The 72089-nt window shown below is 41.8% G+C and overlaps 2 protein-coding genes across 2 annotated transcripts; both read left to right on the top strand.

The window, feature by feature from the left end:
* The first annotated feature begins 13886 nt into the window (after window positions 1-13886).
* Window positions 13887-55332, top strand: OBI1 (ORC ubiquitin ligase 1). The gene is made up of 6 exons (XM_068984603.1): window positions 13887-13958; window positions 27274-27409; window positions 29555-29646; window positions 31743-31991; window positions 35215-35303; window positions 52705-55332. The coding sequence occupies exons 1-6, from the start codon at window positions 13887-13889 to the stop codon at window positions 54218-54220; spliced, it is 2154 nt and encodes a 717-aa protein (XP_068840704.1). The 3' UTR covers window positions 54221-55332.
* A 9763-nt stretch (window positions 55333-65095) lies between these two features.
* On the top strand, window positions 65096-67026 carry POU4F1 (POU class 4 homeobox 1). Its single transcript, XM_068984661.1, has 2 exons — window positions 65096-65218; window positions 65884-67026. The coding sequence occupies exons 1-2, from the start codon at window positions 65096-65098 to the stop codon at window positions 67024-67026; spliced, it is 1266 nt and encodes a 421-aa protein (XP_068840762.1).
* Window positions 67027-72089: the final 5063 nt, after the last annotated feature.

The following is a 72089-nucleotide window of genomic DNA, read 5'->3' as shown; positions in this document are numbered from 1 at the left end:
AGTAAGTGGAATCCTGTAAGCTGACCATTATTATCATCCTAAAAATCATCCCTACCGACTGGGGCTGGGGGTGAGGAGAGGGCTTCAAAAGGATGGGTGCCCTAACCTGAATACCCAGTCTCGCTTACTCTGAATAGCAAATCTAGAGAGAATTAGGGAGCACATTCTGGTAAATGTTGATTGCCCAGAGATGCCTCTTTCAAGCCAATCATCATCACTGAAGATCAGAATTTGGAACAAATACAGACAAACAGAGTGAGAGAACAAAATCTTGGGAACTAAGCCCTAAAGTAAAGGACGAAAAGAGCTCATTGCCAATTTTTTTCATAAACCAATGAAACCCTTTTTTCCAACCAAATGTCTCAAAAATTTAATGTAGAAGCAAGCATATGAATAAGGCAGTAGTAGGATATCTAGATTATAGTCTTTTTATGTTAAAGGTGTGTTTTACTAAGCATCACATTTGCAGCTACCATTGAAGACCAGTTGTGAAATTAAATGTGCATGTTAGCACCTTTTTTTCACAAATATTCACACACACAAATTAAAACATAGTTAATTAACTATTTAGGTCAAATAAGAGCAACATGTATAACATGGAAGGATAATCAATATTTAAATAATATAATAAAATATAATTAACAAGAATATTGACCTTGGCATAATTTAATATACCCTTGAGGATCCCAGAGGCATCTCAGGATTCTTCAGAGTCACGGAATCATCATAAAGAATTTCAATTATAATTGTGTAGTATTGACACTGATTATCTGAGCTTTCTGGTTGTTTGAACTCACTATGAGAGATGTCGGTTATATAGGTATGTGAAGGGAGGTGTGTATGAGATAGGGTGTGTATATAGCACACACACACGTAGTATGAATATAGAATATATACATTTCCTTCCTGCTTTGCTTTCTTCTTCTAGAACACTGCCTCCACGTTCCCCTAAAAAGCATGGAATATTCTAATAAAACATTTTCACCAGCTTAAAAAAAAGGCTTTAGGCAATAATTTAACATTTTTCCACTTAGCACGTGCTTTGACTCCCAAAGACTCATTCTTTTGTACTTTAAAGAGTACGATGGTATTTTACCTCTTGCACCTCTATCCAAATAATGGTAGAACTTCCAAAATAATGACATATCCCTTGAAACTTGGATAAATTTAGATTTTATTTTTAACAGTATCCTGTTATCATTCAATAAAACTGGATCTTCTGGTGAAGACCTGTCCACTATCCACTGACTGCATTAGTTTCCCATATCTATATAAACTTTCTAAAACTGAACTGGCCTACTCCAGTAATCTGCTTTTTAATCTTTTATGCGTAGATTGAAATCAAGACATAAGACTCCTTCATGGAGAGGTTTGTATATTGAAGTGTCCCAAGTTATACTCTGTTTTTCTAAAATAAATTCCTGCAACACTTTTTTAAAAACCTGATTTTCATTTCATCAGCTTTGTCCATAACTTATTTATTTACGACAACATTAGTGGTAAAGAACTCGCCTGCCAAAAGCAGGAGATGTAAGAGACGTAGGTTGGATCCCTGGGTTGGGAAGATCCTCTGGAGGAGGAAATAGCAACCCACTCCAGTATTCTTGCCTGGAGAATCACATGGACAGAGGAGCTTGGCAGGCTACAGTCCATGTGGTCACAAAGAGTCAGACACGACTGAAGTGACTTAGCATGCACACAAACCTAGTAGTTTGGAAAGTGTTCATTCTTCCAGGCAGAGAGTACTGAGGACCACAATGCTGAAAACTGAGTAAATTATAAAATTCAGTCATAGCCCATATTCCACTCCTTACCTTGTTGTGCAAGCTAGAAATTCTGGTACAATCCTTGTTGCTGAAGACAAGTTCCTGAGCCCGATGAACAGTGAAGCCAAACAAACTGAGATGTTGGAGTTTGGAACAGAGAAAAGTTTATCACAGGGCCATCTGAGAAGAATGCAGGACTTATGCTCAAACCACCCCCCACCCCGCACCCCCCCCCCCCCCCGCCCGCCCCGAGATTCCTCCAGGGGTTTCAGGAAAGCATCTTCAAAGGCCAAATAAGGAGGGGTTGGTGTGGGGTACATAATCAGCTCCTGGTCAGTTCTCTGATTGGTTGATGATGAGGCCACAGGCTCCCAGGTGGCTCAGGGGTAAAGAATCAGCCAGCCAATGCAGGGGATACCGGTTCGATCCCTAGGTTGGGAAGATCCCCTGGAGGAGAAAATGGCAATCCACTCCAGTATTCTTGCCTGGGAAGTCACATGCACAGAGAAGCCTGGCAGACTATAGCCCTGGGGTTGCAAAGAATGGGATACCACTGACCATGCAAGCATGCATGAGGTCACAAGGCGCTGTCACAGAAGTCAATAGTAATAGTAACAATTAGTAAGTGCCAGAAGGTCTGAGGGCTACGTGTTCCTGATTGTCCTGTAGTTGATTTCCTCCATTTGGCGGTTCTTTCTTAGCATCTGAAAAACTCACGAAATATGCATGAGATAATTTTATCTGGGTACTTCAGCGATGAGCTACAGCAGAGGATGTGGAGAGGGAAGGCCTGCTTGGGTTCTGATAGGTTGCACCCCGCTGCCCTTTTCCCCACAACCTGTTAACGAGAAGGCTCCGTCTCACCAAGAATTCCTCTGCACTCATGGTTCCCATTGTTCTGAGGGGCCTTGCTGTTCCTTATGACGGCTAGATATTCTAATTGTCCTTTCCTAGGGATGGAAAAACTTCCCTGATCCCTATGCTGAAAAGACTTTCTCCTCAAGGTCCCCACAGGGGTGTGACCTCCCACTGGACTCAGAATAAGTGCGCCATTATTCTGGCTATTACGGCTGTCTTATCCAACTACATTTGATCAAGTTTTAAACATATCTTTAACCCCAGGGTGATTCAAGCTCCTAGAGGGCAGATCTCATGTCTCATTCAATTTAATATCCTCCAAGTATAAGAAACGTTTTCTGGAACACTGGACATCCTTGACAAATGATCGTTAAATGAACAGCCACTGAAACATGAGACAGAAAAACTATTTGCAGCATTTAACAGCTGTGTAGTTTTGCTACCTCTCTGAACCTTGACTTTCTAGCTATAAAACAGGAAGAACGGAGGGCTGTCTATCACAATTGTAAGGAACACATTGGACACTTTCCAGAAATGTCTGTTGGGCTGGACCACCATTCTCATTGGGTTACCTTTTGCAGCTCTGTCAGAGTTACATGTTTGTGAAGGAAATGATGGTGAAAGTCAGACCGTTTCCTTTTGCTCCTCCTTAGATTCTGCAAAGTTAAAGCAATGCAATTGAGATGATTTCTTATTTATTTAGAGATTACTAAATTTGGAGGAGGGGAAAGAGGAGTAAATCCATGGAAAATCCCATGGATGGAGGAGACTTGTAGGTTGCAGTCCATGGGGTTGCTAAGAGTCGGACACAACTGAGCGACGTCACTTTCAATTTCACTTTCATGCATTGGAGAAGGAAATGGCAACCCACTCCAGTGTTCTTGCCTGAAGAATCCCAGGGACGGGGCAGCCTGGTGGGCTGCCCTCTATGGGGTTGCACAGAGTCCCGACATGATTGAAGAGACTTAGCAGCAGCAGCAGCAAGAGGAGGAGGGAATGGGAACAGGGAAAGAAAGTTTCCATCAAAGCCCCTTTGGGTTGCAAATGACCTTCTTGCTTAGCAGGGCAAGGATGAGAAGATTCATTTATCAGATGACTCAAATTTTGACTTTCAGTGTTATCTCAGAATCTAAAGACTTTATCCTAGACACACGGATGATATTAAAAAGAAACATCCATCATTCAGCCTAAATTTGTATATCAAGATAATAGTTCTCTCTCTTAACATTTTTAGTATAAACCACAGTTAGAACTATCTACTTTGCATCACAACCCAGCACAAAATAATACCATTACCACAGGCAAAGCTTTGTGTATTTATATTCTGTTCTCTTCTATTAAGTTTCTCAATGTGCTGGCTGCAACTAAGACAGATGGAGGTGAAGGTGAATGGGAAAAGGGAAGAAAATCAGTATAAATTACCGAGGGCTTGTGGTCTAGAAATGAGAAAACACAAATTCCAGGTAAAAAATTTCAGCCAGTTCATCCTGGTTTGGGGGGAAAGAGGGCAAAGGAGATTTTTATACCTTGGTTTCCCTGCTTTTCACTCACTGATTGATTTCATGGCCCACTAATGGGGATGCGACCCATGATTGAAGACAAAAACAAATCAAACTTTTACAAGTTAACACTGCCTTTAATGCCAAGAATTAAGATTATAGGATGAATCTTCTAGTTATTTTGGTCAATGTGAAAGTAATTATACTGTATTTTATTTTGCCATGAAGGATTTGGTATATTTCATTCTAAAAGATGAACAATTTATGCCAGAGGATGAACAAACAATGCTTTCAAACTGTGGTGCTGGAGAAGACTTTTGAGAGCCTATTGGACTGCAAAGAGATCAAACCAGTCAATACTAAAGGAAATAAACCCTGAATATTCATTGGAAGGAGTGGTGCTAAAGCTGAAGCTCCAATATTTTGGCTACCTGATATGAAGAGCTGACTCATTGGAAAAGACCCTGGTGTTGGGAAGGACTGAGGGCAAGAGGAGAAGGGTAGACAGAGGACATGATGGTTGGATGACATCACTGACTCACTGGACATGAGTTTGAGCAAACTCCGGAGATGGTGAAGGACAGGGATCCCTGGCATGCTGCAGTCCATGGGGTCACAAAGAGTTGGACACAACTTAGTGATTGAACAACAACAATACTAAAGGAACTAATTTGTTAAATGTCAATATTCAAAATACATGACAGTGTTTATGATAACTATTTTGGAGGGTTTTTTTCATTTTTTAATATACCGAGGAATCTTAAAAATAAATAAAAGACAAAAAGTTCACTGGTCCAGCCACTTGACCTCTAAAAGGTACTTCTTAATACCTGTGGGTGATAAGTTATCTGTCCCAAAGACCAGGCCACCCTTTGAAAGTTAAATGTGTGCCTCTGACATATCCACTTGCAGTAGGCAGAGGGCCTCAGAGGTGAATGGAAGGAGAGGTTGGCTGCAGCTAATCAGTAGTAATGGCACATCAACAGGACAAATAAGTCACTAAAGGAGGACAGCGGTGCCAAGATTCCAAGGCACAGAGACTCATCAGCAACATCTGAGTATCCAACCCGGTCCATAAAGAGAGCCTCTGATTCCAAAGATCAGAGAAAAGTTTTCAGGCGGGGATATATAAATGTATAATTATGGCTGATTCAAGTTGTTACACAGCAAAAACCAATACAACATTGTAAAGCAATTCTCCTCCAATTAAAAAAACTTTTTTTTTTTTTTTTAAAGAGAGCTTTCTGGTGTCTATCTCTCCAGGATTCCATAGCTGGGAACAAGTTCCCTCCAGACTCTTCATCCTCCTGAAACAACGATCACTACATGAAAGATACAGGTCATCGGAAAGGGCTTTGCCTCTGTAGTTTCATGACTTTGCATTCTTCTTCTTGTTTCAGTGTCCATGAATTTGATTAAGGTGAGTCTGGTAAGTACCTTCTGAACAGATATGCGAAAAAATACCACAGTTTCAAAACTGTTTTGTGTATGTGATAGTTCTAAAGGGATCATAAAATTTCATGCTTTCTTTGAATGGTCATCAAACTAGCTACTACGAAGGAGTTTACTGTCCCTCTGGAGGCCATGCCAAGCTTCTGAAAGTAGAGGACAGCACTGTCTAAGGGAGGGTAATGAAGACCGTGGAAGCAGTTGTTGAAGTAAGAGCAAAAGAAAGGCACTTTTATGCCATGATCCCCCAGCTGTTTGTGAGAAAATATCATCTATCACCTATTCTGTGAAGTGCATGCGTGTTTAATCACTTTAGTCATGTCCGACTCTTTCCAACACTATGGACCGTAGCCCTCCAGACTCTTCTGTCCATGGAATTTTCCAGTCAAGAACGCTGAAGCAGGTTGCCATTTCCTCCTCCAGGGGATTGAACTCACAGCTATTTGCGTCTCCCGCATTGTCGGCAGATTCTTCACCCACTGAGCCACCTGGGAAGCCCATTCTGTGATGTGGCTGCACCTTTTCCTCTAAATTGAATTTACATGCTGGGTAACAGAAGAGGCCGTTGCACTAGTTTATTGCACAGCTATCCTGCCCAGAGACTTGCCTTTCCAGACAGATCCCGCTGTTTAATTTGTATGACGATTTGAAAACACCCTTCTTGCGTAAGAATGTACATACACACACAAACACACACATACAATTGTTCTTTCTAATCCTGAGAACAACAGCGCAAATAAATACATAATTTTAAAATGGTGATATATAAATATATAGAGAGACATAGAGCATAAAAGGGGATAGATAGCCAATCAGTAAACCATTATTTGCTGAGACCCAAGGCGGCTTGTGTCATATATGGATAATGCAGGATTCCTTTTGCTCAGGGGCTTCCAGTTTAGTTATAAAGAGATTTTTCCAAACATGTAGAGCCCCACAGAGGTGTATCTGCTTCTGCACATGGCTCAGCTGGGTGCTCCCCCTCTCAACTCCTGTAGGAATTAACTCACTGTATAATGGACTTCCTGCATTTAGAAAGTAACTTTCACGAGGATGGGGCTGGTCTTGTCTTTCAGCTTTTTAGCTTTAGCATCTGTCATGGTGGTGCTTGATCCACTGTGCTGTGTGCTTAGTCGCTCAGTCATGTCCAACGCTTTGCAACCCCATGGACAGGAGCCCAGCAGGCTCTTCTGTTCATGGGGATTCTCCAGGCAATAATACTGGAGTGGGTTGCCATGCCCCCCTCCAAGTGATCAACTATAGGTGTGAAATAATAGTTGGCAGAATAAATGCTTGAGGTACGAAAACTGGTGGATATAGATCATAAGTGATCAAGCATCTGAAAGGCAAGAGGATTATAAGGAGGTTAAAACAGACAGAAGCAGCATCATGAAAGAGGTGAGACTGAAGACTTGGTCATGGAGTTGGTCAGCTCCATGAATGGAGTGAGGGGGAGAAGAAAGAGAAGTCAGAGATCAAAGAGGTGAGGGTGGTAATGTGGGGAAATGAAGCTATATTTTAAATAACATTTGTAATAAATGATTCAACTGCTAAAACAATGGCTGGGAATGTTGAGTGTGTAAAGAGGGTTTACCTAAAAGAGGTAAAGCCACTCAGCAAGACACCAGCCAGCTGCTAAGGACACTATGGCCAAGTGCAGGATGTATTTGTTAGAGAGGTACTCAGAGGTGAAATGCAGTTAATTGTAGGGCTTCAGTAAATAGGATAAACAGCGTCCTAGCTTTGAGTTCCTGTGGGAGACTCTCACCTTGGAAAGACTGCTCACACCTAAACTAAGGGCAAGAAGAATAGGATTGTTATCTGTCAGGCATCTTTTTTTTAACTGTTTTTTTTTTTTCAAGTATTTTTTAAAATTTCTTTTAAAAAAGTATTTATTTTTCGGCCATACCATATGGCGTATGGGATCTTAGTTCCTGACCAGGGATGGAATTCATGCCCCCTGCAGTGCAAGTGAAACAGAGCAGGACCCTATAGTCCTTGCCCCACCCCCTCCTCCACCCCACCATATCCTTTGCCTGCCTTTTATCTGTGGAAAACTTTAGTCAAAGAATAAAATTAATCAGAGGAATGAGAAATGCAGAAACAAAATAAAACAGTCAAAGGAGAGCAAATAATGATAATGTGGTCATTAAGCATAGTCAAGGACCTTTAAGTTCCTTCTCAAGGGCTATAGATAATATTCTGAGCTGTATACTACAAACTATCTTATAGCTACTGAAACGCCAGTTGAAAGAAGTTAACTACATGATGACCAAACTATACGCATGACATAAACTGCCACAATTCTGAGAACTGCCTCAAAGAAATGGAAATAAACCATCCCTGGAAATGAAGACTAACTGTACCTAAAACAATCAAGATGATGCTGGTCAGACCACTGATGATCAATCTGAAGCTGTCAGAGGTGACTATACTGTTTCTGCAGGTAGCCCCCTCCTTCCATCTATAAAAGCTCTTCCCCTCTAACTGTCAGTGGGGGGAGTCAGCCTTTGGACAGGCGTTTATCATCCCCCAACACCAGTTGCCAGCATCTGAAATAAAATAAACTTTCCTTTCCACCAACTTGGACTGTCTATTGGCTTTTGAGTGACAAGTAGTCGGACTCCACATTCTTTTGGTAACATAAGCAAGGAATCTTAACCATTGGGCTGCCAGGGGAGTCCCTATGGAACACCTTAAAGACAAACCAGCCAGGATCTTAGAGCTGGGGTCCCTATTCTGCTACTCTGGCAAGTCCTACAATCTGTCTTATGATTCCTGCTATGATATTCCTGGAGGTAATATTTCTTACATTTATTCTTCAGTATTCAACAAACATTTGTGAAGTACCTCTTAGCCTTCTAGTTCTAGTTTTAGTTCAGTCGCTCAGTTGTGTCCGACTGTTTGCGACCCCATGAATCGCAGCACGCCAGGCCTCCCTGTCCATCACCAACTCCTGGAGTTCACTCAGACTCATGTCCATCAAATCAGTGATGCCATCCAGCCATCTCATCCTCGGTTGTCCCCTTCTCCTCCTGCCCTCAATCCCTCCCAGCATGAGTTTTTTCCAATGAGTCAACTCTTCGCATGAGGTGGCCAAAGTATTGGAGTTTCAGTTTTAGCATCATTCCTTCCAAAGAAATCCCAGGGCTGATCTCCTTCAGAATGGATTGGTTGGATCTCCTTGCAGTCCAAGGGACTCTCAAGAGTCTTCTCTAACACCACAGTTCAAAAGCATCAATTCTTCGGCGCTCAGCCTTCTTCACAGTCCAACTCTCACATCCATACATGACCACAGGAAAAACCATAGCCTTGACTAGACGGACCTTAGTCAGCAAAGTAATGTCTCTGCTTTTGAATATGCTATCTATGTTGGTCATAACTTTTTTTCCAAGGAGTAAGCGTCTTTTAATTTCATGGCTGCAGTCACCATCTGCAGTGATTTTGGAGCCCCCAAAAATAAATTACCTGATTTAAAACAACCACCCAATTTGCAACATTTAAAAATATTAACAATTATAACTTGTTACATCATAATGGCAGGGGCTAACCAACAATGAGAACACCCAGAAAAGAAATCACAGTTGTAATAGACATTTTTATGGTGGAATAGAAAACTTGGACCCAGTCCTCCCATTTATAAAGTGACTCATTAATAGTACAGGGGCTGGCACATCACTGATAATCAATAATTTGTTGAATGAATAAATACAGGCAGAGACACTGTCTGATTTACAGCTGTCTACCCACTCGTACATCAGTGCCTGGCACATAAAAAATATTTAAATGTTGGTTGAATAACAACTAATTACATTTGTTTATTTATTCTGTGATCATTTATATTGTGATTACATACAAATTTGATGAGCAAATTCAGTATTAAAACCTCAAATGCTACTCAAGAGGCCAGGATTTGGTTCTAAGCCAATGCAGTATAACTGCAACTTTTCTACTAGAATGTAAGCTCCATGAGATGAACTTTGAGTTAGTCTTCTGAAATGTTTTAAATAAAAATACATTAAATGAATGAATGCTAACTTCCAACATCTATTCTAAAAAGAAAACTGGCAAGAAGACAACAACAAAATCACTGTGGAAGAAAAACCTAAGTTCCTCTGTCTGCTGTAGTAACAAGCATCTTTCATGACACCATCTTGAGACATTTTAGCTCAGAATTTCCAGTCCGTGAGAAGATGGCACCATGCTTGACATCCACACAATTGGGCCAGTACCTCTGATTAATTTTTAATCCAACTTTTATGAGTTTTCTCAGTGTTAACCACAATTCAAGTGGGGGTGTATAAATTTAAAACCAAGGGGAAAAAAGATCGTCTTCAGGAATGAAAAATAAACGTAATATGAAATCAATATTTATGAAGTTGTGATTAATTGACTGATGACCAAATGATTACAAAACGTCTGTCTGAAACATCTACTCAAATTTATTAGCTTTGACCAAAAAAATTAAAAAACAATCTGAACTGGGTCAATGAAAGAATAATGCATTCCTAATCAATTTTTAATAGCACTTAAGATTTTATATTTTTTTAACTTGCTTTTAAATAATTTATCATAAAAATGAATCTGATTTAAACAAGGGGTAAAAGGTGTTCCATGGCTATTTAATGGTTTTCTTAGCAAAGAAATTCTATTATGACTGACTTTTTATTACTGAACTACTTTATTAATAATAATACATCTTGCACTTATACTAAGGCATTTAGCCAACAATCTGAAAGAGTCTAAGTGCAATCTAGGACTTAGTTTTTCTTTCACTGTTATCTGGTGATTTGTTTTATCTAGGTCTTGATTTCTCCATTTGTAAAAGGAAAGGCCTGAATATAAACCCCTAAAGATCCTTCCAAGTTCTAAAAATTTATAATTCTAAGGATTTGAAGGGCTTTAGCCCATTCCAGGTACTGTATCTGATCAAACTTCTCAGGTCACAGGATGCTTCATGGGGCTATAAAGAAGTTGAGAAAGAAACTGAGCAGAAAGTTAATGAGCCATGTACTCTTGCCTATTAAGATAATAGCAATACTATTTAATGATTTGGGCCATACAATGTCTGTTTAGAATATGATTTGTCAAAAAAGAGAAATGCCTTTCATGGGGCAGAGGGAAGAATGCGTTCCTGGCCTTAAAGCATTTGCATTATTTAAAGCAAAGCCTGGGAATTGACCTAGAATCAATCTGGACCTAGAGAAAGTCCTAATCAGCCTATATTGCTAACAGTATTACTCAGAAATGTATGTGTGTGTGTGCGTGTGTGTGTATGTGTGTGTGTGTATGTGTGTGTTACTTATTACGGAGCATTAGAGAGCAGAGCAGGTATGTTATGGTATGATCCTATCTGTGCTTATGCACACAGTAATATATGAATGAAAATGTAAAGATAGTGATTACCACACAGGATCTGGAGGTGAAGCATAAGGCTAGGGGAACTTTTGCTTATTATTTTATATATTTACAAATGGGATCATTTTCAAGATGATTCTTATTATGGTTATAATTAGCACAATGTAAAACAGTTTTCCATTTTGAAGTGAAAAACAAGTAAACACAATCCTTAAGGTAGTCGGGTCTCTCAAAAAGTTAGTTTGTGGCTAATGAAAATATTATGGTTCGTGGACTAGTCACTCAGTACTAGATATGAGATAAATTGAATACAATCCCAGATTTCAAGAAACTGTTGTGGGGGCAAGCATATAAACAACTATAATAAAATGTAATAAAGTTAGCTTAGCACAGAAATAGCTACATGGTCAGAGCACTAGAAGAGCATTCAGAAGCTATGATGATGATAGCTAACATGGGGAAGGCTGTTGGAAATGGTTTCAGTTCAGTTCAGTTCAGTTCAGTCGCTCAGTAGTGTCTCTTTGCAACCCCATGATTGCAGCACGCCAGGCCTCCCTGTCCATCACCAACTCCCAGAGTTCACTCAGACTCATGTCCATCGAGTCAGTGATGCCATCCAGCCATCTCATCCTCTGTCGTCCCCTTCTCCTCCTGCCCCCAATCCCTCCCAGCATCAGAGTCTTTTCCAATGAGTCAACTCTTCACATGAGGTGGCCAAAGTACTGGAGTTTCAGGAAATGGTTTAGGTTTAAATATTCTGGGGCTTCCCTGGTGGCTCACATGGTAAAGAATCTGCCTGCAATGTGATAGACCCAAGTTCAGTCCCTGGATTAAGAAGATTCCATGGAGAAGGGAATGGCTACCCACTCCAGTATTCTTGCCTGAAGAATTTCATTGACAGAGAAGCCTGGTGGGCTACAGTCCATGTGGTTGCAAAGAGTTGGACATGACTGAGTGACAAACACTTTCACTTTAATCATTCTACTTAAAATGCAGGGTTTTATTTTCTAAATATATTTTTGTGACAGTATTAACACCAATCATCAGGATGATTAATAAGAAATGAACTTTCCCTAGTAGCTTTGGAAAAGTCTTTTTTTTTTTTTCAGATTATCTTCAACATATCTTCTTATTGCATAGTCTCCAGGGATCTGTGGGAGAGACAGAATATTCTCAGCTCTTTATCCCATTCAAGATTGTAGGGATGATAGGTACTAAAACACCATGATCGGTTTAAACAAGGTGACAAGAACAAGGAAGAACACAGTAAGATGGGGAAAAGGCAAACCTTGAATGACAGTAGGTAATGACCTGGATCTTTCTCATTCTTAAGCCTTAACCTACAGCCAGGAATACGAAAGATGTATTAGCAAAACATGTGAAGCCTAGACCCCATTGAATATGACTTCAAACAGCCAGAAAATAGCCAAACCAAATGACTTTTAGCCCAGGCTTTCTGGAAAAGTAGCTGTTAAACAGACAAACAATGTGACTATTTTGCTCAGATCTCCAATTCCAAGCTCAGGGATGGTCTCCAATTTTTAGGAAATTAAGTTACTGAGCTGTATGGAAGAATTCTCATTGTCACTTGTTAGTTGATTTTGAGCTGGAACTGGCTGCTTCAAGTGAATTGCTGGCTGCTCCAATCTCATGATTATCTGTTTTTTTAATAGAGGTGATAGTAAACACACATTTACCTCATTTACCACACACACACACACACACACACACACACACACACACACACACACACACGCTTTACCAATGAGGAAGGTAAGAAGCAGAGGGGTTAAACAATAGTTAAACAAATAAAAGCCTGTACAGCCAGGAATTTGTTCAGGCTGGGATTTCTACCTTGCCGTCCAGGTGCAGAATCCCTTTAACCATGAGATTGCTTCTTGTAATTATACTGCTCTCCCCTGCAAAGAGTACTAAAAGTAGTTACAGTTCTGTTTCTAAATCTCCTTATTCACAGGTTGCGTTTGTTTACATAATTGAGCACACTGGCTCTTCCTTACTTAAATTGAAGTTAAACTCCAAATCTGTTATTTATACTGAAGATTCACTGTCCCCCACCCCCCCCCGCCCCACGCCCCGCCCCGCCCCATTGGTAGGAAGTGCTAATTTATAGCCTCACATTGTTCAGAGTTTTAACAGCCTAGGGGTACATTTCATTCCCAGCCGGGCGCCTGAAATGAAGAATTAAACGCTTGTGCGACTGTTGTAGAGGAGTGTGGATGGTTCACACTATTAGAAGCTTCTCACATGTGGGTGTAAATCACAGTCCACGGCTCTGATCGTTAAGTCTCTTTCAGATAGAAACTACAGGAGAACCAACAGTGAAAGCATGTCTTCACGGAGAGCAGCGATTAATGTACCCAAAACGTTTCTGAAACAAATGAGATAACCACCGCGTGTCGTTTTTAAGGTGACATTACATCATTTAAGAATGCAAAGAGAGCTGAGCGCACAAAGTTGTTTGGAAAAATTCAAACGTAGAGACAGTGTCTTTCCTCTTCCGTTTTTGACTGCGCCGCGTTTGCAGACTGTCAGGTTTAATCTTTAGGTGGAAAACTCTCCCCCAACTCCCCATCTTCCGGGAAAGATCCTGGGATTTCAAATCGCCTTTCAGCATCCTTCCTCTCCTCTCGCTACCAATCAAACTTTCATTTAAACTTTCAAGATCTTCGACGCCCATAGTAACCCGCCTTCCTTCCCGTTCTCAGGAATCTTTGCAGCTCCCCCAAAGAGGAAAGTTTGTTTTCGAGCTAAAAAGGAAGGAAAGGAGGAAGGGACCAGACGCCGGCGGCCGCGCGTTAGGAAAGCGCGTTTTCGTTTCCGCGGCGGGCGCCTCGTGGCCCTGCCCGGCCGCCGTAGCCGGCCTCGCGCGGCCTCAGTCGCTGGGAGAAGCCGCGGTCGGCGGGACTTCCGTGTTGGCGGGATTCTGAACGCTGCCATGGCTCAGACCGTGCAGAACGTTACATTGTCGCTCACTCTGCCCATCACGTGTCACATCTGCTTGGGGAAGGTAATGGGTGATGCCTGACACGGCTCCTAATCGGGGTTGGGTGTGCAGGGGCCCTCCGGAGCCCAGGGCTAGCTGGGTGTGCGGCGGGGACGCGGCGCCAGGCGCCGGGCTAGGTGAGGACGCCGACCCTGCGTTCTCCTCTGGCCAGGGAGGCCGCGTCCCCGGGGGACAGAGGGGACGAGTCGGGACTCACGGGGTCATCTATGCGCCTTTCGGAGGAGGATGACAGCGGCCTGGGGTGGAGAAGTAAGGTGGCCTCAGCCGGGTGACTCCCGGCGTCGAAGGAGGCCTGGTCAGAAATGAATCCCCGCATTTCACGCCCCCCGGTGCCACCCCATCGAGGCTGAAATCACGTTTTCTGAGAGCCTCGCGACGGTTCCTTCGTCCCCTGCACGAATTAGTGTTTTGTTCTTGGGCCTTCGGTGCTGGCTGGGGAGGCTTTTCCATTTTCAAGATAATTTTCTTTACTTCACTCGGCCTTGAGAGTGGCCTTTGCTCTGGGTTCAAAATTTGAGAAAGTAAATAGTACGTACCCCTGCATGACGTTTAGAATGGGAGATGTGATCTTTAATTCCAAGAACGGATCAGCCACGAGGTAGAATACCCTCTCTCTTGGGATGCAAGAGCTGTCTACCGTGTTTGTGAAACCAGGTGGAGAAAGTTGTAAGAGTTTTGAATTAGAAACGGAGTTTTGAAGGTTCTCATGCGTTTGTCTCCTCTTTATTTCCATTTGTGCCTCCCGTTCCGTTTTTAAAAGAGTATATTGTTTTACGATGTAGGTCCAAATGAAACTTACCCCACCCCCCACGGTGAATTGTTTATACATTTGTGGGGAATGGGTGAAGGTGTTGCCTTTACGCCCCACACTGAAACTGCAGCCACAGGCATAGCGTTAGGAAATGCAGACTTCATGGAGCAAATATTTGAGTGCCAGTCAGTATGATCGTCTAATCCTCTGTTATGTCTATGTGAATTTTCTGAGTTCAGGAAGTAGTAGGAAGTCAGGCTTGGGAGAAACTGATAGCTCTTGATATGCATCAGAATGAAATGCCAAGGAAATAGCAATGATGCTGTGAGAGAATATAGAGATAGCTTGATCAATTCTGACTGGAAAGCTTAAGAATGGCCTTTGGAGGGTGGTTATTTGAGCTTGGCACTTGCTACTACTGTCTACCTTTGTAGCTGGGAGGAGGAGAAGATGTTTCTGTTTGCTGAAGTCTACATTTGGCTCCTAACTTGAAGTTCCACAGGTTAACTTCTGAGTGAATTTACTCCCAACAGTAGCCTGTTAAAAGGCTGATAAAATATCCTTGGGAAATAATTTTCATTTGGTTGTAGTTGTGCACATTATATCTAGTTTCCATTAGTTAATAGGCTGTGTTGAAGATGTCTTCTGTCTGGTTGATTTTTCCATACCTATGCTTTCTGTGTTTTAACAAAAAAGATAACTAATAGAATATAGTGATTTGCAGATTACAAAATGCTTCCGTATGCATTTTATTATTTCATTTACCACTCTCACCAGTGCTGTGAGATAGGTAGGGCTGGTTTCCCCATTTTTCAAATAAGGAAACTAAGGCGTAGAATCTCCAGCATTTGAACCTCTGTTGTTAGCATTTGTGTCTTCAGTAAGTTACATCCAAAAACTCAGATGAACTCATGCGTAACAGCAGACACTTTTGGTGAATTTTCCCCTCCTATACTGGTTAGCTGTATTCTAGAATTAAATCTAATAACAAAAGGTTAATGGTTTGTAAATAGACATTTTCTTATATCTACTGTGGAGACAAAAAGGTGCGATTGGTTGACAGCCCTGAGTACTGTATTTAGACTAAGTTCTAATCCAGGTCTTCTTCCACTTAACTAATTCTATACCAGTTACTTAACTTATACAAATTACTTAACGTCCCTAAGAGCAGTTTCCTTATCTGTACAGTGGGAATGATAATAGTATTAGGGCTTCCCTGGTGGCTCAGACAGTAAAGAATTCACCTGCAATGCGGAAGACCTGGGTTCAATCCCTGAGTTGGAAAGATCCCCTGGAGGAGAGCATAACAACCAGTATTCTTGCCTGGAGAATCTCCATGGACAGAGGAGCTTGGCAGGCTGCAGTCCATGGGGTTGCAAAGAATTGGACATGACTGAGTGACTAAGCACATACAAACATAGTGTGAATCTTGACACTTAATCATTTAAGAAATGTTAACCTTTGTTACGGGCACTGAGGCAGACAAACCCTCAAAAATGAGGAAACCAACCTTTTCAGTCACTGCTCCTCCCAATTGCTTCCTGAGGCCAGGACACTCACTTGATGAAGATTTACATTTCCAGAAGAGTAGGACCTGTTTGTTCTGGGAATTTTCACAGTACATCCAGTGATTTGTTGTTGTTGTTGTTGGTTCCATACTCCTGTTGCCTTTTGTGTAGTTAAAGCAAATATGATCTGCTTGTGCTACTCGGCCTCTCCTCCACACCAGTATTTATGGGGTGCTGGAGACAGCCTTCCATCTCCCTGACACACACATTTCTGGCCACCTCTGGAGTCTGCCTTCAAGCCCTTCCAGGATAGGCCTCATCTTTTGCTGTTCTCGCCATTTGTCCCTTACAGAGGTAACAAGTCTTTATTTTTTATTTTTCAACAGAATCAGGGGCCATTATCTCGAAGAGTTACTGTTAAAAAAAAAAAGATGCATATTACTTAAGGAAAATAGGGGTGGGAGAGACTTTGAATTTGAAGAGATAAGATAGTTGCTGCTTGGAATGTGGGTGAAAGTGAAGAATGGTGGGGAGCAGTAGTCCGAGTTAGCCCAAATATGTATGTGGTTAATGCTTTGCCTTTTCAATACAAATGTACTTAAAATTGAAAAGTTTAAACATTTTGCATTTGCCACCCCCAACTCTACCTTAGTCTTAAAGGTGGATTTTCTCTGTTCAGTGTTTAGCAACCTTGCCAATATTGTAAGTAAGAGTTCTGTGTGACCTGGAGAAGTGAAGTACACCCTGTGGGACAATTCATATATAACACTTTCTGGCCTATTCCACTTCAATTTTTTCCTGTGCCTTGGGCTAGTAGGTCAGCAAGCTGAAATGATACAGCCCAGGATATGTTAAGTGACATTTTGGTACTGCTGCCATAATTCTACAGACCAGTTTATCTCTAGATAATTCCAGGCTTTTATCTCTTCAATTAGGATTCAAGCTGTGAAAAGAAATTGTTGCACGTAATAGTTTTATTGACTGACTCTGCGTTTTGCCATGAGTGACAGCCAAATGTGGACTGCAGTTGGTTTTAATCAAAGGACAAAGGAGATTCTCAAGAGAAGTGGCAAGCGACTAGACTTCTAATACCCTTTAACATTGATATAGCATATCCAATTATTTCTCATTTGAGTATGAATCCAAATTTGGGTACCACCCTTTAAGATAAATATACATAAACTGAAGTATTTGAAATCATTTGGAAAGGATTTGAAATTGAGATTGGAATATAGATGGAACAGAATAGTGTTGGAGTGAACAGACATGATAGCAACTCATTAAATAACTAAAAGTATTTTCGTTTGGAAGAGAATCAAACTTTGTGTAGCTCTACAATATTAAGATTTATACTTAATATAAATGGAAACTTTCTGGCTGAAATAATCAGAAATGAAATTAGCTTTCTTATGATGTGTCCAGTAGTTGGATAGACTCTTTTCCACTGGGAATACTATGGGAAAGAACCCTTCTTTCAGGGAGGACTTCTTGCTTTGCTTTTTATACATATCATTGATTTAAAAGGTTGAAAAGATAGGGCTAGAAGTAACACCTTAGCAACCTAGCATCCTGACTCTCGGTTGACTAAATTCATTAATCAGTGCTCAATAGGGGCTATTGATTGGCCAGCGAGCCATCCTTCTCAGTACATTGAGTCCGTGTTTGAGTCCTGATTGCCCCTCAGTTCCCAAGAGTGGATTTAAGAACCAGCCTTGTACATAATCATCACAAGAAGTTTGCTTTGAAAAAAAGCCATGTGGAGTACAAGTTTTGCTTTTTTCCCCTTATCTAGATTAAAATAAGCTTCAAGAATGCAGACACTTCCAGAAAAGTATAACAATAATGTGTTTTCACATAGAGTATAATAAAAATTAATTCAAAATGTTGATATATTCTAGTAATTTTCAAGTTTGGCATATAATTTACTTCACAAATAAGATTCCAGTTTATCCTTAAAGCCTTCTAGGTGGGGATAAAGGTGGGAGAGGGGAGGTGTATTATCTTTCTTTCAAACCCAGACAGAAGTGGAGACCCAGACCAATAGGCATTAAGTAGTTTAGTTCTCAGGAACACACAGTTTTAAAGTTCTAGTCCTAAATTCTGGCCCAGAGCCAAAGATTTCTTGCAACATAGCAAGAGCAATCCAGGAATTTTGTTTTTAAAAATTGCCAAATTTGTAAGGTTGAGAAGGTAGGCTCTTCCTACAGTCATTTATCCCTCAGCTTTGTTCTTCAGTCTTTCTGTAATAGGTCTCCTCTAGTGAAACCCATGAAGTTTTGATATTGGTGCAAGAGAAGGGAAAAGAAAGGTTAATTCTAGTCTCTAGTAAAGGTGACTGAGGAGCAGAGAAATTGATTTTAAATGTATTTGCCAGACTAGTTGGTAAAGTTTATCTACAGTTTTTTCCCTTCCATCACCTCCATTAATACTGTATCTCTTTTCTGCAACCCCTGCTGATCCCAGTGTCTTGATTCTTTCAGGTGTATTTCCTCGATTTCTTACTCCCTGATTATTGTTTACTAAACTTGCACTGAGGAAGAAAGAACTATTTCTTAATTGAAAGAGCACTCAATTTGCATGTTTAATGGTGGTCGAATGCTGGCTCTGCCAGTTAGAACATGTATCATTATTTCCTTGAGTCTCAGTTTCCACTGGCTGCAAATTAATTTGATACTATCAACCCCATTGCATTGTTAGAGAAATTCGTGTATGTTTCCCAGACCAGCAGTTCTCAGTAGGATGGAAGTGCATTTTATTGTGTGGATCACAATACACTGAGGAAAATTCTGAAACAGATGAGACTACCAGACCACATGACCTGCCTTTTGAGAAACCTATATGCAGGTCAGGAAGCAACAGTTAGAACTGGACATGGAATAACAGATGGGTTCCAAATAGGAAGAGGAGTACATCAAGGCTGTATATTGTCACCCTGCTTATTTAACTTACATGGCAGAGTACATCATGAGAAACGCTGGGCTGGAAGAAGCACAAGCTGGAATCAAGATTGCCTGGAGAAGTATCAGTAACCGTAGATATGCAGATGATACCACCCTTATGGCAGAAAGTGAAGAGGAACTAAAAAGCCTCTTGATGAAAGTGAAAGAGGAGACTGAAAAAGTAGGCTTAAAGCTCAACATTCAGAAAACGAAGATCATGGCATCTGGTCCCATCACTTCATGGGAAATAGATGGGAACACGGTGGGAACAGTGTCAGACTTTATTTTGGGGCTCCAAAATTACTGCAGATGGTGACTGCAGCCATGAAATTAAAAGATGCTTACTCCTTGGAAGAAAAGTTATGACCAACCTAGATAGCATATTCAAAAGCAGAGACATTACTTTGCCAGCAAAGGTCCGTCTAGTCAAGGCTATGGTTTTTCCTGTGGTCATGTATGGATGTGAGAGTTGGACTGTGAAGAAAGCTGAGCGCCGAAGAATTGATGCTTTTGAACTGTGGTGTTGGAGAAGACTTTTGAGAGTCCCTTGGACTGCAAGGAGATCCAGCCAGTCCATTCTGAAGGAGATCAGTCCTGGGTGTTCATTGGAAGGACTGATGCTAAGGCTGAAACTCCAGTACTTTGTCCACCTCATGTGAAGAGTTGACTCATTGGAAAAGACCCTGATGTTGGGAGGGATTGGGGGCAGGAGGAGAATGGGACAACAGAGGATGAGATGGCTGGATGGCATCACCAACTCGATGGACGTGAGTTTGAGTGAACTCTGGGAGTTGGTGATGGACAGGGAGGCCTGACGTGCTGCGTTTCATGGGGTCGCAGAGTCGGACACAACTGAGCAACTGAACTGAACTGAACTGAAAGACATTTGTGATTGTCTTCAGAGCGGTGCTACTCACATCTAGTGGACAGAGCCTCAGGATGCTGCTAGCTAAACATTCTATAATACATAGGACAACCGTCTACAACACAAGACTTTTTGTTCCAAAATGTCAGTAGTGCCAAAATTGACAAACCCTGCACTAAACCCCTGTGTAACTCCTGTTAGGGAAGTCTATGGGGTCACACAGAGTCGGACACGACTGAAGTGACTTAGCAGCAGCAGCAGCCAGCAGGATAGATTTTGGACTTCCCCGGTGGCTCAGATAGTGAAGTACCTGCCTGCAGTGCAGAAGGCCTGGATTCAGTCCGTCAGTCGGGAATATCACCTGGAGGAGGGAACAGCAACCCATTCCAGTGTTCTTAGCTGGAGAATCCCATGGACAGGGAGCCTCGTGGACCACAGTCCACGGAATCACAAAGAGCCAGACACAACTGAGTGACTAAGCACAGGATGGATATTAATGGACAGCACTTTTAGGCATGAGTCCTTCCAGATATTTGCTTTTTAAGAAAGGGATTTTTGGTGGTAAAGTCTCAAAACTGAAACGTTTTCAGATAAAAGACGCTACGTAGTAGAATTATATATTATTGGGCTAATATTTCTTTACCTAGGACTGCCCCTTTAGGCCCCTTCCAGTGAGAGAAGAGCCTTCTTTTCACACATTCCTTCATCTTCTCTTTCTCTTCTTCTCCTCACCAGCTTCACTGGTGATTACCCTGGGATACCACTTCAGCATGCTTACTCTAGATGAGTTTGGAATTGTACATGCCACTTATCTTTGCCATTGTTGTCTTGCATGTTTTTTTCATATGAGTGCTTACTATGTTAATGCCACAGATCTCATTTAAGAGTAAATAGGATAAAAAGTCTAATAATATAGGCAAATTATGACTCATATCTTGAGAAGATCTTATTAAAGGAAATTATTTGTGTGTGTGTTTTGCTATTATGTATAGCAGGATCTGAGTAGAGGAGATGGGTGGACAGGAGTTGAGGGAGGGCTACATTCTTTGTATTTTGTTTCTGTAATTTATGGTCAAATAAATAACAAGTAATTTGTTCTAGTAGTTCTTCTCATTTATCAGTTCCTGTTCTGCTAAGTAAATTTAAACCATTGTCTATAAATCTTCATCTGATAAGTACATGGTCCAAAGAAATGAAGCAGTCAGCTGTTTCAAAATCCAACGCAATGGTGGTGATAATACCGGGCATTGACAGTGCAAACGATTCTCCTTTGGGTGACATTGCCAGCGGCTTTCAGCTGACAGAGCCAAGCAGTCTGCCTGCGGTTGTTCCTCTGTATCGTTTTGGCAAATTAAATGGAAAGGTTAAACTTTCACTTTTTCAAAATTTGGCAGTGGCTGTTGACCTTTTGCTTCTTGAGATGTTTTTAGGAGCATTATCTCAGCCTTTCATTTTAATACATCAAAATTCACTTATATTAATATTAGAGTGTACATTGTATAAGTTGTTGGTGGTAGATACAAAGATGAGCAGGACAGTGCCCCTGCCCCCAGGGAGCCTAAAATCTAATAGGGAAAGCAGGATATAAACAATTTTCCAAGTCCAGTGAACATTAAATCAGTGCATAAGAAATGCCCTTATGAGAATTCCATAAGGACCCAATTAATTCTAAAAAAGATTAATGAAGGCCTTACAGAAGAGGTAAACTTTGATTTTCATCTCAAAAGATGGGAAGGATTTTGTTTTGATTGGGTCAGTTGCAGGCCAGCAGAACATATCAAGTTTAAAAATGAGAGCCCAGTAAATAATAAGTCTCTGTTCTTCATATTCTTTTTGATGAACATCATGTGTATATCTGTGTGGTTGAAGTATTGGTTTTGTCCAGTATTGAAATGGATCAAAGGAAATGGTCATTTAAGAAGCAGATTGCATTATTCTTTGGATGCTGTACTCAAAACTGTGAGTAGGGGGAAAAGGTTGTTTTGCAGGAGAGCAGTCCTCCGTATTGTAGCTGGGTGGCTCTGGCATCAGTATGAAAGGTGGACAGGAGTGAACATGTGGCAGCAAGGATGCTTGGAGGAGGACATTGCAGTAGCTGGGGTAAGAGAAGGGGAACCTGAACTCATTGAGTTGAAGATGGAAAAAGAAGGGATAGATGGTAAGTAAAAGAACATTTAGTGGTAGGTTTGCCACATTTCGACTATTTGGGGGTATACTTTTTTTCCCTACATTATACCATCTCTGGAGTCTGGTTGTATTTTATAAGCCGTGGCATCTTCCAGGGCTTCCTTTGTGACTCAGCTGGTAAAGAATCCGTCTGTGATGTGGGAGATCTGGGTTTGATCCCTGTGTTGGGAAGATCCCCTGGAGAAGGGAAAGGCTACCCACTCCAGTATCTTATATTTTTCATCCTTTTTTCCTGGTGATACATAAGATATGGATATATCTTAAAATCCCTGGCTTTTTAGACTGATACATGATACCAGAATTTGGTGCCAGATTGGATGGTGAAGATGAGTAAAAAGGGTGAGTCAGCGACAGCTCGGAGTATTCTAGACCAAGGGATGAGGTGGAGATGCCATTAACTTAGACAAGAGGGAGTGCAGGAGCGGGGTGAATGTGTGGAGGCTGGGCTTGTCTTTGGCCATACTATGGTTGGGGCAGCTTTAAGATCCCTACATGGAGTTGGCTCCTGGGCATGTGAATGTGGTCCTTGTCTCCCTCTCCCCACCCTTTTTTCTTTTCTTTTCCTGTTCTTTCTTTTCTCTTGAGGAATTGCTAAGTGGAAGTCTCTGTGTGTACATCTTTATATTATTAAATCTTAAACAACAGCTGAATGAAAAGTGTACTAGGTTAAACCATATATTTCAGAACGGAAACATGACATTGTTTAACTAACGGGCTAATCCAAAGTCAAGCAGCTCACAATTATACAGAGTGAAGTAAGCCAGAAAGAAAAACACCAATACAGTATACTAACACATATATATGGAATTTAGAAAGATGGCAATGACGACCCTGTATGCAAGACAGGAAAAAAGACACAGCTGTGTATAACGGACTTTTGGACTCAGAGGGAGAGGGAGAGGGTGGGATGATTTGGGAGAATGGCATTCTATCATGTATACTATCATGTAAGAATTGAATCGCCAGTCTATGTCTGACGCAGGATACAGCATGCTTGGGGCTGGTGCATGGGGATGACCCATAGAGATGTTATGGGGAGGGAGGTGGGAGGGGGGTTCATGTTTGGGAACACATGTAAGAATTAAAGATTTTAAAATTTAAAAATAAATAAATAAATAAAAATTAAAAAAAAAAAAACAAAGTCAAGCAGCTCAATAAGTTGTAGAGCTGGAGTCTGCCCCAGGTTTCTTTTGAAGCCTAAGCTCTGCCAATTACTGAGATCCAGTTATAGAGGCTTCTCAGAAACTATTACTGTAGAAAAGATGTTAACACTATGTAATACATGAGATTGGAGAAAATAGAACTTTGTCAGATAAGATGTCCCAGGACAAAACTTTAGGGAAAGCAGCTGTGCCACCTCCTATAATTTGATTGTGAACATCTTTCCGCTCCTCTTCTCATCACAGTGACTCCTCCAGTGTTACTTCAGCCTTTTCATGTCATCGTTGCCACTCACAGACTCAACAGTGTTTGACCATCCTGCTCTGTACATGACCCTAGTAAATGTACTTTCTTATCTTTCAAAATAATTGCTTTAATCTATTTTCTCCAGTTGATATTCCTCCCTGCTTCCCACTTGCAGCTGGTAATCTCACCTCCTATTTGATAGACAAAATATGAGTAGTTGGAATATGAGTTCTCTTATCTTTCTATCAACAGATCTTCCATCCTCTGTGTTTGTTCTTATAGCCTTGGTCTTTTCTTCCCTTTTGTTAAGTTGGAAGATAGCTCCTCACTCCATATGAGCCACAATCTCCTTGCTTGTGCTTTGGATCTCATTCCCCTCTTGACTGCTTAGCAACGTTGCTATCTATGGCTCTGATCCTTCCCTGTCTTCCTCCATCATTAACTAATACCTGCTTTTTTACTGTACCATTCGCATTATCATTCCTTTCCATGGCCACATGTTGTGTTGTCTGCTTTACAGCAAAACATGAAAGATGACCTGCCTGTAGTCTCTGTCTTCATTTCTTCACTTTTCCTTGTCTTGCACTCTCAAATCAAGTTTCCATCCCCACTATGCACTGGAAACAGTGCTTGTCAATTAGAGACCACAGTGACTTCCATGCAGTTAAATCCTGTAGTCACTTCTCTGTCCACATCAAATTCAGTCTCTCTTCAACATTTGACATGCATGACCACTCTTGACAAACTTCCTTGTGTGGCACCATGTTCTCCTGTCCTCCAGCACAGGCCCCTCCTCCTCATTTCCCTTTGCCAGTTGCTCCTCCTCTTCTTCTGTGTGCTGGAATATATACTGTTCTGCCCATGCAGGGAATCTTCTCCAGTGCTATGACTTTAAATGCCATCTTTTATGCCAGTGATCCTCAGACCTTGCCTTGTCCATTTAAAAGCCAGGTTGGTATCACAGACTTAACAGACCAAAGCAGAATTCTTGATTTCCACCACGTGTGAGGCCTTCTTTTTTGCAGTGAAAGTTGCTCAGTTGTGCCTTGACTCTTTGCGACCCATGGACTGTAGCCTGCTAGGCTTCTCTGTCCATGGAATTTTCCAGGCCAGAATACTGGTGTGGGTAGCTGTTTCCTTCTCCAGGGGATCTTCCAATCCAGGGATTGAACCCAAGTCTCCCACACTGCAGGTGGATTCTTTACCAGGTGAGCCACCAGGGAAGCCCAAGAATACTGGAGTGGGTAGCCTATCCCTTCTCCAACAGATCTTCCCAATCCAGGAATCAAACCAGGGTCTCCTGCATTACAGATGGATTCTTTACCAGCTGAGCTACCAGGGAAGTTTTTAGTTTGGGGAGATATTTAATCTTTGTTATGAGAGCATTTACTTAGAAAATGCCAATTAGATGTGTGCTTCTAATGAGGGAAGCCTAGACGGAGTGGAAGAGTGTTTTGAATCCTCTTAATATGCACAGTTTTAAGTTTTGAGCATTGACTTTCATTCACTTTCAGATGAGTTAATGACTAAAAGCAGAAATAAACTCACTGCCCTAAAAGTCCAAGGAGATAACTATTAACCAGCCATCTTAACTGGGGGGTACACATCCTGTCAGGAGCCTTATAGGAACATGGAGTATGTGCTTGTGTGTGTGTGTGTGTGTATACGCCTGTGTTTGGGGAAGCTACCGGATAGGCAGAGTAGTATCCTCCTGGTACTTCCTTTGAGAATTTTTTGTTCTGAAAACATTTCCTGACTTAGGGATAAGATTAAAACACCCGTGAATGTATTATGGTCTAGACTTTAGAAACGGATGAATTTTTAGGAAAAACTAACTTTCAGAGAGAGTTCAGGTTTGTCTGCCTCTTGAGACTCTGACCAGGAGTACCTCCCAGATGAGCACTCACTCCTTGTTCTTGGTAGGAGCGCTTTGAAAGGAGTGCTGTGCTTCATGGTCTTACTGTGTTTGAAAGTCTGTCTGTCTGTCTGTGTTTTAATCAGCCCTACCAAATCAGTTGAACTCAATGAATTAGAATTGGTATTTCTCCAAGAGGAAGTCTAAAGCTGTGCAGAGTTATCTTCTCTGTTTAGTTTTTTTCTCTTAGTGCTCATAATCAAGGGAGCATCTGAATGTTTGGAAAGCCAAACTAAACCCAGAGAGCTCTTTGCTCGGAGACTTAAAATGACTGCCTTCCTGGCATGGATCATTGTATATTTGTGATTTCTTTGAGAGTTGGGACCCCTTTCAAATTAGTGAGCAAGATACTCAATATCCTTCTGAGGCAGAGATAGAGCAGCATCGATGTTTGTGAAAAGTGGTTTGTGGTGGTTCTGCCTTTCATTCTCCCTGTACTCATTCCACTTTTCCTTGATCTTTTAGTCCCTACTGCAGAAGGACTCTACAGTGGTAGTGTTTTTATTATTAGAACTAAATATTGAAAATGGCTATAGAGTATCTTGAGTCCCACGGTAAAAATACTACGTAAATAAAGTGAAACCCTTCAGTGTCCTTTTCTATTTTTTGTTTTATCTTGTTACATTTGTGCTATTTGAAGAATATTCAGTCATTATTCCCTCTGGCAAATTCCCCAATATGTGGAATTTTAAATACTGTCTTAATAGCAATTACTTTATTCAACAAACCTTTATTGAGTACCTGCTGTGTACTAGGCTATCCCTAGGTACCGGAGATTCAAAAGTGAATGAGATGAAGGAAGTTATTGCCCTTCCGGAGTTTCCATTCTAAAAGGGGAGAGAAATACAAATTTATAAGAAATATGTAAACAAATGTATAAAGTCAGGTGGAAAACTAAATCAGCTTCTTTCTTCTATTTTCTTTCTGATATAACAGCTACACACAGCCAAAACAAAACACCTACGTCGTTAACCCTGAGCAAGCCACCTGATCTTTTCACCTTGGTCTCCTTATTTGTAAAGTATATTTACTGTTTACCTTTCGGGATTAGAGAGAGAGGATATGCATGGGAAACTCATTGTAAAATATAAGACAATATAAATGTAAAGTATTTGTACTTGATTACATTGAGTCAAAGATTTATTTATTTGATGTACGTCAGTATTTCTGTCAGCATTGTTTGCTATTTAGATTATAAAGCACTTGAGTGTATGTCATGTCTTTTAGGGTTGTTTTAACTTTCGTGCCTCTGGTTTTGAGGGCATTCTTGTAAGACGTCAGTGCTAAATTGTTGATTGCTATTGCTCTGTAATATAGTGGAATGAATTGAGGGAAGGATTTCAAGCATCATATGGACGACTAGACTAAATAATCTTCAAGGAACCTTCTAGATCTGACATTTTATAATCCTTGACTAGAATAGTTGAAGAAAAATTGCCCCAGCCTTAATTGAACAAAATGCATTTTCTCTTTGGCAGTAAGTGTGATTTGTAACAAAATAAAACCATTTCTTAATGTATCAAAAGTTTCCATCTCTATGACCAGATATGTAAGCTAGTAACTGTTACATGTGTGTAAGAAACAGCGTGGTAGCGGAAGCAGTGTTTTTATGAATACTAGATATGGCCTCCTAAAGCACCTACTGCCGTGCTCTAGAGCAGCGGTTTGTTTGCTCTAAGCTAAACCTGTTGAGATTCTGGTGACGACTGTTGCCCTGTACTAAAAGTAGTGTTTCTTTTTTCAAAGGTACGCCAGCCTGTCATATGCATCAACAACCATGTGTTTTGTTCAGTTTGTATCGACTTGTGGTTGAAGAATAATAGCCAATGTCCAGCCTGCAGAGTCCCCATCACTCCTGAAAATCCTTGCAAAGAAATTATTGGTAAGGGTCTATTGTAAAAACACATAGAAACTGATTTAAAACAGGGTTTAAATAGTGTCTGTTTGGAGGAAGACTGAAATAGACAACTTTTGGTGATGTTATTTCCCAGTATCATACTGGGTGAATTGGTCATTTGGCTTAATATATATAAGTGGAGCAACTGAGGAGCATGAAGCACTGTGAGAAATCACTGAGCCTTCTGGAACTTTGATTCCGGTAGAGACTGTCCATATGGATGAAGTTTAAAAAAAAAAATATATATATATATATATATATATATTTGGGTGCACCAGTTCTTAACTGCAGCCAGCAGCTTAAAAAGCAGACAAACAAAAAGGCCCACAGAGTTCAAACAAGCTAGTTCAGCTAGGAACATGGAGAAGGGATTCATGAAGCAGTGGCCTCTAAGATTTAAGGATAAATAAATTTTCAGTTGGTAAAGGTGAGAGAGACCATTTCTTATAGAGGGAGCAGCATTCACTGCAGTTGGGAAACAGGAAAGTCTAGTTGGGTCTGACTGTTGAAGTAAGACTGAAAAGGTAAATTAAGACTTTAGCACAGAGCATCTTGAGTGACAGACTAAATCAGGGAGTTGCTGTATGGGTGAGAAGGGTAAAGTGGGCATGATGGGTTTGAGCAGAGGAATGGCATAATCCAAAGTGTGTACTAGGGATATTACTCAGGTGATGATACATAGTCTGGGCTCCAGGGGAGAAACAGGACATGAGTAGGTCAGACTCTTGCCCAGGTGAGGGAGAATGTGAGTCTGGATTAAGGGTATGAAAAAGAACATTCAATGCTACAGTCATGTAGGTAAAGTGGGGTTGGGGGCAGGTGGTAGGGATAAAACTTGAACTGGAAGATTCTTGGAAAATGAAACATTTAAAGAGCTTTTATAGTGTTATTTCTTTTAGATTGTTAAAATTATTTTTATTTGTTTCTGCTTTAGGAAAAATTGAAAGTGAATTGATGATAGCATGAATCATAGGGAAAAAAAACTTTCGTCTTTGTAATAGTCCCAGATTAGGGAAAATGGACTTATATAAAGTTTTTATAATAGAAAGGAAGATATATATGCTAGAATGAAAGAAGAACCATTGGAACTTTGAAACTAACCGATCTGAAAGGGAATCAGAGGTGGCTCCAAGGTTTCTCTCCTGGGTACCTGGGTGAAGTCTTAGAGAGGAATATTTCTGTGCTGTGCTGCAAACTGGAGTGTTAATCTCTCAGCCTCTACTTTTTTATCTGCACTGATCTCTACCAGGAGTCAGGTCTTTCCTTGCAGACTGTGAGCTTTGTTGATTAAAATAATTTAGATGTTTTTTTCCCAGCTTCTTTTTGGATCCCTTCTTTCTTCATTCATTTGTATCTAAGTGATATTTTATAAATTCTCTGAAGTAAAATGGTTCATCCATCCTTGCATCTGGATGGAGTCCTGTGAAAAAGATTTGTAAATGCCTTTGTTATCATGATGCTAAGAAGTACAAAGAAGGTAACCACAGGATAAGTGAAGAGCTCTCAGGAAGAATACATTTTGAGTGTGTATATGTGAGTTATTGTGGGCATACAATTAATGCTGTGATTTATAATCCATCGTAACTGGGTTGTTAGAGTCAGTGAAAAGACACATTCATCTTTTCAGTTGTGTTACTAGTAACTATATATATTTGAATACATTAGTTATAATAATATGTATTATAATATGTATATCATATATGTGACATATAAGATAATATATTTAATAATTATATATAGATAATATTGATTTATACAACAAATAATATTTTAATTATACAGCTTATTGGTTAGATGTAATCACTGTTTTTATCATTAATAGTTGTCTGGTATTCAAAATTTGCAATAGTTCAAATGAGTTAATAAAATATAGCCTTTGCCTTCATTGAGTTTAATAAGATACACAAGTAAGTAAACATAACATGATATTTTACTGAAGGTATTTCTGATGGTGTTACTTATTTTTTCTCAGAATTGAAGTACAGAAAAGGATGGCAACACAAAGTGGATGTAAGAAAAAGGATAGGAATTAAGCTAGAGACTACATAGAACAATAAGGAAAGGGTTCATTTTAATTTTCATTCTACCCAAATCAGAATGTAAGGTTAGATTTTATTTTTGTCCCTATAGGAGGAACGAGTGAAAGTGAACCTATGCTAAGCCATACAGTCAGGAAGCATCTTCGGAAAACCAGACTTGAATTACTCCACAAAGAGTACGAGGTAAATACTAAGTAAAATGTTAAATGATGACAGCATTGAATTCTAGATAAAACTGAGCTATCAGTCTGGACTTCTTAGAGTAAGTATCCAATGGAATCTTACATTAAATGCCAGTTTAAAAATATCTGATAAATTCTTTTTTCCTTTCCTGTTTCAAATAGGGAAACAGATGGAAACATTTCCTCTTTTTCTTTCTTTTAATTTTAAATTTGTGCTCAACAGAAACATCATTTTTTAAGTTGCTCCCTCAAGAAGTTGGGAGATAAAGGAAACTCTCAATGTAGAAGTCAGTCTTCCAACCCCATGTGGCGTTATGATTGCAAACAAGTACTATAACCTTCATTCTGTTTTTGTTTCTACCTGTAAATTCACTGCTACTTATAAGTCTGATAAGTTCTGATAAAGAAAATATGCTTATGTTAGCTACCAACAAAGAGATTTTGGTTTGAGATATGCTGTTGCTTCTTTTTCTTTTGCATATTTTAAAAAACATTTTTAAAATGTTTGTTGAATTTTTAAAAGATGTTTGTAAAAAATTATGTATGTTTAAGGTGTACAGCATGTTTTGATATACATATACCTGGTGAAGTGATGACTTCAGTCAAACTAATTAGCATAGCTATCTCCTCACATAGTTACTATTTGTGTGTGTGTGTGTGGTGAGGGCATCTGAAATCTACTCAGCAGTGTCCAGTAGACGGGACAGTATTATTACCTGTAGTCATCATGCTATACCGTAGGTCTCTAGACTGTCTCTAGCTGCAACTCTGTACCCCTTGAACCATCTCCCTGTTTCTCCCACCTCTCCATTTCCCCCACCTTCCATGCTTGGTAACCACTGTTTAACTCTGCTTTTATGTGTTTGACTCTTTTAGATTCCACATATATGTGAGATCATGCAGTTGTTTTCTGCATGTGATTTGACATGCAGGTGATTTGACATAGTGATGGAATTTTTTCTAAATTAGCTTCATGCTAATGGATATATATACTTTTGAATAAACATTAAGTCCAGTTGTCATTTTATATTGACTAAATGGGGGATAATATTGCTCTCTTCCTTTGACACAAAATATCTTTAAATCACACTACATAAATGGAAACCAGTTCAGCTGCTTCAAAAATTTTTTGAAATAAAATAGGGCATAGATAAATGACGGAATAAATGTTCATTCATATGTGTTTTCTTCTTTATATTTATTTATTCATTAATTTATTCAAACAAGTAAAGCCCTTTTCTCATTTTATAATGCCATTTAACTCAAAACATATTGTAATTTAAAATAGTAAATAGTTCTATCTGTGTTAACTCTAAAGTGTATTCTTATTTATGTAATGAATATTTATCACAGTTAGATACTAATCAAATTAATGCTTTAGGAGAGTGCTGGCATGTTTAAGTTTATTTTCTGAGAACAGAATTCCTAATAATTTTAGTTTAAGGTGAAATATCCATTATAGATAAATAAATGGTATCACAGAAGAGAGTTCTAGCCCCAGTGTTTCATTGCTGGATTCAAGGTGGTTCTACATGGGGAAAACTAATATTTGAAACAGTCACAGCAGTAGCTAAAGAGCTAGAATTCAGAAGAGTTCAAAATTACAGGTATTATTCTAACGTGGAGGGTGAAAGGACATGGTATATAGTTTTACTTCTATATGAAGCAAAAGAGAGACATCAGCCAAAACTACAGATTTCCTTGATCAAAACTGTATTTTTAAATGCCCCTTAGTAAAGGAATTAAACATGCCTCAGAATTTTCTAATGAAGAATCTACTTCCTTGTTGAATTCATGTGACTTTTCATATTTTCTGAATATTTAAAATGAAATTAAAGATTTGACATTTTCATTTTTTTAAATCACAAATGATCATTGAATTAAAAGCAATAGAGATGCCAATTTTTATCAGTCAAAATACATTTTGAAAATTTCAGCTGTATGTGACTTTCTGTCTACAAAGTTACTCTGATGCATAAAGAATCTGTGTATCTACAGGATTTTTAATGTAAATTTTGAAAACATGTTGACTTCACTCTAGCATGTGTATGTGTTTAGTGTCTGTGTCTACCTGATGGCTGTGCAATGTTTTTTCAGGATGAAATAGATTGTCTACAGAAAGAGGTAGACGAGCTTAAGAGTAAAAACGTCAGCTTGGAGTCACAGATCAAGACTATTCTGGATCCTTTAACCTTGATGCAGGGCAACCAAAATGAAGATAAACTTCCAGTTGCAGATAATCCAAGTAAAATTGACCCAGAAACTGTAGCAGAGTGGAAGAAAAAGCTTAGAACAGCTAATGAAATCTATGAAAAAGTGAAAGATGATGTGGATAAGCTAAAAGAGGTAAGTTGTGGTTGTGTTTAAAATTCCGTAGTATTTTAAGTACCTTCAAAAGAATAAATAGCCACACTATTTTGAGTCATTCTTTAGATGATTTGGGGAGAAAGGACAAATCCCTGGATGAGCATTTATAAACAATAAGAAAACTTTTTCTCTTTAAATCTTAATAGCTGCCAAGAAATATCAGGTGGTCCTATTTGTGACTGTAATTGGAGACTTTGTAATTGGAGACTTTGTAGTGCCTCTATATGAGTTTACATCTTCTTGTGAAAGAACGACATCAGTTTAAAGGATGTGTTTCTATTTCCCCCGCTTTGTGATTTGGCTTCCTTTTTTTTTAAAAGCTTATGTCAGTAACTGCCATCTATGCATAAAGACAGACCTGTCTATTTCCCTACCTATAAAATGGAAGGTTTCGACCATCTTTTCTCTAGCATTCCCTTTCTCTGATGTTTTAATATTGTAAATAGTTAAAGACTTGACTAATTCCAAGAGAACTGTGAGTGATGGCTTTAGACTACTCCACACAAAAGAATATCGTCGATGAGAGGCAGTTTAATTTTTTCAGTTATTCTTTATCCACGCAAGAAGATAGAGAAAGCATAGGTGAAAAGGGCAATCCTCTAGGATTTTCCAGTCTAGGTAAGGAGGTGATATGCATGGCATCAGCATTAGAGGTAATGAAGTGATGTAGAGCTATGCTGGCCAGAGGGACTAGCCTTTTGTCTTGGCTTCAGGTTTATCCACAGTGGAGGCCTGTTGTGCTGAACAGAGATGGGTTTGTGGTATCCAGATTCACAGCCCCCATTCAACCTATCTGCATTCTCTTAAAATACTGTCACTGTGCTGAACTACTGAATTCCACCTCCTGAAATCATTAATGCTCTACATATTTTAGAGATGTGCTGCCACATACCGGCTCTCTGATGCTCAGTGAGATTAAATAGCAGAGAATTATCTGCAACTTTGTGTGAATACTAAGTCAAATTGCATACCCACGTCTAAAATAAATGCCATCTGGGCTCAGGAAGGCCAAGATGAGAGAAAGCTGGGAACATAGTACTTTTAGAGAAAAAAGAAACTATGGATGTAATTGCACTGAGTTTGCTACAAGCCTAGGGGAAGTGTGTTGTTCCTTTGGTTTATAGTGGCCACCATTACCATGTTAGTTTGAGAGGAGAAGAGGACATGGAAAGGTAGCTGAGAAGTCACAGTGTTTATCAATCAGCCATGTCCTCATTAACTGTCCTTGAACTATCAGTAAGTTTTGTATGGTTTCTTTTATATTATTGAATTTCATTAAAATATTTGGCAATAAATGCTTCTTAGAGCATGAAGATATGTATGAAAACTCTACTCTGAGTTTATAAGAGTGGTATAAGGGATGTATGTAAAAGAAAAGTACATAAAATACAGTTTTTCTTTGTTCTTTTAAAGATCATATGTTAAATTCAATACCCAAAGTTACCTTGAGAGCTCACAATTATTTGGGATACTTGAAAAGCCCATTTTGAATACCTAGTGAAGGAATTAGGTAGAACTAGGCAATAAACTGGAACATAAACTAAAAAAAAATGGACTGCAGAGGCAAAACTTGAATGCAAAATACGAAATAACAGCATACTATAAAACAAATATAGGAATGCTGAAGATTCAGAATAAAGGACTACCTAGATTGAGTGAAATGGACTTTTTTCCTTATGTTTCCAAGACAAGTGAGTTTTGAACCATTATGAAGCCAGTGTGGAGATCACAAAGTATAATAGTTAGCTGACATCTTTATTACTCTTTTAGGTGCAACAAATAGGCAGGACTCTCCCCTTTGTAACTTTACCCATCCAGTTCTCCTGAACTTGAAAATATCTCTGATAATTGAGGGTTAGCCAGCTCATAAAGAGCATCTTAGAAAGCCTCGGGACTGGTGAGAGACCTTGTCCAGGGGAATGGGGAAAAGAAATCAAATGAGGTTCTAATTTAAGCTTGTCATTCATCATCAAAAAACATTCACTAAGTGCCTCCTCTTACAGTGCTATGCTTCAGGGCTTAATTCATTGTGTGTGCGTGTGTGTGTGTATAAGGAAGTATATTACCTTTCCTATGTCTTCAGAGAGGCAGTAATGGTGTTTATCAGTCACGTAAAGAATTAACTCTCCACAGTCCTGGTTGGTTTGCATCCGTGAAGATAAGCAGGTACTCAGAATCCGAAAGGAACCTGGTACATCTGAGAGAGTTAGGTTTGGTGTTGAAAAGAGTGTCCTCCGCCCTGCTTCCCTTGTCACCCTCTTGGGGCATTTGTGTGTGGATGGGCAAGTACTATAGTCAAGAATTCTAGAAATTATTGGTCAGATTTTTAAAATCTGTTTTCAGATTTTCTTAGTTTAAACCTTTTGGTTGACAATTGTTCTGACACTTTGAATGTTGATAGTCAGACAATGAATTTCCCCTGCTAGGTTAGTGAGATTGGTTCCTAGCCTAGGAAGTCTTATTTTTTGTTGGAATTCAGAAACACAATGACTAGCAGATTTAAAAGAAGTCACTTCTAAGATTCTACAACAGACACTCTACTTTTGGGGCTGCCCAGGATCAATATTGACCCTCTAGATTTTCTAGCAATAAATATTTTGTCAGGCAGTTTTTAGGTATGCAACTCCTAGAAGGAAATCATACTTGCAATTTAAAAAAAAAAAATCAAAAAAGAATCCATACAATTTATTAGAAAATATTGATCCAAGAAGTTGTGAGCCAGAGCATTTGGGAAAGCCATTTTGAAGAAAGCAGGCAAGTAGTTTAACGATATTAGATATGTTACCACTAAAAACTTTTAAAATAGCAACCAAAAATCAATCTCATAATGCAAGATACTTAGCCGTTAGTTTTGTGAATAATTGCATGTGGTATATTGTTACCATGCTTAGAGTATTCAGTTATGTGAAAAAGGAAAAAAAAAAATTGCTGATAGTCCCATAACAACTCTAAGCTAACTAACATAGCTCCGTTTATTTCCCTGGATAGAAGATTTGCAAAGTGCTTGGGGAATTTGGATTAAAAATGTGTGATCGTGTTCAGTTTCCCAAGTCATTCCCAATGGTGATTTTAAGTTTCTGAAGACATGCTCTGGTATTCAGTTTTCTCATACTGTTGCTCTAAAAAATACAGATGGCTCATGTCATAATTTTTACACATTCGTTAACGTGTGCTTAATTATTTTCAATACTTTTTTTTTAAGGCAAATAAAAAATTGAAATTGGAAAATGGTGGCCTGGTGAGGGAGAATTTGCGACTGAAAGCTGAAGTTGATAACAGATCACCTCAGAAGTATGTATTTTGCTCATAGAGCAATGTTTCAGGTTATGTCAGTATTTTAGAATAAGCTGCTGTTACGTTATGTTTTTCAGTGGATTCTTTGTTGAAACATGTAAGTTTAAGTAGAATGTCTTACCTGTAAATGTCAAGTGTATACTTAGGTTATTGGTAAAATCTTAGTGTCAGTTAATGCTAATGTTGGAAGAAAGGATTTCCTTCTTATCTTTTTTCCTTACCTAATTATCAAGAGGTTTATTTTATGTGACCTAAGACTGGTGAGCCTCCACTTGGTTTTACATATAACTGTTTAATGATCCTAACAAAGAGTAGGGAGACTAACATGATGCCTTTTGGATATTTTTTGAAATAATCTTAATGATAGTTAAAATTCATCCATTGCTTTGTCTTTACCAGGTACAACAATCTGTGACATAGAACTACTGTTATTCTCCATTTACAGATGATAAAATGGAGGTATAGAGATCAAATTAATTTTTCTAAATCTTCACAGCTAGTAAGTGGTGGAAATAGGGTTCGAACCCAGGTAGTCCAGCCCCAGAGCTGTGCTCTGTTACATTACACTGAAAGCGGTTACACTACCCATTACCCTAAAAAGCCTATCTGAAATAGATTTAAGGCTTCATTTGTTGAATTTTGTACTGATTTGAACTGTACAATTAAATGAATTCTTTTATGGTGGGGATATTTTCACTCCATTCCAAAAGATACAAGATTGCAAAATTTTGAACAGTTAATTTAAAATGCTAAGAAACAGTTGAGAATTAAGACTTGAAGATTAAGAAAAGATAAGAGAGAGCACTTGAGGTTGTTATTGTTCTAGGGGGAAAAAAAAAGACAAGTGAAAAGAAAATGTGACCCCCATCCCTCTGAGGAGTGGCATATCAGAACTCCACACTTTCTTCCTGTCCAGCCGCTTTCTCCTAATGGAAAAAGACGAGAAAGGCATAAACAAACACTGGAAATTCATCCTTCCAGAAGTAGTTCTCTGTTTGTCATTTGAAAAGGAGAAAATATTGCCTTCAGTAAAACCAACTGTGGTATCAGGAAATGGTAGAAGTAAACCATAATTACTCAAAGCAGAGATAACTAACCAATAGAGAAAGAAGCATAGCTTTTACTTTTAAATAGTTCCTTCCCCTGTGCTCTCCAACCTCATTTTTCTTTTCACTTCAGATAATGTCCTACTTTGATGAATTAGTGAAATAAGCTTAGGAAGTGTTGCCGTTAATATATGGTGGTTTGAATCTCTGCTCTTCTTATTTATTGGCAGCTCGCCTTGCCAGTCATAATAATGTTTATCCATTAGCCATTTCCCACAGCAGGCTGAATGGAAGTAAAGCCATTTTGTTCGTAGCTTTTATTTCTTGAAAAGTTGCCCACCAGATTTTCAGATTTAGCTCTAGCCACCAGGATGTGTGTTTTTAAATATCGTTGATTCCTACCTGATAAAGAACTGAAGAATCTCACCTAAAGAAACCTCACCTCTGTCTGTTTTCACAAGCAGTCACACTTCTGAATCTCATATAACTTTGGGATTTGCTTTCTTTAGCTTCCATTGCTTCCCTTCAGGGGAAGGGAACAAGTTCACTTAAAAAACGATTTGAACTGACCCCTGTTCCAGATCAATTTGCAATGCATTGAGGTACTAAAAGTATGGCATTGATTTATAGCCTTGTTTACCTCTGCATCACCAAATCCTAGTGGGAGTCAGAGAGAAGCTGACCACAGCTGAAAATACCCAAATCTGGTTCACTTGAGGAGCGCTCCTATTTGTATTGTATTGTATGAAATTTTGAGAGTTTAAAAGTAAATGCAAGCAAACAGAAACCATCCATTCCATTTCATTTCCTTGATTAGGAAGTGCCTTGACCAATTACTTTTCTCCTCTACTCGGTTAGTTGTCAAGGTGTACTTTTTATATACGTGGCCAGAGTGTCTAATGTATCTTTCAGGTTGTTCAGACATACTCTATGAATCAGGCAGAAGAGAGAGGTTTAAATTTAGATACTAGAAAGAGAAAAAAATTAAGACGGTGTATTTGTTAGCTTGGGCTGCCATAACAAATATATAGACAGGGTGGCTTAAACATTGGAAATTTATCTGCTTATAGTTCTGGAAGCTAGAAATCCCAGGTCAAGTTCAGCAGTTTGGTTTTCTGGCAAGGGCTCTCTTTTTGACTTGCAGACAGCCGCCTTCTCTTTGACATGTCTTTGCATGTCAGAGAGAGTGTGTACTCTGGTCTCTCTTCTTCTTATGAGGCACCAGTCCTGTTAGACTAAGGCCTCCTCTTTATGGTCTCATTTAACTTCAATCACCTCCTAAAGACCCTGTCTCTAAATATAGTCATGCTGAGGGTTAGGGCTTCAACAAATGAATTTGGTGGGGGTGGGTAGGGAGAATGGGAATACAATTCAGCCCATAGCAGAAGGTATTTCTTTTAAGGACTTGCGTGGTGCTCTGTTGCTTAGTTGTGTCCAACTCTCTGTGACCCCATGAACTGTAGCCCACCAGGCTCCTCTGTCTATGGGGATGCTCAGGCAAGAATACTGGAGCAGGTTGCCATTTCCTCCTATAGGGGATCTTCCTGACCCAGGGATTGAATTCGCATCTCCATGTCTCCTGCATTGGCAGGCGGGTTCTTTATCATTACGCCACCTGAGAAGCCCCCCTTTTAGGACACTCAAGCAAATATCACGCTGTTGCCCCAAAACTAGACTACAGTCCAGTGTGAACAAAGGGGACTTAGACATGTACATTGATTTCAAGTAAATAGGATTATATAAAAGTAATGTATTTTATAATTTTTAAAAACAGTGGTATAATCTTTAAAATGAAATCTGGATTATCATTTATCTCTCCTGCTATTGTTTTTCAGTCTTTTACCCTCCATTATATTTAATCTCAATGTGTACCTGGATATTTTTCCTTTTTCAACTTTAGCTTAGAAACCCCTTTGTGCAGTGTGGCAGCTGTCCCACTAAGCATACTCTTCTGGATTTCAATAATATCCATTCTGTTCTTTGTCAACACTTCATTGTCCTGATAGCTAAACTGGTGGTCCAGAAAAATGCAACTGTTTCTTTGACTTGATGTAGCCACTTCCTGAATTAGTCTCTCTCTTCTAATTTGTTTTACCTGAAGAAAACCATCTGCCTGCCCTTTCAGTTTTCTCTAACATGGACTTCTAAGAGAATCAGATTTTATATTTGGACTAAAGAGGAGGTGATAATGTCCTTTAGTTTGCAAGACTGGTATGTGAAGAAAAGCCATTCTCCCAGCCAGTATCCTAGATGCTTTGAACTGTACAAATACTGTTTCTGACCCCTAAAGTTGGTTAGGTTCCCCTTACTATCTTGTACTTTCCCTTTTTAGCACATAATCACAATTACTAATAATTAGTGTTTTGTGTAATTATTTCAATGAATATTAAAGTTTTGTGTAATTATTCCAGTGAATTCAACCCTGAATATTCATTTGAGGGACTGAAGCTGAAGCTCCAATACTTTGGCCATCTGATGTGAAGAGCCGACTCATTAGAAAAGACCCTGATTCTGGGAAAGATTTGAGGGCAGGAGGAGAAGGGGGTGACAGAGAATGAGATGGTTAGATAGCATCACCAACTTAATAGACATGAATCTGAGCAAACTCAAGGAGATAGTAAAGGACGGGGAAACTTGGAGTGCTGCAGTCCAGGGGGTTGCAAAGAGTCAGACATGACTTAGTGACTGAACAACAACTATTACTTACTTCATATTTTTCTGAGTGAGGGCTATAGTTTTATTCACTATTATAGCCGTGCATTTTATAGAGTTCTGCTCCTAGTATATATCTGTTGAATAAATGAATAAAAATGTAGCTCCTGAGAGAATTCCCCTTCCATTTTGCCAAAGATTTAATGAAGAAATTTAGTCATTTTTCCTGTTCCTCTTCTCCATCTCCCATTTAATGGGGGATCCCAAGAGTGTCACACCTCCACATAGTAAGAAACAAAAATAAGAAGCTGAAGGAAGGTAGAACTGCATTTCTCATATTCCTAAACTGTACCTAGAAGTATGGATATATTTGTCCTTGATAGAGTTAGGAGTTCCTAGTGATTTTTTAGCTTCAAATATTATGAAGCTTATTAATGACTTGTAAAGCATTTGGAAGTATTATGCCCTCTCTCCGAGGTCGCTCTGTTCAGTTGTGCCATTCTTTTTCTCTAGTCTCACTGGGCAGAGTTTGTGCCATGTTGCCACCTATTTTGAGGCTTAAACAGAGCAGCTGGCCCATGCCCTTAGCTTCTAACTTATGTTAATAGTGTAGGGTATGAAATATATATGTACATATACAAAATTTTGTATACATAGAATTGCATAGGTCATTTAAATCAAACTTGGTTATAATTGGATTAATAATGGCTTTCCATTCTATAAATATATATTTGGTAATGTTATTGTATCTTTAGTGAGATCTGTAGGTTTGATAACGTTTCCCTGCAAGCATCGTTTTTACTGCCCAGCAACCCTAAGACTTATCATTATGGACCAGTTTTTACCCATGCCTCAGCAACTTCTGGAGGAAGATGAATGCTCCAGCTACTCCTGAGTGGTGATCAGTATTCTATTAGGACATGAAAAGAAGTGTTCTGAGGAGGACAGAATAGACTTCATAAATCATAAGCTGTACTTTCTTCCCCTCGTGCTGTGTTTGTGTTCCTTGAGCCATCTCATCAGCTCCCATGGCTTTAATAATTTCTTAATATGTCAGCGATTACAAAATAAAATCTAAATCATTGGCCTTGCCTTTTCTCCTAAACTGTAGATTCATGTTTCCATCTGTCTATTTTATACTTTCACTCAAGATCCTGTACCTTAAATTCACTGCAAAGCACGAGTTAAATAAATGCCTAATTCTGGAGACAGACTACCTGGATTCAAGTTTCCCTTCTTCTACTCTCTCCTTCCCCTACCCAATTCAATTATCACTATACTCAAAATGGTTTTTTATGAAGTGTAAATCACGCTATTAAATCTCTTATCTGAAACTGTCCAGTGTTTTCCTAAAATACAATCCGGACACTTTGCCAGCTAGTCACGATGCTTGCCTATTCTATCTCATCCCCATGGCTTATCCTGCTCTAGCCATACTGGCCGCCTTCTGTTTCTAAAACATGCTAGAATTTTTCCGTCTCTTAGAATGTCCACATCTTTATATGGCTGTCTCTTGTTATCAGATTCAGAGAGGATTTTCCTGATCATTCCGTCTAAAGCAGTCCTCTGAAGTTGTCCCCATGACCTTTCTCTTGTGGAATTTAGAATGGAGAAGACAGAACAAGAGCTCAAGCAACTAAACAAACACAATAATTTCAGACAGTAATAAGGGCTAAGAAGGCAGGTAATCCTGTAACATTGGTTGTGCATTAACTGTGGGCTCTATTATCAGTACATCTCAAGTTTTAACTCATTTAACCTCACCCACCTACTAGATAGGTACTGCTACTAGCTCCATTTCATAAGATAAACACTGCAGTACAGAAATTTTAACTATCTTCCCCCAGATCACAATGCTAGAAGGTAGACAAAGCCAGAGTTCAGTTCTAGAGAGTCTGGCTCCAGAGTCTGTGCTAATAATCTTACGCTGTATTGCTTCACCATGCCATGATTTTATCACTGCAGTTAAGACTGCAGGAAGTAGAAGGTGCAGAAGCAAAGGGCCACTTCCTTCCTAGCTTCCCCTCCCTCCTTCCCTCCCTTCGTTCCTTCCCTTTCTTTAACATTTAATGGTGGCTTCATGAGTTGAATGCTTGAAAATATTCAACATGAAATTTAATTTACTTCACACTAATGTTTGCAAATACATTGTTGCTGCTGCTGCTAAGTCGCTTCAGTCGTGTCCGACTCTGTGCGACCCCATAGACGGCAGCCCACCAGGCTCCCCCGTCCCTGGGATTCTCCAGGCAAGAACACTGGAGTGGGTTGCCATTTCCTTCTCCAGTGCATGAAAGTGAAAGTGAAGTTGGTCAGTAGTCGTGGCCGACTCTGTGTGACCCCATAGATTGCAGCCTACCAGGCTCCTCTGTCCATGGTATTCTCCAAGCAAGAATACTGGAGTGGGGTGCCATTGCCTTCTCCGAAATACATTGTTAGCAATTCTTAAATATTTCAAATCAACTAACTTGAAGTACAGAAGGCTTGTTCTCAAATAACCCTTCTGAGGTGACATGAAATCTGAATGAAGCCTGTATGACTTGATTCTAACCTTGCTGCCCATCTCCTTCACTTGCAAAACCCCAGCACCTGAAAGGCACCTGATAGATACTTGTTGAGTAATTAAATAAACAGATAAATAACATCTGATAAATTACTTGACTTGTTGGAGCCATTACTTTCTTTATGTAAAATGTGCATAGTGTACCACTTTGAAGATGAAATAATTGTATGTCCTTGGCACACCACGTAGCACAGAGAACTGGTAGAGGTTTGCGTCTAAATAACTGGATCCGTTATCCATCCCACGCTAGAGATTGTTTATCCTTTCGCTTTGTTTCTGTCCTCTTTAATGGCTTTACTACTTATCTGGTTGCCCGAGATAAAAACCTCAGTCTTCCTTTCCTGCGTTTTCCACCGCTTCTTCTCATTCCATTGCTTATTGTCCAGTATATTCTATCCTATCTATTAAATTCCTGTGTAATGCCTCTTCTTCTTCTTGTTCCCACTAGTTTCAATCCACGTGATTTCATGCTTAGCCAATTTTAATAGCCCTCTGCCTCATTGCTCTTGTCCTGTCACAGCTCTGGAGCATTTGCCGTATGTTGCCTGAATTCTAGAATATAAATTTGATCATCTCACTCTTGTTAATAACCTTGGGCGATTTCCCATTTTTCACAAATTGAAGGCCGGATTTCTTAGTATAGTACATGAGCCTCTTTACTAATAGGACTTTAGCTTAGCCTTCTCAGCTCCTCTCCAGCCTTCCTCTTCATGTATGCTGCTGTGGCCATGATGAATTTCTCACTGGGCCTGGATTTGCATGTGGTGACATGTACCTTTGCTCATGTCTTTTCCTTTGCCCCTGGTCCTCTCCATTACCCTTTCATTTTTTATTCAGCTTGATTAATCCCTACCCATCCTTTGAGACTGAGCCCAGTTGTCATTTTGTCTATGAGACTCTCTTAAGATTTCCTATTGTTCTTTTACTGTATTGTTTTAAGGATTATGCTGTATACTGATCGGTTCCATGACTGTCATGCTCAGTTAATCTTCCAACTCCTTGGAATTAAGACTTTTTTTTTGACCATGTCACATGGCTTGCAGGATGTTAATTCCTTGGCCAGGGATGGAACCCATGCCCCTGCAATGGAAGTACAGAATTCTAACCACTGGACTGCCAGGGAATTCCCAAGACTCTTTTTGTGTATGTGATGAACTCAGTGTGTATCTGTATAAAGTGTGTGTGTGTGTGTGTGTGTGTATTTTTCCTCTGGGACATAGCAAAAGGACATAGCAGTCTCACACTCTAATGCTTTACACTGCTGCTTGGAGGGAACTGACCAGGGAATTAAGACTTGAGCTTTCTTGAAGCTTAAGGTGTATAGGGTTTAAGAAGGCAAAGAGAGATTCCTGGCATTCTCCAAATGAGGGGAGCAGAGGGATTCCCTGAAGTCTTCCAAAATTGTCCTAGAGCTTGAGAGTTTGAAAGAGGAAAAGAGGAGACAGTGCCAGGGCTTGTGTTTTGAGTCTGAGTCTCCTCAGTTGAACAGGTTTTCCTGCCCTTACCTGTCTCCATGCTGACTGTGAGCTGCGCCCCTTCCTAGTTCCCAGGTCTAAACTCCTCCTCAACTGTGTCTCAAGACATACCACCAGTACCACGCCTGGCTTTCAGCTTCCTCAGCAACACCTCTGCTCTTGCTGGCCTCGGCTGTTCTCTCTTCCTGACCTTTTCTGGCCTTTTTTGTTTCTCATGATTCTGCTCTGACAAACACAATGATTCCTGGTATTTGACCCCAGCCTGATCCACTGACTGATTCTGCTCTGCCCTTTGGTTTTCCCGGAAGGGGAACTTGTAGACTGTCAGGGGAGCCTGATGATACCCTGGGGCCAGACTGTGACAGCTGGGTGTGCTCAGGCCCCTCAGCCGCCTGAGGGGCCCTTCTCTGGATATTCAGCTAATTGGGGGTGGACAGTTACTGCAGTTTTCTGTCACCTTGTCTTTATTGTATTGATAAGATATTTTAGGAGCCTGCAGTGCATGCTAATGACTAAGCGGTAAGGTTGTCAGAAAGATTACGAACTGCTTGAGAACAAGGATAATGTCCTTTTGTTTTCTTCCTCATCGCCCCTCAGCATATATTAGTCTTCAGTAACTGTCATCTGAGTAATAATTACGGAGTGGCTGGATCAGTTTTTTGTTTTATTTTGTTTCATATTATTCCTCATGCTGAGAGAGAGAGATTGATTTAACTCTAGTGACAAATGTGTAGATCGTATTAGTCCAGAGATTTTTAAGTATGCTTTTTTCCCCCAACCACAGTTGTATTCTTTTATACTATTGAGATTTTATTGTTGTTAAGGTTAGTATACTTTGGGGAAAGGTATGAAATCCTTTATTCCTCTGAGGACTGTAAAAAGATATGAAATAGCATGTCTCAAGATTCTCTCCTTCCATGAAAGATTAGAATTGCCATTTATGTCGTGTCAACTTCAAGGCTGCTCTTAGAGGATAGAAAATTAGGGCATTCCTCTATGGAAATGAAATACCTTTATCAAATAGAATGGAATTTATTTCACAGTAAAAAGAGTAGTCCATCTTCACAGGCAGCAAATATAGATGTGGGATGGCCCTTTTTAGAGACTTACCATGAAAGGAACGTATTCCTTTTCAATTTGCATATACTGCCCAACACTTGAGTGTTCTCTTATTAAGAATTTCTAGGTAGAATTGAAGTGGCCGATGCATGGTAAGTTTAATAATATAAACACACACAAAAGCTTTCTTTAAAGTCGTGTTAGTAATATGAACTATTATTTTTAAATTCGGTTCTGTGTTTGAAAACTTGCAAATCCAGACACGGCCTTTATTTTTTGAGAGGTGGAGGAAAAAGGAATGGCTGCAAGGGCTGACCTCTGTCTTTAGGGAGGAACTGTGGCTTTTTTTTTTTAATTCTTGCAGATATTGGAGCACATTCTGTTTTGGGATAAAACTAAGATGCAGTGTAGCATAGGTTATGTTTTTTATTCCTATTATACCCCTGTGTAAGTACTATGTGATATTTAGGTCCTAAAATTTTTGCATTTAAAATTTTGCTCATTTCATCAGTAACTTTGTTTCTTTGTAGTTGAAAATGCCTGCTGATTGTGCATGAGGTAGACAAGAAGATCATGTATGTTTTTTATACATAGAACAATTAAAGATGGAGCTTCCAGTTTATGATTCTAGTTCAGATTTAGTTTACATATCTCTGGTTAAAATAGTCACCCTTTTTGGGTTGGCATTTGCCAGGTTGATCTGTGCTAGTTTCCTGGAAGGCCATTTTAATAAATGATCTTTGGCAGCTTGAAAATGCTCTTGAACTTATGTCTAGAACATGATAGATGTTTGATAAATGTTTATTGGCTTTGTGCAGACAGATCTGAATGTCTTCCTACATCTTGTTATTTCCTCTCCATATTTCTATTAGCAAATGTATGTATTAATAAATATTACAACAGTGCTAGACTTGGCACTCAGTAGACATGCTAGCATTTTTACTACGTCATAGTATAAATAGGTGCTGATATTACTTAAGCAGGGATCTCACGTTTGGGCATCTCGTGGTTTCATACATGGTATTTGGACTTAGGCAGACTTGGCTTCCTGCTGCTTCCTTTCTGTATAACCTGGGACAAGAGACAAGTGCTTTAAGTGTCTCATTTTTTCATCCTTAAAATAAGAAACATAGCTCTTGCTTCATAAAGGTGACATGACAATATATATCAAGTATATAGCAATGTACTTGACACAAGTAAACTTTAGTAAATTGTGACTGCTGCTGTTAACTGTCACCATCATTGTCATTAATCGTCACTTACACTACTGTAGATTTACCTGTTACACTTTGGTAATGTCCATCCCCAGAGTTCACTTTTATTTATTTATTTGGATGTTGGGCCAGGGAATAGAAACATTGTTTTGGGTCCTCAGGAGGGAAGGTTTTTTTCCAGTTCTCTATCAGTAGGCTTCATGTGGCTTAATAAATTTTTGTGGACTCAACTGTTGTGACAGGATTGGCCATAGATAGTAACTTTTATGATTACCAAAGTCTCAAGAAATGTAGCATTTTCATAACTGAGTCTTTCATTTTAAACAGAGAAGACTCTCTTGAAGAAACCCTGGCAAGTCATTGGGTTCAGCAGTGGCTGAAAATGTCTAGGGCACTTCCCAAAGCTTCTCTTGCAGTTTAAAGACAGAACACTTTCCCCAGTCCTGCCGTTACACACAGAAGGATGAGAATAGATACGGGTCACACACAGACAGGTCATTGGGAGCAGGTTAGAGAAAGGCCCCCACCAGCAGATACAGGCTGGAGCTGCCTCAGTGCTGGTCCTCCCTGTACGCTTTCCCTGGAATAAGCCCCTCCCCATCCTCTCCACACATGTGCATGGCAAAGCACATGCTGGGACCTCTCCTTTTCTTCCCGCTTCTAGCCAAACTCAGGTCCCAAGGAGCTCCTATTACACACTACTCACTTAAGTTACGTCTAATCAAAGAGAAACTCCAATATTTTGGCCACCTGATGTGAAGAACTGTCTCATTGTAAAAGACCCCGATGCTGGAAGGCAGGAGGAGAAGGGGATGACAGAGGATGAGATAGTTGGATGCCATCACCAAGTCTATGGACGGACATGAGTTTGAGTAAGCTCCAGGAGTTGATGATGGACAGGGAAGCCTGGTGTGCTGCAGTCCTTGGGGTCACAAAGAGTCAGACACGACTGAGCGACTGAACTGAACTGAATCAAAGAGAGCATTTGCAGACTTAAGGAATCTCCAGCTCACACATCATGCTTTATGAGAAAATACTGAGGGAAGGGAACAATAGAAAATTTTGTTCTCCTGAAGGTCTACCTTTCCTCCATGTTTAAAGTGAAGAAGATACTTGCCTGGTATCTCTGCAAGTCAGGGGATGAGAAGGTATGCAACTGCAGCTGTGTAGCCAGGCAGCGCTGCAATAAAATTTGCTCTATGACGGGTCATTTTTTCTTAGGTATGTGTAATAGTTCTTTAAAAAACAATTGTTTGAGACTCACTTAAGTTTACTTGGTTTTCCCACATACCAAGCATTACTTTACTACAGGTAATCCTCACTTTCCATGTTGTGCAGAACCATAAAAATGAACATTGAACCTAAAACCATACAAGCAATCTTAATAATCAGTGAGAAAAATCACATTGTTCTATAAACTTTAATAATTTTATCAAAACATTGCATCTCTATAAATGTATATAAAGATGAAAAAATAATAAAACTGATACCTATTTAGTACTTAATATTTATATATACAATGAATTACATATAGAAGCATTGAGAATTGGAATGTCATTTCTTTATTGAAAACTTATGGACAATAATTTGAATTGTGCTTGCCTTCTTATCATATAGCTTATGATAATAAAAGCAAAAACTTTTCTGACACTTCAACAAATTGTCGTATACCTAAGTTTGCATCATAAGTTCGCCTTTCCGAGTTCTCTGGCTTACCTAGGTTTTCTTAAATAGCAACAGTTTCAGCATTCCTAAGTCAGCTATTCTTCTCTATATTTCCATTTGATTCTAACTTTACTACTAGCATCACCAACTCAATGGACATGAGTTTGAGCAAGTTCCAGGAGTTGGTGATGGACAGGGAAGCCTGGTGTGCTGCAGTCCTTGGGGTCACCAAGAGTCAGACACAGCTGAGCAACTCAACTGACTGACTGCTAGCATTAATCACTTTACCATTTGTTTGCTACATCTCATCTTTGTTGGCCAGTTTTGTGTTTTGAATTTCTGTTTCTGTAAAAATGTCATGTCACAGCACAACTCTTACGTTTTATTGTCTGTGTGTGAAGTGGGTAACTCGTGCACAGTCACTTTCAAACTTGGAGAGAAATGACCCGATTGGTCACAGACAGGCTGGATCACAAGCGCTGGCTCAGATCCAAAGATTGTTTTTACTTTGTTTCACTATTAGCTCAGGTGCCAAATTAGGAAAAGATATAAAATCAAAGGTACATGAGGCAGAGGGGCTAACTTCCCCAGAGCCCCTCTTGTTCCTCAAGAAGATGTTTCTGAAATTTGGTGGTCTTGGCAACCTACTGGGCTTGCCGCATTAATCCGTTTTGTTTGGGCTACCATTAAGAACTAGAGAGGCAAACTCAATCAGTCAAGTTTCACGGCTCGTTAATGGCCAAAGAGCTCTAGAGGTTCATTCTTTTCACACCTGGTTCTGGCATTTATTCTTTTACCACATTTACTTCTTCTCACCCCTTCAAACACATTCTTTTCCTCCTGTATGATGAGCTATGAGAAAATGTGGTCTTGGGACTTTTTCATTATTAGAGATGCCTTTATTCTAGTTATAATACTGCAGAGGTCAAACCAGTAGGACTTTCATTTCTCTTACTTCTAGTAGAGACTGGAACACTCTTGTACCTATGTCGTTTTTTGGTCAGGAGAGCCCTCAGCCAGAACGTGTACATCAGTTAACGCTGCAAGAGGGAAAATCCCTTAAACTTCTTAGATTCTAGCAAAACATACTTCTGATATCAGATGCAGCTCCCAAACTGCTTTCTGTTTTCTCTGACGTAATGAAGCCTTTGGCCATCACTGCTGCTTTGAAAATCAAAGCCTTTGGTCTCTAATGGAATGTTTACAAAAATACTCCATTTTGAAATTTGCTCAGGAAAAGGAAGTATGGTAAATGATTTTAGAAATCCCTCTAGCTTGCCTTGGCATTGATTCATTTAATGTTATGTACTCTGGAAATATCTTGAATTAGAGAATAAAGAAGTATTAAAACCCAAGTTAAATAAGCTCTTATCCTCATTGTTTTCTTCCGTGGAAGTATAGCATCAGTTATGCATCTCTAATTGTTATTTTTGTATGAGCAAGTAAACTGTCTTTTGCCAAATTTAATATCAGTATCTAGGGTAAGCTAAAAATATGTCAGAAGTCTCATATGTTTTCATTCTCTTCCTAAGGTGAAAGTGGAAAGTTATTTTAAATGGAGTATAGAACAGCAAGCCTGTATAATACGAACTCTACTGTGTATGTCATTCTCTGTTGCTTTCCTTGGTGTCAGTAGAAAAGAAAGGAAATATGTGTATGTCATTCTCTGTTGCTTTCCTTGGTGTCAGTAGAAAAGAAAGGAAATAAACAGTCAGATATATGGAACATTTAGTTTACTAATATAGTGACTCACAATACATGTAAAAGTGGCCCAAGGACCTTTGGATTATCCTATGGTGTTGGCTCTGTCTTGATGTAAAGCATTGATGTATCTTAAAGTAAGAAAATAACTTTTATTCAAGAAATATTTAATGAGAAACTACTGTGTACCAAGGATTATTCTAGGGAGCTAACCATGGTTCCTGCTTTCTTGGAGCTTATGTTCTAATGAGAAAGAGAGACAGAAAACAGATAAACTACATGGATCAGTTAATTTAGTTGATCAGTTCATTGACTTTCACTATATATATCTTTTGGTTTGCCCACCAGCCCAGGGTCCTTATTAGCATGGAAAAAAGGTTTGACTATTCAAAGTATTGGAGAAGGCAATGGCACCCCACTCCGGCACTCTTGCCTGGAAAATCCCATGGACGGAGGAGCCTGGTGGGCTGGAGTCTATGGGGTCGATAAGAGTCGGACACGACTGAGGGACTTCACTTTCACTTTTCACTTCCATGCATTGGAGAAGGAAATGGCAACCCACCCCAGTGTTCTTGCCTGGAGAATCCCAGGGACGGGGGAGCCTGCTGGGCTGCTGTCTATAGGGTCGCACAGAGTCGGACACGACTGAAGTGACTTAGCAGCAGCAGCAGCATTCAAAATATTATGTATTGAAGTAGAACTTTGGAGAATTGAGGGCAGTGACCTTTTAGAAAATAGCAGCTCCATCAGTGACTCCTCCTTGCTTGTCCCTCTCAGATGTGCTTTGTTGCTGGCCTCTGTTTTTAGTTCTCGTGCCGCTTTGGCTTTCTCTCCAAAGTGATACAAAAAATATACTTAGGCTATCATTTTGACTTCAACTCAGAACATTTGTTAACTAACTTTTTTAAAAAACATAATAGTAAAAAATGAAGGGCATCATCAAATATAGCATCATAAAATGACATTATATCTGAATTTCAGGCTAAAACCTAGAATAAGAAGCTGGTAATATTTTGGGAAACATTCCTTATTTGTCACTACTGAGTCTCCAAGGACATCCTATGGGAATAGCTGACTTACTATCTAGTAACATTATTTGATTTGATTTTTTTCCTCATCTGAGGATCAGTTCAGTTCAGTTGCTCAGTTGTGTCCAATGTGACCCCATGGACCGCAGCACGCCAGGCTTCCATGTCCATCACCAACTCCTGGAGCTTACTCAAACTCATGCCCATTGAGTCATTGATGCCATCCAATCATTTCATCCTCTGTTGTCCCCTTCTCCTCCCACCTTCAATCTTTCCCAGCATCAGGGTCTTTTCAAATGACTCAGTTCTTTGCATCAGGTGGCCAAATTATTCGAGTTTTAGCTTCAGTCCTTCCAGTGAATATTCAGGACTAATTTCCTTTAGGATGGACTGGTTGGATCTCCTTGCTGTCCAGGGAACTTTCAAGAGTCTTCTCCAACACCACAGTTCAAAAGCATCAATTCTTCAGCACTCAGTTTTCTTCACAGTCCAACTCTCACATCCATACATGACTATTGGAAAAACCATAGCTTTGACTCCACGGACCTTTGTTGGCAAAGTTATGTCTCTGCTTTTTAATATGCTTTCTAGGTTGGGCTTAACTTTCCTTTCAAGGAGCAAGCATCTTTTAATTTCATGGCTGCAGTGATTTTGGAGCCCCCCAAAATAGTCTGTCACTGTTTCCATTGTTTCCCCATATATTTGCCATGAAGTGATGGGACCAGATGCCATGATCTTAGTTTTCTTAATGTTGAGTTTTAAGCAAACTTTTTTACTCTCCTGTTTCACTTTCATCAAGAGGCTCTTTAGTTCTTCTCCGCTTTCTTCTGTAAGTGTGGTGTCATCTGCGTGTCTGAGGTTATTGATATTTCATTTGAGGATAGTTTTATTATTAAAACTGCATAAGAAAAAAGTTTTATCTTGGTAAGCAAATTTAAGACTGTCGCTTTTGCTGTTTGCATTAACTAAACATGCTGCACAGTTTTTCCGTTAAAAAGTATGTGGGTTTGATTATGCCAGAGTAGTTACAATCAGGAACTCACAGTTTTGTTTTGTTTTTTTTTAGCTCTTGACTAAGCTGTGCAGGGTCTTTGGACCCTGACCAGGGATTGAACCCGCACATCCTGCATTGAAAGTACAGTCTTAACCACTAGACAACCAGGGAAGTCCCCAAACCCCACATATATATTTTTGCTGAATGAACTTAAAGATCTTTATCCACCTTTTAAAATTCTCTGGCAGAAACTGCCGCTCTGTCAAATACCACCTTTACAAACAAAAATTATTTTCCTTTGGCGAAGAAGGAAAACCACCCATCATTGATTTAACCAAATACTTGTAATCGTAAACTTTGTCTTTAAAACAAGGAGGCTAGTTATTGTAGTTGCTTTTATTTTTGTTATACTCGTGGTGCCTGCTTGATTTTTAGAAGTTGAAGGGAGTATGCTCTTTTTGGGAGTTCAGTTAATTGCAGGGAGTAGATGAATATTCAGCAACCTGTCTTTTAAGGGCCTTTCTAATCCTGAGATTTTATGAGTCTATATTTACCTTTGCCCTTATTCTTGTCCCTCAGTGCAAGAGCAGGAATCATGTTAGGGGAGAGTTGGGGAGTGAATTGGGCTTTAGTTTAGGAGGAGGTGATGGGTGCTGAGTGGGAGTCATAGAACATACAGGGGTTGACTCAAAGAGGTACAGTTACTGTTGACTCCCTCTCCTTTTTTATGTTTTAATACTTAGTACATTTTATTAATTTTAATTATTTTTGTAATTAGGGAAAAAAAGAAAGAAAAATATAAATCCATAGATTAAAACAAGTTTTAAAAATCACCTTCTCAAGTACCTGGCTCCAAACAGACAATCCTTGAATTCTTTAAGATGGATCTCTATTTAAGTCATTGAAAATATGATTAATAAAAAGCCTTTTAAAATACTTTTGTGGAGAGAAGTTATTTTTCATGGGATTAGAATATAAAACCTATGTTTATTGACTCCTATGAAGCAGTTTCCTGAAAGATGTAATTTTCCTTGGTGGCCAGATCAGATAGAATTTAAGGTAGATATTTTATGTCCCTTGGAGCTGGACAGTCCTACCAATCATTTTATCATCAGCTCCAAATATACCACCATCCAAACATTTGGTGCTCAAAAACTGCCTTCTGAGCCAAACCCAGTACTCATTCTTAAGGGAATAGTGAACCCAAGATAATCCCAAGTGAGAGGAGTGAATTATTGTTGTGTTCTTTTTCCCATACTTTTCAGAAAATCTGAAAATATTTAATGTGTATTACATTGGAATCTCAAGCACTGACATTGTGTCTCAAAGTTAGAAGAAATGAGATTGATGTCCCACACGGTTGTAAAATGCCAAAAATAAGTAGAGCTGAAATGAGTTAAAGCCGAGTATTCAGAAAGGCCAAGTGAAAACTTCAGATCAAGGGTAGCTGTAATTGAAAGGGTCCAAATAAGTATTTAAAACCACTCCCTGCTGGAACTGCTAAGATTTCTGAATTTCAAATTGGCATTTTATGTTTGACAAGGTGACATTGTATAAGAAATGTATTGTAAAACACTTCTGTACAATAGGAAAATGATTGAATGTAAATATTTCAAGATGTGGACCACTGTTCAAATGTTATCATAAATCTTTGCCATTGTTTTAGGGTGTAACTCTTCATGCATATATGAGCTGGATTGATAGCGCCAGTACTTGGGGAGGGGAATCATCAGCAAGTTTCTGCCTCGCTGTCAGCACTAGCGTGATTTGACCACAGAAGTATTATTAGGTCTTTCCTATTATTATCATATGCTTGTAATTACATAAATGGGGAAACCCTCTTTTGAAGATACTACATCTGCCCTTGCTCTTATCCTGTTCATTGAGCAGTCTGAAATGTCACTGTTACATGAAATTAGGATGGGTGGAGACAGTTTGCATTCTTAAACTTTAGAGAGAAGAAAGCTTAAACTGTAAGGTTAACTATCCTTCCATTCCTTGCAGGTTTGGAAGGTTTACAGTAGCTGCTCTGCAGTCCAAAGTAGAGCAGTATGAACGTGAAACCAATCGTCTCAAGAAAGCACTGGAACGAAGTGATAAATATATAGAGGAACTGGAGTCTCAAATTACACAGCTGAAGAATTCAAGTGACGAGAAGGAAGCAATGGATGCCATTTGTCAGAGAGCACTTTCTACAGACAGCAAGGGAAGCAAAGGCACCGAGGAGGATATGGCATCCAAGAACCAAGGTGATGGTGCAAGAAAGCAGCTTGGCTCAGCCACCTCGAGTTCTCACCTGGCAAAACCTTCTAGCAGTTCTGTCAGGCAGGAGGGCACCAGCAAAACAGAACCAAATTGTTCTAAGAACCAAGACCTGTATCAGAAGCGAGTGGAAACAATGCTCACTGTGACAGATACAAGTATGGATACCTATCTGGAAAGAGAGTGGGGAAATAAGCCAAGTGACTGCATGCCCTATAAAGATGAAGAACTCTACGATCTTCCAGCTTCCTGTGCTCCTTTGTCCCTTAGTTGTCTTCAGCTCAATACGCCAGATAATAGAGAGAGCTCTGTAGTCAAAGCAGGAGGTTCTAAAAAGCAGTCAAACCATCTCAGAAAATTGATGTTTGATGATTTCTGTGATTCTCCGAATGTGTGTAATAAAGATTCTTCAGAAGATGATAGAAGTGAGAGTGAAAAGAAATCAGAGTGTTTTACTTCCCCGAAGACAGGGTTTTGGGATTGTTGTTCCACAAGCTATTCCCCCAGCTTGGACTTTGAAAGCTCAGAAGAGAACACAATAGCAAATTGTGTTGGAGAAATTTCTTCAAAATTGAGTGAGAAACCAGGTTCATGTTTATCCAAGAGGTTGAATTCTCTCCGCTCTTTTGAAATGAATCGGACAAGAACATCCAGTGAAGCATCAATGGATGCAGCTTACCTTGACAAAATCTCGGAGCTGGATTCAATGATGTCAGAGTCAGACAACAGCAAGAGCCCCTGTAATAACGGTTTTAAGTCGCTGGACTTGGATGGGTTATCAAAGTCATCTCAGTGCAGTGAATTCCTTGAGGAAACAGATAAGTTGGAAGAAAGAACTAAACCAAACCTTTCTAAAGGTTCTCTAACTACTGATCAGTTAGAAAATGGAAATGAATGGAAACCCAATTCTTTTTTTCTCCTCTCTCCATCTGACCAAGAAATGAATGAAGATTTTTCACTCCATTCCAGTTCAAACCCAGGAACCAATGAAATCAAACCACCAAGTTGTTTGTTTCAGACTGAGTTTTCCCAGGGTGTTTTGTTAAGCAGTACAAACCGGCTATTTGAAGATCAAAGGTTTGGGTCATCTTTGTTTAAGATGTCCTCAGAGATGCCTGGTCTTCATAACCACCTTCAGTCTCCTTGGTCTACTTCTTTTGTGCCTGAAAAAAGGAATAAAAATGTGAATCAATCAGCAAAAAGAAAAATCCAGAGCAGCCTTTCCAATGCCAGCCCATCAAAAGCAACTAAAAGTTGACAAATTAGAAAGATGTCATTTATGTTTTTGTCCTGAGGAATATAAGGTTTTAAAGTTACTTTTTCTTCCCCTCATAAAAGCTCTGTACAATTTCGAATTGATAATCTTTAGTCAGGTGTCAAGTCAGAATGGTGGATTAGCCTGTACCCTGGATACTTTTGTTCATCTTGAAGAGTATAGTCTTTCATTTTCATTTAGGAATCTTTTTGACCAGAGAAGTTAGGGAGAGGGTTCCTTTTGTGTCTGGTTTCGGTATATTTTGTTTTCTTGAATCTTGATTTATCTATTTGGATACAATGACCTATTAGTAAGTCTCAGTTATCTTCAGAATTTGGATTTCTTAAATAAAAGCTTTGGTGCAGTCTATATACTGTTCATAAGACACTTTTCTTTAAAGCTTCTTAGGGTGGAAATTCTTTTTCCTGCCCCTTTTAATTTATGTTTAGTGATAGTCTAACTTTTATTCAAGGCCACGATGGAGAAACAGCACTCAAACTTTAGTCCAGTACTCACTGGCTTTTTTTTAGGTTTTACATATATGTTTGCATTTTTAACAATGTGTTTTGTCCGGTTTTTGTGAAAATATGTTGCTAGGAAGAGAGAAATCATTTTCTGTATGAAAATATTTGTTTTATGTCTGGTAGCTTTCATTCTTTTATCTTTTTGTGTGTGTTGAAAGTCAGAAATTTGCCTACTTTAGCAAGAAGGCAGGTTTGGAGAAGATTAAACATGGTGGCTTTTCATTATTTCAGATATACAGGTACAAAAGCACTCATTTGCCAAGTTCTTGATCCACTTATGCCCTAGGGGAGCTTTTTTTGGAGTGGTACAGTTCTTGTTTGCATGTTACTGTTCTTCATGGAAACTCTGTATGCATGGTAGCAGTCTTGCTTGCACTGTTTTACTTACTTAAGAAGAAGAAGTTTCAGTTGGCTAAAAGATTATCTTTTATGTAGGACAGAAAAAAGATTGTTTTTCATGAAGAATGTTGAGAGGAGGGTGAGAATAGGTGAGCTAAGCACAATTTTTAATTTAGGTTCTTAAAAGATATATTCTAAACATGTTTGGTATGCCCGGATAGGCCTTTAAAAATGGTTTGTATGTTAATGACTTGTTTATCTAATGTGCACTGAACATTTTACATTAATACTGTACTGTTTTACATTAATACTGCATGCTTTTCTATGTGAACTGAATAAAGGATGTCATAAACACTGTAATCCTTGTTGTTGTCCCATGTTGAATTAGCCTACAAAGACCAGTACAACTTAGCATTTTTTATTGTATTGCTTTTATTATACAGGGGTTGGCAAACTTTGGCCAATGGTCCCAATTTTGGCCTGTGCCTGTTTTCGTGAAAGGCCTGTGAACCAAAAATGTTTTATACATTTTTATGGTTTTTAAAAATCCAAAGAATATTTCATAACACAGGAAAATGATATGAGGTTTAAATCTCAATATTCCTAGACAAAGTCTTGTTAGAACACAGCTACACATTTTACAGTTTATCCGATAGGACTGCTTTAGCACTGGTAGAGCAGAGCTGAATAGTTGCAGCAGAGACCATATGGCCCACAAAGCCTAAAATATTTACTATTTGGCCTTTTACAGAGAAATTTGCTGACCTTTGTTATAATTGACTCAGGATTCAGTGAAACCATAGAAATATAAAAAACCACTTTTATGAGTTGGAAAATCATGACCTCTGCTTTTAAAAGTAATAAGAACCCCCCCCTACACACACACAAAAGGCTTAATGTAAAGCGTAATTTTTGTTCTATCATATTTTTTCCAATAAGTATTTGTGCATGACTTTGTCTTTCTGATAATCTTTAAGTTAATGGATAAACTTTCATAGATAACCGCCATTTAAATATCTTTGACAGTGTAGATATGCATTTGAAATTCTATTAAATATAGAAATCTAAAATCTTTCTGAATAGAGTAAACTTGGGGGTAAACCTCACTGTAATTCTGTCTGTAATTTTTTTTTATTTTTCACCATGAGTGTGTTAGTTTTTAATACAAACTGACACTGTGTCATGGAAATGCAGAGTGTGTAGCCTGATTGACTAATGCCTAATGGGGGTGAGGGTGTCTCTCTTGGGCTGGAGTATTTCCCAGCTGCTTCAGAAACACTGCTTCATCCTCTCTAAAACACTAACTCATGTATCATATTAAAATAACCTGACATTACTCAATTAGAGGAAATAATCTGTGCAGGATTTGATTTTAGTGACACTTCTGTACTCCTAATCTCTTTACCATAATTTCAAATGTCATGACAAATATGGTAGTCTCATTTTGTTGTTGTTTAGTCACTCAGTCATATCCAACTCTTTTATGACCCCATGGACTGTAGCCCACTAGGCTCTTCTGTCCATGGGATGTTTCAGGCAAGAATATGGGAGTGGGTTACCATTTCTTCTCCAGGGGAACTTCCTGACCCACAGATTGAACCTGAGTCTCCTGCATTGACAGGCGGATTCTATACCACTGAGCCACCAGGAAGGCCCAGTCCCATTTTAAAAGATGTCTATTGTATATACACACTCAAACAAAAACTACCTTTTATTGATACCAAGTACTCTGCTAGCCTCTGTCTTGTATAATCTTTTCAAACTGACCCAAGAATTTTCTCCAGTTTACCAATAAGTGAATTGAGAATTAGTGATCACACAGAGCTTAGAATCCTGTGCTGGAACTGGGCCTCAGACTCCAGAGCTTGTAGTCTTCATCCCTCAAGTGTCAGATGCATGGGAGCTCACATTTGCAGGCCAAAGGATGAGTGGATTTGAAATTTCCAAGGATTCTTTTTAAAGTATTTTGGAAATATTAGTATATTTCTTTTCAAGTAGCGTTTAACTCCTGCCTGTGCCCTGGATCTAAGTCTGCTCCTAAATGGAAGCTCAGTGATGGGAATTATGTGTGTGCTACTTTTTAAGTTTATAAAGATTCACATTAACTCTGACATTTAGACGAATTTCAAAATAGCACTAAAGCTGTGTTTGAGAAAGATGTGCAAGTGGTAAAGGGGAAAGACATATCACTTCATGTCTTTATAAAAACAGTACCTTTTGACTGCTCATCTCTTTAAAATGCTATGGCTAAGCGAATGTGGCAAGATGCTAGGTATTTTTTTGACATGACCTTTAGTGTTTTATCTTTTAGTTTTTAAGATCTCCATCCCATCCAAAATTACGTCTTTTTCCTGTTTTAATGGATCAACTGAGACTTAAAATGGCAGCCATTAAGATATATAGTCCCTTAATATCAAATCTGCTGTGTTTTCTTATAAACTCATATTTACTGGTTTGAAACCTCTAATGGTACTGCTGAATAAGGGAAGAACTTTGGTCTTGATTCTTAAGATGTTTCTATATACTTGCTGCTGCTGCTAAGTCGCTTCAGTCGTGTCCGACTCTGTGTGACCCCATAGACAGCAGCCCACCAGGCTCCTCTGTCCCTGGGATTCTCCAGGCAAGAACACTGGAGTGGGTTGCCATTTCCTTCTCCAGTGCATGAAAGTGAAAAGTGAAAGTGAAGTCCGCTCCGTCGTGTCCAACTCTTCCCAACCCCATGGACTGCAGCCTACCAGGCTCCTCCATCCATGGGATTTTCCCGGCAAGAGTACTGGAGTGGGGTGCCATTGCCTCTCTATTTACTTATATGGTATTCAATTATTCAAAGTGTAATTCATGCACTAGAATTTTTCCCCCTCATTTTTGTACCTGTGAATGATATATGTAGAGAACAGTTTCATTTTATGGAGTTTGGCCTATCAGATTAGAAGTCCTGAGGCCTCTTAAGAAGGTCTCTGTTCCTATTCTAGGGATTCCTACCACAGTCTTTGCCTATCATGATGTAACCTGATCCTTTTAATAATACTTGGCAGAGAGAAAACCTTTTAAGCAATGATCTCAGAGTGCATAGTGAACATTTATTGCCTAATTCTCGGAACCCCACTCAGAGAGGAAGCGTCTATTAAGTTGCAGTTTTCTTTTAAGAACCCGTCTGAAGCTTAGGCTCGGTTATCTTCAGTCTGCTCTGACAGAGGCAGTCTAGAATACCTTTGATTGAAGCTCCACTTGAAACTAGGTACATTCCTAGGTCTGCTTTGTCTTAACAGGGAATGGATCCTCTCCAATGTTAGTAGGATTAACCAAGTGTGGAGAAGTGTGCGCCTAGTGTGACATAATTTGAGGATGTAAAGATCCAATACCCTAGGGCAAGGATTTCACTTAGGCATATACCAAGGAGGACCTAGGTCTGGCCCACTCTAATTCTCATATAACATTGGTGAATACAAAGGTGGCTGCACCGGGGATAGCCTGGAGCAGAGAGGAAACCTGGTGGCTTCCGAAGTGCTATTTGCATTGGGTCTTTAAGGATGGATAAGAGTTTGATGCAGAAGAGAACATCTACTTGTGCGTGTGTATCCGCTATCCTGCAAGTGGGCGCCTATTTCTCAGACGTCTCAGAAGAGGTGCTGAAGAAACCCTAATAGGGCTCCTGATGGACAAAGGCTTCAGCCTGCGCTGTCAAGTTTGGCTTTGGTCCGCCTCCTCTCTCTGAGCGTCCCCTGAGACTCCAGGCTCGCCCTCGCCGCCAGAACCGGCGGCCTGCCGGCGAGACTGTGACTCCCTGGGCGCTGGAAGGCTCAGGAGGTGGCAGGGCTGGGCCATCATCTGTCCATTAAGCCGAGGCTTGGCGCTCCGAGGGCCGGAAGGCGCGACCTCGCTTCACTCACCGGGTCATCTTCGTGCTGGGGGTGGGGAGGTGAGGTCTGGGCTGGGATCCCGCTTTCTTTCCTCTGGTTCCGGCGAACCCCTCCTTCCCGGATTCTCGAAGCCAGTGACGCTCCCCCACCTCCCGCAGGTTCCCGGGACTACAGACCTGCCCGCGCCCCTCCAGCTCGAGTTTCCCGCGCTCTTAAGGGCGCTCTCAGAGGCTCCCGTTCAGGCTCCACCCAAAGAAGGGACCCGCGCTGAGGATTCCTTTCCTTTTATTATTACTCGCGAAACCTGGCGATTAAGACGCGAAACCAACAAAGAGTTTTCTTTCTACCTTAACCTTGCACACAATCCTTTAACAAATTAATTAATCCTAATGAATTAACACTTCATTTATTTAAACGCGCTACAGTCCATGAATTAAATTTTCATGCAGTGATTAAAGGCTGTTAAAATATGCATGATTTCGTTAAAATTTTATAATAAATCAGGGCAATGTGTTACATGACAAGGCAACTATTTCCCAGTCCCTCGGAAGGGGCTTTGATTTGTGCAGGCAGCGGGGAGGAGGGGCGGCTGACGACGGCGCGGGCGAGCGTTGGAGCCGGGCGGCAGGACCCAGCTCCGCACCTCTGCGTGCGCACTCGGCTTAGCGCTCTGCTCCGCGGCGTTCGGACCCTCCAGGGGATCCCGCTCCCGCAGTCAGAGCCGAGCCTGCGGAGTGCGATGGGCGCTTGTTCTCCGTCCCCGGAACTGCACTCTCCAGGGGCTGGGGTCCTCCAGTTTCCTTTAGCTTGCGCCAGCGGGCGTTCGGGTAGGAGCGCCGCCCCGGCGGGTCTCCGGGGACAGGAAGGCGACACAACTTCCATCTCGTCGCGTGGGGTCAGGGAAGCAGGTGTCTACTGTAGAGTTGATGGGTTCGTTGCTGTTCTTAACCAGGAGACCTCGAAGCCCCTTCTCTGACCAGCGCGATCTCCCTTTCCGGAAGAGGCCGGGGCGGGGGAGCTCTGCTTCCCTTGGGACCTAAACCCCAGGGGCCCCGTGACCAAGCTTAGCGGTCCCACCCTTGTCACTCGGACAGCGAAACTGGTTCTGGCAACTAGCGGGCGGGGGAGGCCGGCCCCTGTCAGGACGGAGACGTGGTCATGCATCATCCTTAGGGCTTTCACAAGGTAGGTGGGTTTAAGTCCACCGAGGGGTTAGGGGAAGTATATATACATAGATATCTACAAATGTAGCGGCCAAGGGTAATAACGACCAGCAGTGAACTTTACTGCCTCATCACCCAGGTCGCAAGTGTATCAGAGAGTGGGGTGGTTGCAATTAAACGGCCAGAGGAACGAAAGCAGTGGGTTATCCATCTGCTTCCTCGAGAACCTCCGCCGCGGAGCTGATCACCACGGGCCTCAATAACTCACCCACGGCCTTTTGGGACCGAGCGAGACAAGCGGCCTGGGTGCGGGTGGGACAGGAGGTAGAAAAGGAAGGAAGAGGCCTTCAGGAAATCTACATGCTCTCGCAAAGAGAGGCTGGCTGTGGACTCGCGCCTTGAGTTGGGCTGGGCCTCGGGGGTGGCACAGGACTGGGCAATCGCCCAGGACGGCCTGGCGGGCAGAGCGGGCCAGGCGGGCCAGGAGCCCAGTCCCTGACCCGCGGGAGGGCTGGGCGGGGATGCGCGATGGGTAGAGAGGCCCAGGGTCAGAGCTGCCCAGGCTTGGCGCTCGCACCGCCGCCCGGAGGGGAAGCGAAAGTCCGCCAGGAGTCCCTCCTCTGTCCCACCCTTCGGACAGACGGTGTCCGAGGGGGAGGGGGTCTGAGGCCCAAGTGCATTCCCTCCCCCAAGGACCGATCCCCACCCCCCCAATTCTAGGCCTGCCACTTCCCTGCTGACCAGTTCAGCCTCATCGCTGAAGGCAAGCCAGGAGGCCTCGGAAGCCGGCCAACTCCGGGTTCTGGCGACTTCCCCCAACGCCGGGCGCTGGCTGCGCGGTGAATGGGCCGAGTGTCTGGGCAGGAGCCCAGAGGAAACGGGGCGCCCCGGATCTGCGAGAAGCAGAGCTCCCTCTGGGGCCGCCCGGGCTTGCAGGTTGGCCCAGCTCCCCGGGTTTGGGCAAGAACGTGGGGTCTGACCTCCTCCCCTTATACACACACAATCTCCACTCACTTCAGTGGACATCCCTCAGTACCGCCCCCATCCCCATCCCCGTCCCTGAATGTGGATTAATAAATCGGGTTCAACCCCGGGGAGGAGGGGCGGGTGGGAGGTAGGGGCAGACTGTCCCCGCGCTCCTCTGGAGAGAGAAAGGCTGCCCCGCGGGTGGCAGCTGTGCAGCGGGTGGGGTGGTCAAAGGCGGGGGGCATTCACCCCCGGCCCGTCCCTCCCTTGCGCGGCTTCTCTCCCGCCGGTCTTCACTCCCACCTACCAACGTCTGCTCCCTGAGCTGGAGAAAGAGGCGCTGCCGAAGGAAACGTGAAGTGGGGCCTGCCAAAGAAGGAGGAGAAAATTAATTAATGAGGGAAAGAAATGTGCCTCTGATCCAGATGATAGACTCCCTGTCCCTGGGGGCAGAAATTCCTTGGAAATCAATAGCTGTGCATTCATTACCTCCCTCTTGATAAAATGCAAAGCTATGAGATGAGGGAGGAGGGAATCTGTGCTGGTCATTAAACAGGAAAAAAAAAAAAAACAAACCCTGCCCAGAATTCTATGCCAAGGCTCTGATCCCATGTGGGTATCACTCGTTCAGGCGCAGGCCATCCAGTTACAGCACTCGCCAAACCTGGAAAACAAAGCAGTGACACGGATGGATTGGGCCCCAGTTGGCCACCTTTCTTTTCACTGCCCTGGGGAAAGTAGGGAAAGGCTTGATAAGATCCAAGGAACTGCCTGCAGACCCACCACCATCTCCCACTCTCTAGCCTGGAAGTGAGGCCCAGCAGGGAGGTGGCAGGTTAATTCTCCCAAGCAGCATCCCCCACCAACTCCCTGTCTTTGCACCTTGGGCTTGCCCTGGACCACAAAAAGCACCCCATTCACCTGTAGCTACCCTACTCTCATAGACTGCCTAGAGGGCAGATACCTGAATTTTATACTTCATTTAATCTCCAGTGTCTTGCCCTGGACCAGATGGATGCTCAGCAAGTATTTGAGGAAGGAAGGTAGGGTAGAAAGTAAATGAGGGAGGGATGAAATAAATGATTTCAGAGAAAGAGCTGTCTGGAATCAAGATATCCAGCTCTACCTGGGGACAACAGGCCCTTCTGTTCGAATCTGCATCCTTTTTTAGGTAGAGAGGAGACCCCTTAAGTGATCTGCCCTCTGACCCGCCTCCTCACCGCCCCCCACCCCAATGACCCTGGCTTGCTGAACTCCCTTTTGCTCCCTGCCCTTCCCATCTGCCTTCTCTTCCTTCTTGCACACATGTATTGTTCTATGGGGTATTTTCCCAAGTGCTAGGGTACACACGGATGTGCTCTATCTAAATGGGCTTCCAATCCGTTACTGGGAGGGGTGGGTAGTGAGTTGGTAAGTGTACCCAATTAGTGAGATACTCTGGGCAAAGATCTGCCCCCCACCCCCAACTGGGCCAGTTCACTCAAGTGAACTAGGAACAAAGTCTCAACAAGAAGGTGAACTCTTGCCCTCAGGCCAGGGACTTGCCAGTGGATTAGTTGGTACCCTCTCAAGAGTTGGAAGGTAAACTGAGATGGGCTTCGGGGACTCAGGCGACACCACTGCCCCTCCCCCGCCACCAACGCAGGGTCCATGTAGCCCCAAACCGGTGCTATTTGAATTTCTGTTTCCCCTGCATTCTTTGGGGTCCCTAAAAGCCACTGTTTCCCTGGGGGGAGGGGGAGACAGGATCTAGGCGGCCCCCCTCTGCGGGGCCCTTCCTCCACCCCACACCCCCGCCCCCACCCCCGAAGGATAGCTCAGGGAAAGGCCGCCATAGGTGTCAGGAAGGATTAAGTTAAGCCTGGACACCCGGTGCGACAACTACCGTAGACTCACTCGCTCCCTCCAGCGATGTCCCGGTCGCCGTCCATTCCCCGTAGAGATAAAGTTGCATTTAGCAGTCCCAGGGGACCGCGTAATGGATGAAAACAAGGTTCCTTCTCACACTAGCAAGTGAGCATCCTTCTTACTCCCCTCTCGAGCTGCAAGGGGGTGGGGGAGAGAGAAAGGTAGCGAGAAAAGAAAAGAAAGAGAGGGAAAAAAGCCCTGGTGACGCCTGTGGGCTGTTCTTGGAATGTGGGTAGTGAATGGGTCCGCTAAACACGCTCGCGTTGATCCAAAGAGATCCACTGGAACGCAAAATTAGGCTTATAGAAATGGATCTAATCTTTGGTGGAAATACAGATCTCCTTGGTGTGAGACAGACCGGAAAGATTATCCATCTGATCTCTGCCTCCCACAAGCAGCCCCTTGCTCTCTCGCCACAGATGCGATAACATCTGGGCTCTTATTATCACCCTGGGCAAGCGTTGAGTCCCTGGGGACTCGGGCACCTGAACTGGGTTCCCCGGGAGCCCCTTGATCTGTCTGCCACATAAGGGCCATATAGCAGGTTGGCTAATTGATTTATTCTTCCTACGTTTTGATTTCACAATAATAAAATAAAAATAATTAAAGGTTGGAACAGAGCTTGAGTCCGGTTCTTTGAAATTTATTTGAATTAATTTTTTAATCATGCTTTTCTATAAACTGGCTTGATTCTGTCTCCTGTTGAAGAAAAAAAATGTGTGTGTATACATCTATTTATAGATAGATGCATAATGAAAGAGGCAAACAATCCAACACCATGTAAGGGAAAATAAAGTTCTCTTCACTATCTTATCCTCTTTTCTCTGAAGCAATTTCCTTTTCCTGGCGTTTCCAACATGAAGTGTGTGTGTGTGTGTGTGTGTGTGTGTGTGTGTGTGTGTGTGTGTGTGTGTACGCTGAAGCGAGGTAAGGATCCCAACTACACCCTGTAAACTATTTTTCCTTTTGATTACAAGAAGCCTCAGATCACCCGGAGCTCGTTTGAAATGTGGGTTTGTACACGGTTAAAGCAGACAAACAATAAGAGAAATGCACAATTTCATTTCAACAGCCGTTGCCTGGTAGAAAGCACACGCTCCTTGTGGCTCCTAAGTGGCTGTCACTGTCGGTGCCTGATACAGTTATATTCGCAACAACAACAACGAAGTGTGCGGAGGAAATTAAATTATATGGAAATCAATACCAGCTGACTGCTTCAAACAAATGTCTGTCACCGCGATTATTCTCCAGGAACCTATTTATAAACCATGAAAAGAAACAGGTTCTTGCAGCAAAAGACAGCACCTTCTGCATTTCTGTGTTATTTATACTGTATACAGAGGAACGCGCGGGCATAATTTAACATACAAATGCTCAGTTGTATACATTATATAACAGCTTGTTAGACGTCCCCGAGAGAGGAGGTGTGCCCGAGTGATGCGCATATATTCAGGGCTAGCAATCTGGGTCCGGGCGTGGAGGAGGGAGGGAAAGCACCTAGGGGCCAGCGAGCATCTTGCTTTCTCCCCCTTGAAAGGTGCCTACCCTCAGACAATAGCTGGCCCTTTTGATCTTCTCCAGACCCGCGATGGGAAAGGTGAGGCGTGCAGTGCGCATGTCCGGGTAGCTACAGGTGCATCACCTGCGCTGTCCTAGCTGGTGGTCACTATAAGAGCGGCTCCCACGCGCCGGTCGTGGCCCGGCGAGCGCGCGCGCGCGCAGACGCACGGCGCCGCCGAGAGGGAGAGCGCGCGTCAGATAGACGGAGACAGCTGATGCCTGTCAGCGCGGCTGGCCTGCGAGCTCTCGCGAGAGCTCCCCGGACCGGCCGCGAGAATTGCGGCTCAGGTGTAAGAGGAGTGCATCCCGTCGGCGCACGGGGCTAGAGCTCGCGGAGAAGTGGGATCGGGAGGCCGGTGCGCGGCGATCTGCGCGGTCAAAGGGAGCGCGGGGCGAGAGCGGCGGCGGCAGAAGCATCAGTGGCCCTCGGCGCTTGCGCCGCCTCCGCGCCGCCAGCCGCCGCGGCTGCAGCCTCCGAAGGGAGGCCGGGGGAGCCGGCTTGCGCACTTTCCCGCGGACTTTCGGAGTGTTTGTGGATATACATGCTAAGCCATCAAGATGATGTCCATGAACAGCAAGCAGCCTCACTTTGCCATGCACCCCACGCTCCCTGAGCACAAGTATCCGTCGCTGCACTCCAGCTCCGAGGCCATCCGGCGGGCCTGCCTGCCCACGCCGCCGGTAAGCGCCCCAAGCCCGCGGACCCGGCCCGCGCGCCCGCCCCCTTCCCGTCTCCGAGACGCTGCATGTCGGGTGCTGATGTGTACACAGATCCCGGTGCGGGGATTCGCGGGCGGGGACTTTTAGAAGAATCCCGCTACGAGGCAGGCTTTGTACCGTGGCGCTTAATGTCGGGTTCCCGTCGCCTCCGCCTCCGTGTCGGGCGCCGGCGATCGGAGTGGGGAGCGCTGGGGCCAGGTCTCTCGACTTCCCTCCACTTTCTCTGTCGATTTCATGCCTTGAAAAGGCGGTCTCTGTGCGTGTTCGGGTGCGTGACACGGGTCCCCGGCTGCGAGTTACATCTTCATTTCTTCTTCTTTCCCCCTCCTTTTTCGTCTTTCACGCCCGTCCCCGGAATGTGTCCCCATGCCCCTCTCTCCTCTGCATCTGCCCCCTTCTCCTCACACGCCCGTCCCTTCTCATCTGACCCCCTATCTCGTCCCCAATGTGTCCCTATTCTGTCTTTCCCGGTCTCCACTATCCCCACTCCCGTTGTTATTATTTTGGTTGCTTTGTGTGTTGCCTTTGGCTCGCTGTGCTTTCTGGCTTGTGTGGTTTTGTTTCGTGTTTTTGCTTTTTTTGTTTTGTTTTGTTTTGTTTTTTGGTTTGGTTTGTGTCGCCTGCAGCTGCAGAGCAACCTCTTCGCCAGCCTAGACGAAACGCTGCTGGCGCGGGCCGAGGCGCTGGCGGCTGTGGACATCGCCGTGTCCCAAGGCAAGAGCCACCCGTTCAAGCCGGACGCCACGTACCACACGATGAACAGCGTGCCCTGCACGTCCACGTCCACCGTGCCGCTCGCGCACCACCACCACCACCACCACCACCACCAAGCGCTCGAGCCCGGCGACCTGCTGGATCACATCTCGTCGCCCTCGCTCGCGCTCATGGCCGGCGCGGGCGGCGCAAGCGCGGCGGGCGGCGGCGCCCACGACGGCCCGGGGGGCGGCGGCCCGGGGGGCGGCGGCGGCGGTGGCCCTGGAGGCGGCGGTGGCGGCCCCGGGGGCGGCGGCGGCGGCGGCCCCGGGGGCGGCGGCGGGGGCCCGGGCGGCGGGCTGCTGGGCGGCTCGGCGCACCCGCACCCACACATGCACGGCCTGGGCCACCTGTCGCACCCGGCGGCGGCGGCCGCCATGAACATGCCGTCGGGGCTGCCGCACCCGGGGCTGGTGGCGGCGGCGGCCCACCACGGCGCTGCGGCGGCGGCGGCGGCGGCAGCGGCCGGGCAGGTGGCGGCGGCGTCGGCGGCGGCGGCCGTGGTGGGCGCGGCGGGCCTGGCGTCCATCTGCGACTCGGACACGGACCCGCGCGAGCTCGAGGCGTTCGCCGAGCGTTTCAAGCAGCGGCGCATCAAGCTGGGCGTGACGCAGGCCGACGTGGGCTCGGCGCTGGCCAACCTCAAGATCCCGGGCGTGGGCTCACTCAGCCAGAGCACCATCTGCAGGTTCGAGTCTCTCACGCTCTCGCACAACAACATGATCGCGCTCAAGCCCATCCTGCAGGCGTGGCTGGAGGAGGCCGAGGGCGCGCAGCGCGAGAAAATGAACAAGCCCGAGCTCTTCAACGGCGGCGAGAAGAAGCGCAAGCGGACTTCCATCGCCGCGCCCGAGAAGCGCTCCCTCGAGGCCTACTTCGCCGTGCAGCCCCGGCCCTCGTCCGAGAAGATCGCCGCCATTGCTGAGAAACTGGACCTCAAAAAGAACGTGGTGCGGGTGTGGTTTTGCAACCAGAGACAGAAGCAGAAGCGGATGAAATTCTCCGCCACTTACTGAGGGGGGAGATGGGAGGGACCGGGCGGGGCAGAGCTGGGGGCATTTCGCCGGGAGGGGGGGCCTTCCCCGAGCCTGCTTACCACCATCACCCCCTCTCCCCCGGATTTAGAGGGGCCGTTATCCTGCTTGCATTTGAGGAGTCCCTCCTTGAGCGCTCCTTCTCCACCTCCCCTCTGCTCTCCCTGTCCTTACCCTCCCCAGCCTAAAGGACTGGGTGCCCAGTGTGTATGCGGGAGAGTAGGGTGGAGGTGAAGGGGGAGCACTTAGGGGAGGGGGAGTGGGGGGAAGGAAAGAGGAGACTGGAGAAGGGGGTTTGAGGAGCAGGATGGTTCTGGGGGTGAGGGTGGGGGGAGATGGGAAGGGTAGGGAAATGGACTGTTTTTGACCAGAGACACTTATCAGAATCTCCTTGGGAGCAAGGGACAATGTACAAAAAAACCTACCAACCACCAAAAACTAGACAAATAAAGACAAACTAAAACAAAACAGAACAAAAGCAAAGAAAAAAATACTTTAGAAATGTAACTCCAGAGAGCCGTATTCTGCAGCTTCATTCCATTCCCCACCCACCCACCCACAACCCTAAGGAAGAGAAAAAAAGAGCACCACAATTATTACAACCGCCCCAACCTTACGCACATGAACTGAGTCAAAGACCAAAAAACCAAACGAACCCGAAGGTGAAATTCTGGGTAGCAAAGCTAGTTGTTCTGTCTCTGTGTTTAATTTTCTCTGTAAGTCTTACACCCCATCCAAACCCTCTTTGATTTATTTTTTTCTTTTTCAATAAGACTCCTCCGATGACTGCTCTCCATTGCCAGAAAGGAAGTGGGAGCCCAGCTGAAAGGAAGGAGGAGGGGGGTGCGGGGAGTGGCTGCTTGTTTAGGTGAAGTCCAAGTTTTCCAGTGACCCAGCCTATATACTCCTGTGGCCTGATTGGTCGGTGAGGGTCTTTAGGGAGAGAGCTGACTAAAAAGCAGAATTTTAAAGGCTCTGAAATATATATTTATTTAGGAAAATAAAACAATTGAAGCCAGGTTTTTCTCTTTCCATATGTGCTCTTATTGCTATGATCTAGAAAACAGACCATTTCAAAATAAGCTTTTCCCTCCACTCATAGAACGTGCTTGCCCTTTCATTTATTTTTCTAAGTGGCTTATTTTAAACTACTGTTTGTTTTTTTCTCTCTATTGATAAAAATAGATTGATGGGGTAGCAGACAGTAGGAGAGATACTCTGACCCGTTTTCTCCACAGATCAAGACCCATCTTACTCTTCTAGGTCCCCTTTCCTTCTCTTTTGGAGAACATGAAATCACTGAAATAGAGAGAAGTTTCTGCTTTCACTTGGAGCAGGACTTGGCTGTGAGAAAATCAGCTAAATCCCAGATGAGAGAAAGACAGGTTTAAAGCCCTCCATTTATTTCAAAAGGGTCTGCATGTTGGGAGGGGGGGGAAGCAGAACAACTGTTTCATTATTATTACTATCCAAAAGTAATTTATTGCTGGGGATAAATGTTGGGTAGCAAGAACTTTAATTTGCACTATCAGTCTCCCAAATAGAAAATCATGTATAGTATTTCATAGTAATAATCAAGGTACTTTATGAACTGCTGATGGATTAAAAAGAGAGAAAACAATTGAAGGTGGTTAGGTAAAATGCCTGCTTGGTGCACAAGACACCCTTGATCTTGATTGGGTGGAGATGGTTTATTACCATCCTTTAATAAGAACTAAAAAAACTGAGAACAAATAAGAAAAGAAACAAGACTGAAACCATGCATGATCTGAAAGGTGCAGGAAGAAACACAACTAGATCTCACTCTGGTTAGGCATTATTTATTTAATTATGTTGTATATCATTGTTTGCAGCGCAAACATTCTATGCATTTGAAACTGAGCACTAAACTGGGCTAGCTTTCTGATAGACCGTTTTGTGGATAGTGTGATATCACAGTTGACTGCCTGTTTTCACCAAAAACACAACATTCTTGTCATATTCTTGTATTTAGAGGAAAAGGAAAAAAGGAAGATTACTGTAAATATTTTCTTGAACGCACACACTCACACAGTGGTTACAAACTGCCAGTGTTAATCCTGAAATGCCTCACGGATTGATCTACCTGTCCATGGATGTCTGCTGAGCTTTTTCCTTGGTTATGTCTTTGCTTTATTATCTTTCCCTCCTCCCTTACCAGAACCACTTTTGTGCACCAAAATACAACAGACAGATATGTCCCAGTACACTTACAAATAAAACATAACTGAAAGAAGAACAGTTTTATGATTTGGGTGCATTTTTGTGTTTATACTGGGCCAAGTCCCAGTAGAGCTGGTCAACAAATGAGACTCAGTTCAACCAAAAATACAGGGAAGGGGAGGATGTTTAAGTTGGGGGGTGGGCATGAAAAGAGGGGAAAGGATGAGAATAATGTATTTTTCTGCTGAATCAGAATTCACTTTCAGATAACTCATGTGAAAGTGGTGCTCTTGAATAAAATGAATTCTATATTAGTTGTCTGTGTTTATCAAAGTTGTTTTTTTTTTTTCTCTCTCTCTTCTAACTGCAGAATCTCTTCAAGCACAGCCCTCACTTCAGAGGGGTGGAAGGTAATAAATAGCCAGGCACCTTCAAAATATTTGAATCAGGATTCAGGGGCAGAGGCATTTGGAGGTTTATATGTATTGTTCTAGCCTAAAAAAACGTTTCTAAGAAGATGTTGTAACTAAGTAACTTTTCTTTGGAGGTTAACATAAATAAAAACCATCCACTGATCTGTCTAGCCATGGTGTCAAATGCCTCTGTTCATTTGGAACTTTAGTGTGCCACCTACTGCTCCGGAGGGATTAAGATTCCCTATTGGTGACCTGGGACTAGATCAGATGCCAAATGTATCAAGTTTCTTAATAGCTAGGCTTATATTTTCTGAGTCATCCCACTTTAGCCAAATCTTTTTAATTTCACTGGCAAATCTGTGAAACAAAATGCTTGATGTTCAAAAAAAAGAAGAGTACATTTTAAAAGCTGTGATTTAAAACAGTTGTTAAATGTTTTTTTTTTTAAAGCATTAGAGGTATTTTTAAAAATAGATCTCTTCCGTCAAAATTGATTTGTTTCTGTTATTAACTTGAAATGTCATCAAAGTTTTAATTAAAATGCATTTGTTTTTTAAAATGTTATTTTATAGAAAAATATGACCAGATCTCATTGTTGGAAAACCAGGAATGAACAAATAAAATAGATTTACAAAGGCTGTTTTTTTTTCAGTCTGCCCCAAATGGAAATGTTGCAGATATATTTGTATTATATAATGATGATCAATGTATGTAATAAGAACCTAAGCATTGTTCTGTATTAAGTAAAATCTTTACCAAATAAAGAGAAGACAATATTATGTTAATAAGACAGATCATGGAAATACAGGCTTTACAGAGTTTCCTATTTTACGTAGTAGGAAACTGCAAAACAAGAAATGTCTTGCTCTCTAGTAAGTGAATCTGTGTACCGTCCCAAGGAATAATAAGACTATTCTAAGATACATTTAACTGTCAATCCATGAAGAAACAAAGAAGCAAACAAATGTCCTCCTGGAGAGAGTGCTATGGCTTGCTACTCAGTGGTAGTTAACCTTTCAAAGTTTTCTGGTTCTGAAGAGCAGAACTTCAAGCGAATTCCTGCACCAGTCGTTGAGTGGAAATGGTGGTTCTTTTAAATAATCTCAAAATAAGTTGGAGAGAGTGGGAAAATTGTGCTGTGCTTGCGTTTCAGCCTCTCAGGAAATCCAGGCGGAGGTGGAGTAGGAAAGGTAAAAGTAAACATAAAAAGCATCTGTTACGTTTAAGTCATCCATTCGTTTTAAATTTCCTCTTTTACCCCGTCCTAGTTCTGGGTCCCGCTCCTTGTGTTGGTCTAGGTAATGATGTCCTTAAGACGCTTCAACTAACTTTTGAATAGATTTTTGTTTAATGCGTGTTCTGAAATTGCTCTCAACTTCTCTTACACTCTCATAAATAAACCGTAGGCACTCACTGCCGTGACTGTATCGATGTTTAATTTCTTGTGATATTAAAATGACTTCGGTCCCGTTCCTACACAAGGCTGCGCCAGAGGAGGACAGGGTACCCTGGGTCCAGGACTCACCTGGCCAGCTCCCGCCTTTAACCCCCTGCCCTGTCGCCCTGGTCTTTCCTGCCAATCTTGTCTGCAGCATCCCTACCCCGTCTTTCACTTGGATGGGTTTTCAATCTCTAATCCATGAAGTTGGAATTGTGACTTTTGACCTGGCTAAAAGCAGCGTTCCCCACCCCATTCAAATGGTCTTGGCGGCCGGCGAGGTGGCAAAGGTGATGATCACAAATTAGTCTCTGGTGTGGGTGAGCTGATGGGTGTTCCTGCCGCTGAAGTCTTAGCCCCAGTCCTCGCGAGTTGGGTTTCAAAGGAAAACGCAAGCTTAATTGATTTTTTAAAAACAGCAGCCAAATTCTAAATCTCACGAGGGGACCTCTTTCCCACCTGCGAGATAAGTCTTGTCGCAGTAATTACGTTATTTAATATTTGATCAAACCTTTGTGCCACCGCAGTTGACAGGGCCGGGCCGCCTCCCGCCCTCGCGGGCCAGCGGGCAAGCGGCGAGGCCCGAGCCGGGCCGGGAATGTGCGGTGGGGGCGCCCGGCAGTCCCGCTCGGGTCGGTTTCTCCTTTGAATAATTCATGGCCTGAGAGTTCTGGAAATTAATAAAATGAATGATAACAAGAAGCTAATTAAAAACTTTCGTAATTGTCTAGTCAGCTTGGTGGGAGACTGGCAGCCCTCCCTCCCCCACTCCTCGAAATCCCGTGGCTCCGCAGGGCCGGGGGGCGCGGGCCCGGATGGGCCTCGAAACGCGAGCGGACAAACGCTCCTCTTGCTCCGGGAGTGATTTCAGAGGCGGCCCCGTGATGCTGCTCCCTCCCCTCCAGCCCCCTTTGGCATCTGGTCCGCCTCCCCGCGGGACCTTGGAGCGGGTGGATTGGCGGGGACCTATTCGAACCTCAGGCGGAGCTGACTGTGTCAGAATTTGTGAT

This window comes from Capricornis sumatraensis, chromosome 12 (genome assembly GCF_032405125.1).
Source record: "Capricornis sumatraensis isolate serow.1 chromosome 12, serow.2, whole genome shotgun sequence".
In the NCBI taxonomy this organism is placed as follows: domain Eukaryota; kingdom Metazoa; phylum Chordata; class Mammalia; order Artiodactyla; family Bovidae; genus Capricornis; species Capricornis sumatraensis.
The sequence above is the reverse complement of the archived record's forward strand: the minus strand, read 5'-3'. Positions and strand labels throughout refer to the sequence as shown.

Coding starts and splice junctions, on each gene's coding strand:
- POU4F1 (XM_068984661.1), top strand. CDS start 65,096: ATGATGTCCATGAACAGCAAGCAGCCTCACTTTGCCATGCACCCCACG. Junction 65,219..65,883: donor CCTGCCTGCCCACGCCGCCG/GTAAGCGCCCCA, acceptor TGTCGCCTGCAG/CTGCAGAGCAACCTCTTCGC.
- OBI1 (XM_068984603.1), top strand. CDS start 13,887: ATGGCTCAGACCGTGCAGAACGTTACATTGTCGCTCACTCTGCCCATC. Junction 13,959..27,273: donor GTCACATCTGCTTGGGGAAG/GTAATGGGTGAT, acceptor CTTTTTTCAAAG/GTACGCCAGCCTGTCATATG. Junction 29,647..31,742: donor TACTCCACAAAGAGTACGAG/GTAAATACTAAG, acceptor ATGTTTTTTCAG/GATGAAATAGATTGTCTACA.